This window comes from Bidens hawaiensis, unplaced genomic scaffold (genome assembly GCF_021521415.1).
Source record: "Bidens hawaiensis isolate Kalapana, Puna unplaced genomic scaffold, B.hawaiensis_p1.1 tig00036282_1, whole genome shotgun sequence".
In the NCBI taxonomy this organism is placed as follows: domain Eukaryota; kingdom Viridiplantae; phylum Streptophyta; class Magnoliopsida; order Asterales; family Asteraceae; genus Bidens; species Bidens hawaiensis.
In genome coordinates, this window is record NW_027496315.1 from 1 (window position 1) to 65,044 (window position 65,044).

Sequence of the window (65,044 nt, forward strand, 5' to 3'; positions counted from 1 at the left end):
GTTGGCGTCCACCACGGCCACGGCAATGCCCTTGCTGGACTTGCAGCTGCCCACCAGAGGTGTAGCGATGGATTGCGACGGGTAGGTGTTAGGGGTTTGTTGTGGCGGTGGAGGTGGTTGTTTAACGACGTTGCTCCAGCATGAAGTGGGTTTCGGTGCCTCCTCCATGGTGGTTGCTATTGTGGAAGATGGAATAAACCCGGTGCCTCCTCCATGGTGGTTGCTATTGTGGAAGATGGAATAAACCCTAGCTAGCTATATGTGTGGTAATGGTATTGGGTAATTTACGGTTGCACCCCTTGTTTTTATCAAGTTTTGGGTCAGGTCGGTTTTTAACGCGGTAGAGGTTGAACCGGTTTGTAAGGCCACATTACCGGTGCCTCACATGTGGACGTTGGATTTACTCAACAACATAGTTCTAATCATCGGAGTTAATAAAAACATTCGCCGAATATAAAAACTTTCATAAATCATTACACAATTGAAGAAACACTAATTGACCCCGGGCAGATTACGGATAATCTGGGGGTTAAATAGATGTTTCCCACGAGGGGTTAGGTCCGGCAAAGATGGTTCTTTTGATGACCTGCAAAACAGACACTGTGAGCTCGTCACTAAGAAGGGGGGGTACCTCCTTGTGACCACCCTCCGGCGTGAGAATCAGACTAGATTGCTCTTGAATATAAGTGTATATTAAGAGATTGCTAGAGAAGATAAGATAATGAGATATCAGATAATGTAATGTAATATGTTCATACCATTCCAAGGTGTTGGAGTATTTATACCCGAAGGTAGGTTTCCAAGCAGGTACAGCCGGCTGAATAGTATTCCTGTTCTGCCAACTGTGGGCTACGCACGTGCCATGCTGGTGGTTGGTGGGTAGGCAGCGGCTGATAGTGACCAGGCCGGCTGTGTACTATTCCTGTTCCACCAACTGCAGGCTATGCACGTCCTCCGACAGGTTGGTGAGTAGGCAGCGGCTGATAGTGACATACAGTACAAGAGCGTGCTGCTCGTCATACTGTTGTCAGTGAGCTGTCGTATCTTTGGTCAGCTCTTTTGTCTATACCTCGTCAGGTACAGTACAAAAGATCCTCCAGTATCGTACGGACTGGCTCATTTGTGCGGGAGTGTTCCCGGATTTGTGCGGGAGTGTTCCCGGCTTGCTCACTCCTTCTTCAGGTGACATTACTGAATTATTTAAGAGTTAAGTGCCTTGTGCGTGTAGCCTTGCTGCGCGGGTAGCCTTCCCTGATGGCTAGTATCCGTTGCTGCGGGAATAGGCGGAGTACGTCGACCATTGGGAGGCTTTTCCTGCGGGAACAGCTTGCGTACTGCGCGTAAGGACGTCACGTCTCTGAGCATGGTGGGTCCTTCGGATCCAGTTGGTTTCTGCGCAGACGTCTCTTCAAGGTGAGTCTTGCGAGTTTAGCCTTTGCGCAGACGTCCCTGTTGAAGGTGAGTCTTGCGGGTTCAACTGTGCAGACGTCCCTCTTTGAGGTGAGTCTTGCGGGTCCAACTGGGCTCTGCTGGGACCTACCTCTTCAAGTCCCCCCAGTCCAATGTTCTTCTCATGAATCGTTAATAAGTGAGGTGAACTTTTGGACTTAAGCAAAGAGTTTTGAAAAAGGGTTTAGTTTTAAGGTTTTCCATGGGGATTCTTCCCGCGGAAGTCCTAATGTCACGTGCAAAAATTCCCGACTTTTCTGCTTGATCTTTGGGTATGATGCGGGTAGGTCTGTAACCTCCTCGCAAGTCATGAGCGTTGAGTTCCACTTGTATAGATTCTCCCTGAGGTTTTGGTAGTTTTGAACATAGTGATCAATTATGTTAAAACAACCAATTCCATCTTGGAGCTTCAAACAATCTAGTTCTCGACGTTCCAGCTATGCGGGGATGTTATTCCCGTTTCCTCAAGCATGGCCCAGAAGATCCTTCTTGGTTTCAATTCCCTGCGGAGTGCTAGGTATGTGAAGGGTTTCGCCTTGACACTGTACCCGCACTTGTCTTATAGTTACTTTACTTCCAAGGTATTCATGGCTTCAATTCCCTGCGGGTGCTAAGTATGTGAAGGGTTTTGCCTTGACACTGTACCCGCACCCGTCTTATAGTTACTTGGTTGCCGAGGTATTCTTGGCTTCAATTCCCTGCAGGTGCTAAGTATGTGAAGGGTTTTGCCTTAACACTGTACTCGCACCTGTCTTATAGTTACTTGATTGCCAAGGTAAGGGGTATAGTCCCGCTTACTTTTGAATCTTTTTTAATCTTTTTGAAATTCGAAGAATTGGTGAAAGGATAAGAACAGTCCAAACTGTTGAAACGTCGTCCGACGGTTTCTTCTGGCAGTGTCAGGACGTGCAGGAAGTTATGACGACGTGACAGTAGACGCTTTTTCAGGCGCGTGGCCGCGAAGTTTACGGCACGCGTCCTGTCAACAGCTGTTGCCAGCTTGCTTTTTCCACGTGTCATAGTTTCATTGCATTAGCGTTTTCCTCTCTCTTCCGCATTAAATTCATCGCATTCATTGCGATGAGTATATAAAGGGAGGAGAGGTTGCATCTTAACTCACAGTTTCACCTCTCTTCTTTTTCTAAACGATTTCCGGCGAATACTCTAACTTTTCTATCGAGCATTCTCCTGAAATCGTTCTTCTTTACATCCAAAACATGTCTTCTGTTCATGATCTTGAGGCTACCGCCGAGGAGTCTGACGTGTATGCCGAGAATCCGTCGTCCACGTCGGACAAGGATGACAAGAGTACTGCTGGCGAGTGCCAGTGTGCTCTTCCGGTCGACCTCTATCAGTACGTCGTCAGGAAGTTCATGCTCGAGTCTTTCGAGCCTGAGTTTCCTGTACCTCATCAGACGGTGTACGATGCCCCCAAGGGCAAGATAGGGGTGTACGCTGCATTCTTCGTCTATGGGAATCTCAGGTTCCCATTGACGAAGTTTGTATACCGTGTTCTGGAGAGACACGGTGTGCATCTGACTGAGGTACACCCAATGGCGATCGCCAAGATCCGCCATTTCGAGTGGGTGTGTCTCATTCTGGGTGTGGAGCCCCATGTTGACCGCCTGATGACCTTCTATTCCTGGAGGTGCATCCAGGGGTGGTATACCTTGGTCAATCGGATCAAGGGTTTGAAGATCTGCGCTACCGAGCGCAGTCTTCGATCTTGGAAGCGAGAGTTCTTCTATATCTCCGCTCGCGTCGTCCCCATAGCGATGACGTTCAAGAACGGGAGAGCTCTCCCGAACCTTCACGCCTCCAACTACCAGGAGGCGGAATAGTTCTCCAAGGTTTCCCGGATCCAGTCTCCGGTTTACCGCTTTGCGGAGTCCGGGATGGTGATGCTCGGGATGAGCCGGGTGTGGAAGGAGGCGTCACAGATTCCCATCGTCCTCGAATACGGTTTGAACTATGTCCCTTACGGTATGCTTCATATTATCCGTTAATTTAGGGTTTTTGTTCTAACCGTTTTTTCTTTTTGTTTTCAGAGGGAAACGACTTGCAGTCTCTCCTGCAGCCGCGGGAGAGTGATGGTCCCGCTCGGAGGGTACTCGTGCTCTAGATGAGAACGAGTTGCCCATCCTTGAGCAAACGGCGGATCGGTTTGTGGAGGTCTACCCGCCAGGCCACGAGATCCTGAGCGCCAGGCGGCCATGTAAAGAACTTTTTGACCCTCGCCCTCTCAATGCTCAAACCTCTGCGGGAATTCCTCTAATTTTGTCATCTTCTGATGAGGAATCCGCAGATGGTCCTTTCTTCGTGAGGAAGAAGAAGGCTGCTGGCGGGAAGGGGAAGGCGAAGGTTGCCTCCACTGCCGATCCGGTGAATCGGTCTGACTCAGAGACCGAAAGTGAGGAGCTGGCGGGGGAACCTGGTGGTGTTGAGATCACTGCTCCGGAGGTTGAGACGGCTGTCACCTCCGCGCAGCCCAGTACAGCGACGGTGACCGGCGTAAAGAGGCCGGTTCCATCGGGTTCGTCCCCGCCTGTTCGTACCTTCAAGCTCAAGAGGACTCGTAAGTACAAACTTCCTTTACTTTTAACTTCATATCTTTCCGCTATTATACTTATATATCTTGTCTTCGTGTAGGCGTGGATGCTACCGCATTCCAGGGTGGAGCGGGGAGGAGCACCTCCGGACCCATGATGGTAGGTTTGGTCAACCTACCTGAGGCGATGACCCAGGCGGCTGCGCCTGCTTCAGTTGGTTCAGTTGCTCATTCGGTTGAGGCAACTGCTCCAACTGTGACGACGTCTCCGCCGGTTGTCAGTGCCATATTCACTGATTCTTTCACTGAGCCGGCGGTGAGTTTTTCTGTGGTCTCTTCCGCAGCAACGACCGCGGTTGTGAGTTCACCTTCGGTGAGTTCACCTCCGTTGGTCTCTACCACGGCGGCCTCCGCCATGCCTCCTCCGGCGCCGGTGACTACGACCGGTCCTTCAGGTATGTCCGGGGTTGCGGCGTCTAGCCAATCTCTGCCTCCTTCCCATCTGCCTGACCTCTTGGATGGATATCCGTTAGGTTCGGGTGATGGGTTTGGCGGCTACAGGCCTGTCGTCGACCCTACAGGTGCGTAGGGTTATTTTGGCCTGTTATGTTTTTTTTTTATCATCTTTTCCTAACTGCTTTTTGTTTTTGCAGTGTCGGATTCGAATGAGGTGTTTGTTCCGCGGTGGAACATCCGCCGGGGAACCACCCTTCGGACGGCTGTGGACTGCGTCGAGTGGGCGCGCCACGCCGCCCCCAGTGGTGCACTGGGAGAAGCTATGTCAAGCTACCAGGAGGGTAGGCTGACAAACGAGCTTCGAATTCTCCTTGCCCGGATGCAGCCGCGCGTCGAGCTACTTTGTCGTGAAAACGACAAGTTAAAAGCAGCTCGTATCCAAGAAGTAGCTCAAGCGCGGGCTGTCCGGGAGGAGAACAGGAGGCTCTCCGCCGTTGCTGCGGAGAAGGAGAAGGCCTTCAAGGCCCTTGAGGTTGAAGTTCAGGCCCGTCTCGAGGCCCGTTCCAAGGCTGCCCAAGCTGTTAACGAACAGCTTCGGTTAGCTAAGGAAACCGCTCGGAACGCAACTGAGAAGGCCACCAGGGCTGAAGCTGTTGCTGAGCCTCTACGCACCGAGAATGAAGAGCTCAAAGCCAAATTAGAGAGGCTCCAGCAGGCTCATGACGCCTTGGCCATGGAAGACGCCAAGAAGCTTCAAGAAATCTTGGACCAGAGGGGTATGCTTGACCATACTGAGCGTAAGCTAAAGGGCGTTGAAGAGGCTGCTGCTAAGGAAGTGTTGCTTGCCAACCTTAACAAAAGTGAAGCCGAACGCGCCCGTAACCAAGCTCAAGCTGCCCTCAAGGAGGCTCTGGTTACCAAGGAATGGCTTCTACGAGAAGCGTTGTCGCAGGTAAGCTTAGCTTCATAATGTCTTCACGCTTTTCTTTATACTTAGAAAAGGTTTTGATACTTGTATTTTTGTTTTGTAGGTTGTGCATCGGGTCTTCACGGACACATCATATGATGATGTCATGAGCGCAGCCCTCAACGCTTCTCATGAGGATGGGGAAAAGGCTGGCTTCCTGCTTGGTCAAGGGTTCGTTGAGAAGGGCATCCCGCCTTCCAACTTCCCTTTATATGATGTGGATACTGAAGCTGCTTATGACCAAGCAGTGAACCAGTATGCTGCCTTCCCGCATCCAGTGGTGGAGAAGGTGAACGAAGTTGCTGCTGCTGATGATGGGTTAACCATTCTCAAGACCTTCCTTGAACCGCCACAGTCAACTGATGGTGCGGGTACAAGTGGGTTTGGAGGGAGTGGTCCTGAAGCTTGAACCTTTAGATCCCTTCCCACTGTTAGGATAGGTTTATGTTTTAGTATAGATTTACACTCTTGTAGGCGGGTAGATACCTGGCCATTCTAGTAATACTTGAATTTTTATGGAATGTAAATCTTTTGTGCGGGTAGGACCGTCACTCTTGCTTTATAAACGTTATACGACATGCTCATGCATATTATAGTTTAATTTGGCACTTGTTTTGCCGCATAAACAATATATGATTCGCTTGTGCATACTTTAGTTTAACTTAGCAATTTCTTAAGTACTTTGAATAAGTTAACCTATCAACGTGGCAGATAATAGGTTAAAGTTTTGCTTCCTCTTTCGTGATTGTGCGGGTAAGACCGTCACTTGCACTTAGTAGGATGGCTAAACTTTACCTATATCTGACCTGCGTGGAGGTTTTCCTCATTTTTTCCTTGAAGATATTTTCTAATTGTTCTGAATAAGTTAACCGTTCGACGCGCGGTTGTCATTAGGTTAAAGTTCAGCTTCCTCTATCATGATTGTGCGGGTAAGACCGTCACTTGCATTTAGTAGGATGACCAAACTTTACCTATGACTGACCTGCGTGAAGGTTTTCCTCATCTTTTCCTTAGAAACTCTTGCCGTTTTTTGTGTTTATGCGGGTTTTGCCGCCTTCCACACGCAACGACTTCTTTTCACATTTATTTATGCGGTGAATACCGGCATATCAGTGTTTTGGATAAATTAACCGTTCAACGCGCGGTTGTCAATAGGTTAGTTCGGTTTCCTCTATCATGATTTGTGCGGTTAGGACCGGCACTTTCATTTAGTAGGATGATCAAACTTTACCTATGACTGACTTGCGTGAAGGTTTGCCGTTTTTTGTGTTTATGCGGGTTTTGCTGCCTTCCACACGCAACGACTTACTTCCCCACTTATGTATGCGGTGAAGACCGACATATCAGTGTGGAAAGTTTATAAGTATAAATGTAAGATCATCAGCGTCAATGTGATAAGGAGAATCATTTCCATTAGAAGTGGCTCTGGGCATTTTCTTTTACAAGTTTGGAATTGATCTACATGCAGATGGTGTAATTGAGCTCCCTTCCATGTTCTTGGGAGTGTCATCGAGCCTTTCGAGCCGATATGGACTTGGTTCGGAATCTCGTTGTTTACGCGGTATGTAGTCTCCGACATTGAAGCTGCAGTTTTATTCGTGTTTTCCCCAACTGGGGTTCTACACGCATTAGCCTGCTCAGCGTTCATTACGCCACGAGGTGCGTGAGCGTCCCATCTCTGACAAACGTCTCGATGATGTCTTTCAAGTCTATGCATTCGTCGGTGTTGTGGCCTTTTGTCCTGTGGAAGTCACAGAATTTGCTCTGATCAGCGTTGTGACGCTCTCGGATTATTGGAGCCTTTGGCCATGGGAGTCTCTCGGTGTCGAATATCTCGGTGACGCTTTTGGTGAGCGGCGTCCACCGGGGGTTCCGGTTCGACGACTGCCTGATGTCCTTTCCGCCTAACCGAGGGTGCGAGCCGGATGAGGTGTCGAAGTTTACCCTTGACTGCCAAATACCTAGCTTCCTCTTTTTGTTTAGTCGGGCGGTAAGGACGTTATTTTCTCTTGTTTTCTGGGTGTAGAGGTTTGTGCTTTGGGGAAGATCTCTACCCAGTTGCTTTTCCGTTTCCGCGAAGCGTTTAGCTGCTGTCATGATGGCATCCCATGTGGATGGCATGCCATCTTTACCCGTTAAGGTGCGGATGAGCTCTGGGTCTTTCGCGCCCTGGATGAAAGCAGCGCGAACAAGATCTTCGCTAATACTACCCAGACTTAGCTTCTTTGTTTTGAAGCGAGTGATGAAGTCTAGCAAAGATTCATCTTCCTCTCGAATGCAATTGAGGATTGTCCATTGCTCTTCGGTATACTTTCTTTGTTGGCTGAAGTGTTGGCTAAACTTCTGTTGGAAGTCTGCCCAATCGTAGATGTGGTGGACCGGTAGACGGTCGAACCACGCTCTGGCTGCTCCAACCAGCGTCATCTGGAACATATAACACTACGTGGGTTCCGTCCAGTTGCTGACGGTTGCCCCCGCTATGAATCTGTTCAAATGATCGTCTAGGTCGGATATACCATCATAGGTGCCGATGTTTGACATCTGTTTGGCACTTCTTGGGGCGATTGCTTCCGAAATGTCCCTTGCAAACTTGGAGGTTCCCGCATTTGCAGCGGTTGGTCTGAAGGTTTTAGAGAAGTCACGTGGGTTTCCACCCGCGTTTTTTGGTTTGAAGGTTTCTCCAAAATTCCTTCTCGGTTGGAAGTCCGTTTCCTTACGCTTCCCTTTCGCTCTATGGCGAGGGTTTGCGTCGGTGTCGGATTCCTCCGAATCATCGTCCAAGTACTCGCACTCATTGCTCATGTTGAGCTGTTGTCGAGTGCTTTCGAATTCGTCAGCCTGTTGGAGTGAACGTAAGCGTTCATCCAACTCAGCTTGGAATTCCCTTTAACGTTTTTCCGCCCACGCTTTAACTTGTTCAAGTGTTTGGCGGGGGGGGGGCTCGTCTGTTGTCTTTCCACCTGGGTATCAATGAATCCCAGGGGAGGATTGTTTACTGCACTTGCCCCGGCTCGGGTAATTGGGGTAGTGTTCGTAAAATTTGTGTGCTCGCCGGTGTTCCTCCCAGTAGCTGGGGTTGTGGTTACCGGGGTTTTTTGGTTACTCCCTGGCCTGGGGACCTGAGTAACGTTAACCATCTTTTCGGAGGTTTTGAAAAAACTGAGAATTAGTTCTAGCTTTTTCCCACGGATGGCGCCAATGAAGAAACACTAATTGACCCCGGGCAGATTACGGATAATCTGGGGGTTAAATAGATGTTTCCCACGAGGGGTTAGGTCCGGCAAAGATGGTTCTTCTGATGACCTGCAAAACAGACACCGTGAGCTCGTCACTGAGAAGGGGGGGTACCTCCTTGTGACCACCCTCCGGCGTGAGAATCAGACTAGATTGCTCTTGAATATAAGTGTATATTAAGAGATTACTAGAGAAGATAAGATAATGAGATATCAGATAATGTAATGTAATATGTTCATACCATTCCAAGGTGTTGGAGTATTTATAGCCGAAGGTAGGTTTCCAAGCAGGTACAGCCGGCTGAATAGTATTCCTGTTCTGCCAACTGTGGGCTACACACGTGCCATGCTGGTGGTTGGTGGGTAGGCAGCGGCTGATAGTGACCAGGCTGGCTGTGTACTATTCCTGTTCCACCAACTGCAGGCTATGCACGTCCTCCGACAGGTTGGTGAGTAGGCAGCGGCTGATAGTGACATACAGTACAAGAGCGTGCTGCTTGTCATACTGTTGTCAGTGAGCTGTCGTATCTTTGGTCAGATCTTTTGTCCATACCTCGTCAGGTACAGTACAAAAGATCCTCCAGTATCGTACGGACTGGCTCATTTGTGCGGGAGTGTTCCCGGATTTGTGCGGGAGTGTTTCCGGCTTGCTCACTCCTTCTTCAGGTGACATTACTGAATTATTTAAGAGTTAAGTGCCTTGTGCGTGTAGCCTTGCTGCGCGGGTAGCCTTCCCTGATGGCTAGTATCAGTTGCTGCGGGAACAGGCGGAGTACTTCGACCATTGGGAGGCTTTTCCTGCGGGAACAGCTTGCGTACTGCGCGTAAGGACGTCACGTCTCTGAGCATGGTGGGTCCTGCGGATCCAGTTGGTTTCTGCGCAGACGTCTCTTCAAGGTGAGTCTTGCGAGTTTAGCCTTTGCGCAGACGTCCCTGTTGAAGGTGAGTCTTGCGGGTTCAACTGCGCAGACGTCCCTCTTTGAGGTGAGTCTTGCGGGTCCAACTGGGCTCTGCTGGGACCTACCTCTTCAACAACAATCCATAACTTGTCTTAAAACAAGCATCTGGTCTTTCAAATAAGCAAAACATTTAAACATAAACGTCTTAAGTCTTCCGATGTCAGCCTCTTATTCAATGTCACGTGTTCCCCTCAAGCGAGCTGCCTCATCCTACTCACCTGCGTGTATACTAAAAGTCAACTCATACAGCATACAATACATACATACTTACATGCTTCATTCATACTTTCATATTTTTATCTTTACTTACTTACCTTCATATCTTACATTATAAAGAGCATTACGCCCTACTTTCCTCGAGTATTATTAGGGCTTGGTCCCTCTTTCCTCGAGTATTATTAGGGCCCGGTCCCTCCTTCCTCGAGTATAATTAGGGCTCGGTCCCTCCTTCCTCGAGTATTATTAGGGTTCGATTCCCTCTTTGTTACCATACAACCATACATCATTTACATTCATTCATATATCATACATATCATATCATCATTTAACATAACATTACAACTTGACAATACGTGCAATATCCGAAGATCGTTCACGTACTGACGAGCAATCATTCATACTTTTCACATAATCACGTAAGACATACATTTATCACTTAGGATAAATGTATTAACAAACATATCGAATATGCACACAGCCTCAAAAAACATAACAAGGAATGGGGCTAGAAACTCACCTGAATCATGTTGCGTTCACCGTTAATCGTTATCCCCTTCTTTAATTGCACACGGCTAACTGTTATATATATGTATCCGTTAATTAACCGTATAATTAATCTAGTCGGTATTTTAGTTAACCAATGTATTTTCTAAGTTGGGCTTGTTTTTAAACTTAAGATAATGGGCTAGTTTGACAACCCTCAGTTTGACCGAGAACTCTCAGGTTAGACCGAGAACCTTTGGCCGAGAACTCAGATTACCAAGAACTCACCGGGGACTCGTGACCGAGAATTCAGGTCACTAAGAACCCCAAATCTGATGCTTTCAGCTCATTTTTCTATCCTTATCATTTTTACCAAGCTTAGTTAACTGTTTTATGGTTCATATCATGAACTTCAACCCCCTTTCTCCATAATTCATAAACGTTTTACACCCGTTATCATCACGGTTTCAAGATCTAACCCGTTTTAGACATAAAGCTTAGACCTTTATAGAGTTAAAACGTTATAGGCAAGATTTAGGGCTTATCTTTGAGCCGAATATTGCTATAGGTCCATTAAGTTCATTTTAAATCATCAAGCTTGTATTTTTATGAAACATTTAGACCCGATCTACTATAGGGTTAAGTTTCATGGCAAACCGTCCATAAAAACGCAACCTTTAATCGTAGAGAACATACCTTTTGATGTTTCTAGGTTACATCTAACTTGGATTATGGACCTTGATCTTGTATTTAGCTTGTATATCAAATATTTATCGAAATAAATGTTTGCTTGATCTCGCTTAATCTCCTCTCTCTCTCTCTCTCTCTCTCTCTCTCTCTCTCTCGGTCGTAAAAGGTAAGAGATGTGTGTGTTTTATGGTGTAGGCAAAGGTGTAGAATGGATGGAAATGGAAAGAATTAGGGTTTAAGGGGTATTTATACTCCCTTAAGCCCATTGACTTAAGGCTCATCTTTACTTTTTAGTCCATAACTAATTCCATCTATTTAGCCTACTTATCTTTACCTCATTATTATATTATTTATTTACTAACTCAAGTAAACTTTTCCATTGAAAGAAAATAATATATTAAATGTTTTTATTTGAAATTTTGGGATGTTACATGGTTCCTAAAAGTCTAGGTCGGATATGAAACCGGGTTCTTTATGCACTTCTAATTAGAGTTGGGCCAGTATTAAGGTCCATTAAAAGGTGTTATTTATCTTCTAAATAATTTTTTTTTATTTTTTTTATTATTGTATAACAAACTTTACATCAAACTTGTAATGACGGCAACAAGATTTAGATTAATTAAAAATAAATAAAATGATTCAATTACAATAAAGAGGCATTCAAGCAGGCAACAAGTTGCGACGTCACTCTTTTTGAATGACAAAATCAATCCTACTAAAAACAAAGTTATCGTTCTTTAGCGTCATTGAGTTATTGTGCACGACCCATTAAACTATTTTAAAAACGTAGCAGCATTGGGGGTAAGAGACCCAAATGTATCAAAAGCAAAACAAAAATTAAAACATTTTTTTATATGGGTTTTACTATCTAATCTTTTTTTTCCATCAATAACATTTTCTTTTCTCTAGTGGCAATATATTGTTTTATATGTGACGTCGCAACGATAAGGTTGTTGTTTTATGACCTTAAGGTTAGGGTAAGGCAAGGCTACGCGCATCAAAACGCAAAACAATCTGGTCCATCCCTTGATCCTACGCAAGTACAAGAGATAAGTCAGACACCACCAGGTATGCTTTCAAGCATGTTCAATGAATTACATCTAACCTAGACATAATGAATGTTCCCCCCCCCCCCCTTCACTTTTTCAAAGAGAGCCCCTTTTTTCACAAAAGTGTTTTCTTGTCATTAAATACTCTCATATCAATTACATATACACATAAATACACAATATTAGTATCATTTGTACGTCACTAGCGTGACCATTGGATATAGAGCTGGCATATCGTGTATGCCCGTACACGATAAGACACGAACACGAAATGTGTATACTTGTACACATCACGAAAACTTAACTTGTACATGTATCCCAAACACGAACACAAACATATTACTACCTGGTATACACGATAAGAGCTGTTTAAAAAACAAACAACTCCTTAGTAAAATTTATAATGTCGTTTTCCCCCTCGTAACAAAAGATTTCTACGGTAACTTTGATTTGAATAAGGTTTTCAAAGTGAATGGACTTAAATAACATCTATTTTGTATACAAATTATACTTCCCTTCCAACAATATTGAAAACTTTAATACAATTTGAAGTGCTTCTAGAAAAAGAATCAATTGGTGCATGTGGACAAAAACATATTTAAACTCTACATATTTTATAAAATCACCGTCCCTTATCATTTTAGTCGTTTTTCTTTTTATTTTTTTTTCCTATTAATATTTCTAATTAATTTTTTAAACTCTAAATACACAGCTATGCTAACATTTCTTTCACAACATTCCAAAATAAATTTAAAGTTCTAGTCCTAATGTGCAAACAACAATGATAATCGAAAAACTTTAATGTGCAAACGACATAAGTGGCTAGAGATAACTGTTGATTTCTCCATCTCTCTCTCTTCTAATGTACTGTACGGGTGACGTGAGAAGGTGCCCGAGTACAATACATATAACAAAAATGCCAAGTAACAAAAGTTTCTATTAAAATAATATTAAAGTCATCAACAACAGTAACTTTTTTGTAAGATAATTGAAACTTGAAATTTGATAGATATATAATAGTTATTACTCTTTGTTATAATAAATATTATTTTATTATTATAATTGCTATTATCGTTTTCATTGTCCGTATTGATATTACAAACCTTGATGGTGAAAAATATTGTAAACGTGCCAACTCTAAACTAGGGTTACATTGATCAAACAAAATAAAAATACCTTTGCATCATCCATTCACACACACTAATCATTCCAACCGTTTGATCTAGCCACTATCAAATCACCACCGTCAGATCACCACCATGCCTCCCACCCGCCACGTCATCACCCCTGAACCGGACACGTATCCAACTCAACACCCACACACACATACTCGTTTTCTTGATTTACTATTATACAGTCACCATCAGTACAATACTTCTTTTCTTTCTATAAATACAGACCCCCAATAATGTTGTCTTCATCAGCTCGTGTGTTGAATATCAATATCAGTATTACTCAAAAGATTATTGTTTTCCCTTCAAGGAACCCCCCCTTTTAAACTCTCACCAAATTACATCAATTTCTTTAGTTTCTAGACCAATAGGTTCAAAAAGATCTTGGTTTTCTACAAGATTCTGTCAAGCTAACTGTTGCTACAACAAAGATAATAGTGAATGGACTAGTTAGGCTAACAAGCTTCAAGGGTTCAGGTTAACCTAATGCAGATCGTGGTGTCCCTCTACGTTTGCAAAACGTAGAAGGAGGTTCACTAGTTTGTTGTTGATTGTTATAGTTCACCAAGGATGAAGAACCGTGATGTTTGGAGTCGGTTCTTGAAGGATGTTCTTGGTGAAGCTATTGAAGTAAGAAAGAAATAAGCTAAGAGCATATTTCTCAAGGAAGAAGAGAAGATAAGGGAGAGTATGTTATCTGCCCAGATCTTGGTGTCTCTTGTTTATGAGCTAAGTCCTCTTTATATAGAAGGAGAGACTGAGCCTTTTGTCCAGTGTACAAACTAATTGACCTCCAGTTCGCTTAGAGGGTTGACCTTTGTGGGCGGGAAGCTTTGGACCGTTGGTCCATGATTAAAATAATAATACTTTATGAGCATGTCCCTTGCTCAGAGGGAACAGTGATTTGATCAGTGAGTTGACATCGTATTGTAGCACGTGGGTACTGTTCACGTACTTGTTTACATAAATTTGGGCGGGAAATGAAGCCTTTAACCTTTTAACCCTTTTAGCGTTAATGTGTTTCAGCCATTTTATTATTTCCTTGGGCTACCCCGTCATCAGCCCCCCAAGTCAGAGGCGTTTGAGAGGTAACCTCAAGGGCTTCTGACTTTTTCACACATTTTGTTTATTGCTTAAAGGCTTCGAGGCTTGTAAGCTTCGAGGCTTTGTTCAGTTTTGGTTATTTTTATTTGCCCATGGAACATTTTCATGGGAATCCCTGTGATTTCCTTTGTTTTAGCCTGAATGGCATGTCATGGATGATATTGGCCTTTTAAGGCTTTGTTTATGACTCACAATGTTCTAAGTATTGTGTTTTGGTTGCTTGTCTTGTTAGTTTGATGTGATTTTAGCTAACTTTCTTTAAGAAGTTTTAGTGCTGCAGTCACTTTAGCTTCAAGGCTTCATTAGGTAAAAAGCATATGTTGGCTATCCTTTGTATCATTACTTAATGTATGTTTGTTTCGTAAACTTTTTCAAAGCTTAAGGAACGAATTGATGTAGGCTGTTCAGACTCGTCTATGAGACAAGTTTTTGGTTGAAAAATTTTTCTAAGTCTCATGGAGATGGATTGATATAGGAACTCACCCCTTATATAGGTCCATTTAACCCTTGAACCTATTGAGCGATGTGGCCTGGGAGCTCATCCCCTTACATGGCCCTTGCCATGGAGTTTCTTGCTAGGTTCTCAACCTGATTATAGGATAGTAAAGACAAGTTATGACAAAAACTTTATCATTCATTTCAAGAGGTTGTTGTTTACAAAAAGGAGAATTATACATCTCTTGTAGTACATTTCAAGACTTTGACTAGGCATGGAACCTTTTAAGCGTTTTGCCGTTCCAGTGTCTTGGGAGCTTATTGCCAACTAGGAGCTCGTTTTCTTTGTTCTTTGAAATCAACGGCCTCTTCGCCTCGGATGTGAGCCTCAGCTCGTTCAAGAGCCTTTTCAAGGGTTTTAGGTAGGCACTTGTTAAAGTCCCTTGTGAGGTATTTGGAGGTGATGGCGTTCATGAAGCCTGCCACCCTCATTTTTTCGTCAGCCCCCACATATTGTAACCCTTCTTTTTTGTACCTTTCGATGAAGTCTCGAAGGCTCTCGTCATCTTTTTTATTTATCTGGAAAATGACAGTGGCATCCTTAACATACCTCCTTTGTTGTGAAAAGTGGGTCAAAAATCCTTTGCTCAGATCATCGAAGCTTCGAATGCTTTGAGCAGGAAGGTCATTGAACCATATCCTGGCTGATCCGACAAGTGTTTGCATGAACATTAAACAACATTCAGCATGGGACCACTTTTCAATTCTGGCAGCACCGGTAAATACCTGGAGGTGGTCTTCGGGATCCTCGGTCCCATCATATGTTTTTATATGGGGTGGCATTTTGATCTTTGTTTGGGAGTCATAATCGGCAATTTGTTGAGAGAAACAAGAAAGATTGCCGGGCTTGTAAGGTTTCGCAAGGTCTTCATCTACCCTTGTATTATGACTCGTTGTTCCTTGGTGAGTACCCAGTGCTTGGTTGATGAGCTGGGTCCAAGGGAAGTGTGCCATCATTTGAGGCATGAGGTTGAAGCCTTGAAGGCTTTCAGGGGTTGCTGCTACTTGGCTTGTTCCCATGGGAGTGCTCATCGTTGCACTTCTAGCCAAGGGTAAGACCGACATGGCCTGTTCCCATGTGATGGCCGTAGGAGGGGGAACACTTGAAGCCGGTGACTGCCATATTTGGTCGAGAGTGGTCTCATGCCCAAGGGGTTGTGAAGTATACAAAGGGAAAGCCGTTGGGCTTGGTCTCCCATAGGTGTAGGGAGATGGGTTAAAGGGTTGACATGTTACACTTGGACCAGCCTCTAAATGAGAAGCAGCAGGTCGTGAGCTGGTTAAAGGGGAAGGTGGACGTCCGAGTGACAGTGAGGGTTCATCATCGTCGTACTCCAGCCTTAATCTTATCCCTTTTTCTCTTTCTTGGCTCACGTGTCGGTTAAGAAGATGTCTCAGTTGCAAGAAATGCCGTGATACACCTTCCATCGTCAAGTCGACACGTTCCGGGGTGTTCGTGACTCCTGCATGAGGAGAAGGAACCCCAGAATGTGAAGGAGTCGGAGTTCGAAAAGGTGAAAACTCGAGGAACAAAGGTTCCGTCGAGGTTCCTCCCGGAGTGGAGAAAATCGAGGTTGTCGCCGGAGTTTCTTGACCGGCGCTTGGTGTTGGTGTTCTTGACACTTGATTAACTTCTTCGGGAGATTCACCTTCTGTCATGGTGATGGAGCTACACTACTGGTCTTTATGATAAAGTAAGCGGCGTAGCCCCACAGTGGGCGCCAACTTGTTGCTACAACAAAGATAAGACCAATGATAGTGAATGGACTGGTTAGGCTAACAAGCTTCAAGGGTTCAGGTTAACCTAATGCAGGTCGTGGTGTCCCTCTACGTTTGCAAAACGTAGAAGGAGGTTCACTAGTTTGTTGTTGATTGTTATAGTTCACCAAGGATGAAGAACCGTGATGTTTGGAGTCGGTTCTTGAAGGATGTTCTTGGTGAAGCTATTGAAGTAAGAAAGAAATAAGCTAAGAGCATATTTCTCAAGGAAGAAGAGAAGATAAGGGAGAGTATGTTATCTGCCCAGATCTTGGTGTCTCTTGTTTATGAGCTAAGTCCTCTTTATATAGAAGGAGAGACTGAGCCTTTTGTCCAGTGTACAAACTAATTGACCTCCAGTTCGCTTAGAGGGTTGACCTTTGTGGGCGGGAAGCTTTGGACCGTTGGTCCATGATTAAAATAATAATACTTTATGAGCATGTCCCTTGCTCAGAGGGAACAGTGATTTGATCAGTGAGTTGACATCGTATTGTAGCACGTGGGTACTGTTCACGTACTTGTTTACATAAATTTGGGCGGGAAATGAAGCCTTTAACCTTTTAACCCTTTTAGCGTTAATGTGTTTCAGCCATTTTATTATTTCCTTGGGCTACCCCGTCATCACTAACAGAACCCCTTTCTTAGGTTTGAGATTCATGGCTACTCAATCCAAGCAATCAGTTCATGACTTCACTGTTAAGGTTTGTTGATTTTGCTTCAGGGGTTTGGAATGATGTTTATTTGTTAAAGATTCAATTTTTATATGATGTTTCTTGTTTTCTTGACTTCAGGGTTTTGTGATAGTTTTGTTGTGTAAAGATTCAATTTTTATGTTGTGGGTGTTTCATGTTTTCTTGATTTTAGGGTTTTGAATTGTTTTAATTGGTTAAAGATTTGGGTTACAAGTAAAAGGATTGACTTGATCTTGTAATTTGTTTTCTAATGTTATCTTAATTTTGGAGTTAAAAAAGGATTTCGATTGTTATAGATTGATCTTGATCTTGAAGATGTATGCATATAGGGTGCAAACGAGCTGAGCTGCTCACGAGATCAGCTTGTGAAAAAGCTCGGGCCATAAACTAAGCTCGTTTAATAAACGAGCCTGATCTTAACTTATCGAGCTCGAGCCAACTCGCAAGCCTAAACCTAAACGAGCCTGCCATTTATATAATTTTTATAATTATAATATATATTATGTGTTATTAGTTAATGAATAGTAAACGAGCTGAGCTCGAGCTTTAGAAATAGATATCGAAACGAACCGAGCTCAAACTTGGTGCAAGTTAGATGAGATCGAGCCTAGTTGAGCTCGGGCTTGGCTTGTTTGCACCCCTTATGTATTTATTAATTATAATATAATATATTCATTGATGATATATGCAAAATCATGAACAGAACTCCATTGTAATTTAGTTAACTGTGTTAGCTGCTGTAAAATGTACAAGGTTCTCATTGAGCATTGGTTTGTTTTTCTTTCAGGATGCAAAGGGCCAAGAAGTGGATCTTAGCAAGTACAAAGGAAAAGTGTTGTTGATTGTTAATGTGGCACCACAATGGTAAACTATATGCTTCATTCTGGTTCCAATAATAATGATATGAACATAATACTATATTAATGAGCCTTTATCACTCGTATTGTTTTGTGTTTCAGTGGATTTACAAATTCTAACTACCCTGAGCTTACAACCTTGTATCAGAAGTACAAGGATCAAGGTAGGTTTTTTTCTAGCACTCTTTAAATGTTGGGATATTTTTAGCATTTTGGTGATGGGTTCATTGTGTTTTTGTGAGTTGTAGGTCTTGAGATTCTTGGGTTTCCATCCAATCAGTTTAACGGGCAAGAACCGGGGAGTAATGAAGAAATTCAAGAGTTTGTTTGCACTCGCTTTAAGGCCGAGTATCCCGTCTTCGCCAAGGTTCCATTTTATATAAATTTAACAGATATTTTTAATTGAAGTTAGTGTTAGAACCAAAATATGTTACAAGTCAAATTTTATATATCTCAAACATGCAACTCTTCATTACATGTTTGGTTTTTCTTACTAAATGACGTTAACTTTTAAAAATGACCGTCATTTGGATGTGCTTGCGCTGACTGAATATGTTGGGCACTCGGTTAATATAGGTTGATGTGAATGGCAAGAATGCGGAGCCTTTGTACGATTTCTTGAAGTCGAGCAAAGGCGGGTTTCTTGGTGACAGCATTAAGTGGAATTTCACAAAGTTTCTAGTCGACAAAGACGGAAAAGTTGTTGATCGTTATGCTCCCACCACCACTCCTCTCAGCATTGAGCTAAAAAAGGCCGTTTATTTCATTATCTGCTTAAATTCGACTACCCGAAAACATACCAATGCATTTTTCTGTTTCTTTTTGTGTTGTTGCAGAAGGATATAAAGAAGCTGCTTGGTGTTGCTTAAGTGTTGCATCCTATAGTCCATGGTTTCACTATAAATAAGCATCGGCATTGTTATGCATCATAGTTTCCTGAGCGTGTTTTAGTTTCCGAGTGTTTGGTCAAGCTTTGAACTTTATCTTGTAATGAATGTTTATATATATAATGAAATAACCTTTATCGCCAAAATTGTTGTTCACACTTGGATGCCCAGTTGCACTCGATACCTTTTCTTTAAGCCGTTTAAGGTTGGGATTGCTTTTGCTGCTCGTGCGACTGGCGGTGAGCGGTGGTAATCCAGCTGCCCTCATCACCTTCCATGCTATGATTGTTCGTAGAATTGCTTTGAAAATTATCATTTCTTTGATGATTTGCACACTGAAAAACAATTTCACTCAGCTGTTAGTGATAAGCCAGCCCCAGCAAGTTAACAGGCTAAAAGTTACTAGTGCCGGTCGTAGAAGTGCTTAAATTTTTTTGAAATGAACTCGATATAGCGAAAAAAAAAATGTGCTGGGAGTTTATGACACTGCATATTAACATGACTCGACACAAAGTTAAAGTTAGCTAGGTTTGGGTTATAGCTTAAAAGTGTGTCTAAACGGGCTCTTATCACCCGATCAAGCCTGTTTAACTAAGCGTGTTAAACGGGGTGATATGCCCAGCCACACGTTTATAACCTGCATATGAATATTATGTCAATTTACAATATTTTATAAAAAGTGTTAAGAACCGGATATATCACGAACATTCAACTTATGATCTGTTTTTAAGTATACTACATATTATGATATAAGAATTTTATAGGTTATCGTTTTAAATATGTTACGGGTTGTTCTTTTAAGGATATTATGGAATATGATATTTGATGACTTCTATTTTATCTTGTTATTTGCTAACCGTGTTAAACGGTCATGTCATTCGTGTTACTGAACACTTTAGATTTAATCATGTTAAACGGGCCATTTCGTGTAAACCTGTTTTCTAACATGTTAGTGTTCATGTTTAAGTAACTAACACGCTTACTTAGTTAAGCCCTGTTCATGTTTGGTACTTGTGTTAGTTGTGCCATGTCTAACACGAGATGACACGTTTTCCAGCTCGCTCATCGTAGAGTTTCTAGTCATGCCACTACTTTAGTTGTAACACATGTGTTCCTAACCTCAAACATTACCAATATTTTCTGGGCGTATTGGTTGCAGATGAAAGAAGAACCACACGAGCTTAATGGCAATAATTCCAGGATGGTGACCTTCTAAAATGTCTTCATTCGGACAACTAAAACAAATCAATGAGTATCTAGCGGACAATATTAATTGATATGATTGGTTGGTGTCGGACTATTGATTTAGCTTGGCTTTGATGTCATGAACCTTTTAAGGTATTGTTTTCGGCTTTCTATTTAGTTATCATTTACAAGGGAAAAGTTGCACTGTTGCTAATGTTGAGTCCAAGTGGTACCACATTCTTCACTGTCATTCCTTCAAATATTCTTGCAGCCTACTTGCTCTTTTTTATTAATAAAAATAGCCAGGCTAATAGGCAATGTTTGAAGCTTTTTAAAATCTCCAAAAGTTGCTTACAGTCAACTGTGTTATTGGCTCTTTGTGACAGTGGGCTTAAATATAACTACTATGATAAGCAAAAGCTAATACATTTTCAAAATTCAGCCAAAAGGACAAACTTTTGTGAAATATGTTATTGTAACAAACCACTGATGAACTGAATCAGCATAAAGCTACAACATTTTCAAACTCTGAAATAAAAAGGCGAAAACTTTTAGAGTAAAAGACAAAAATACCCTTGGTTTTGTTTTTTCAAACACTCAGAAACTCTTAGATCTCCTGTAGAATTCAAGCTTTGTGAATGATAATGGCATACAAATCTTAAATTTTATGTCATATGATTCGGTAGACCTAATAAAACACACGAGATTCAAGAAACATGAAACAAATTGTTAAATTTCCATTTAACAAACTCCAGAAATAAACATAATCCAACCTAAAGAAAACAACTTTCAATCCAATTCATAAAATGAAACTACAGATGACCAATGCTGACCAATGCTGCATTTCAAGATTTACCCAATAATTAAAAAAACAAAAGTTCTACCGCTACACCAACATAAAGATGTGAACTTTGTTGCTACAAATACATCAACACACAACACTAAACAATGACGCCTAGTTAAGCTGAACTCCTGGACTCTTTTCATCTACCGAGGGCGGCTCAGTTACGGTCTTTGCTTTAGGATACTCTGCACCACCATACACGAAGCTACTAACCACCACCTGCCACCATAAAAGAATGTGTGATGTTGAGTTGTTCAAAAAGCTCGTGGCTCGCTCTTAGTTTGCTCGATAAAAGCTCATTCGGCTCATTGCTTGCTCGCTTAATTGGCACGTTTAGATTAAAGCCAAAAGTTGAATATACATAATAACTATAACTATAATCACATATAAAAATATTTAGAAAAGAAGCAAAATAATACATGAAATATTTTGAATCTGAACAAAAAATAAAAGATAATAAAATAATTCACAATTTACAAGTTTGGTATTATGTATGTTAGAAAATTATTTTTTTGTGTTCTGTAAATCAATGTGTGTAAAAGAATGAAAAATAAAATTAGCATGCCGGCTCGATCAGCCACGAACCGGTATGAGCTTTTTACGAGCCGAGCTTGAGCTAAACTTTTCAGCTTGTTAAAACAGGCGAGCCAAGCTGAGCTGGCTTTTCGAGCTCGAGCCCTAATATTGTGATGTGGTGAAAAATGAAGTGAAATAAAAAGAGCTGTGAAAATGATGATACCTGGACTAGAGTGGAGGCGATGAGTTTACCACCAATTGCACCGCCAATCACTTGACCATCAGAATTACAAACAGAAATACTAAGACCACCGGTTCGGTTGCGAGGGCTACCGGTTTCAGCAAGTAGGTAGCAACCAGACAAACATAGTATCTCAAACCGACCCTACACATGGGTTTAGACTTTAGAGAACAATGTAAGTTATAATCGACTAACAGGGATCAATTAGGTCAAAACATGCAGGTTATGTTTTATTCTAAACGTGTCAAATAGAGGTAAAAATTTCTGGCACGACAAGAGCCTAACACGAAATGTGCGGGTTTGAGTTTAGTATAAACAGGCTTGGGTCGGTTTCTTGCCGACCCATTTAGCTAAATGGGTCATGTTCCGAGGTTCGTGACAACCCGGTGGGTTCGTGGGTTCATGGGTTCACCCTTTTAACCCATTTATTTTTTTATTTTACTTTTACACTGTGTTGCATCATAAGTTAATTTGGTTTGGTATTTTAAGCAAAAATTTAAAACTTAAGATTTTATTACAACAATGAAACTGGTTTATATGCATTCGTACATTTTCGACTCACAAATACCATTTTTTATAAATATTTGTTTATAAAAGGTTTTACAATTGTAGTTTGTAGACAAAAAGTGTTCAGGCCAACCCAACCCAGCCAGTTGTGATCCATGCCGAAAATTTATGTTTGCTCTGTTACCTAACCCACCCAAATTTCCACATCTATATTTTAGGCTAGAAAACAGTGCAATAAAAATTCCAAACTTGCATCGCGATGAATTGTGTTAACTGGTCAAACCTCATAAGCAACAGTGCCACCAGATGCTGTAAACTGGCGTAACGTCACGGTGGAAACAGAACCACTGCCTGACAAGACACAGAGAGCCCTTTGCCGTTGTTGTGCAAATGATAGTATCTTTTCTGCAATATCCTGTCACACACAAGCTCACAATAAACTTATGAAGTTTCAAATTCAAGATTCACGTAAAGTTTCAATCTTTTTCTGGCAATCGTAACATAAGTTGTAATAATATTGTTGTATTTATTTTCACATACCTCGCCAACCGATATATGTATGGTATGAGGTGTGAAAGCCGATCCTGCGGAATTATGCATCCATTCACCTAAACATCATTTAAACAAGAAAACAATGAGAAAAATTACAAGGAATGAGATATTATTAAAAAAAAGTAAAATTTATGACTGAATTGTATTATTATTATATAATATTTTTAGGTTAATAAGATTGTCCCGTGATAAAAACTTGTACATTTCAAAGTTAATTCACAACAGCTTTTTTAGAACAAGATAATACTAACTACTTACTAGCCAACACATGCACAATCACAGTTCATTGAAGTAAAAACAATATACACAAATCCAATTTATAAAATAAACATACCAACATTTGCAAGCTGTTGCTTCCTTCCACTACCGCAAGGCCGCCCCCTTTTCTTCATTGGTGTCGGTGTGGTTGAATCAGGTGAAGCAACCGAGGGTGCAGGTATTAGTGCAAGTGCCATGTGGGCCCCATCAGGGGCATGCTGCTTTCTAGGCCTCCCTCTTTTTTTCTTCACAACAACCTCACTCCCACTTCCAGGTGTGGGAACAGTGGCTGCACCGCCACCGTCATCACTCGCACCGCCACCACCACTGCCGCCACCGTCCATGTTAAACCCATGAGGGAAATTGGATGATGTTGGTGGTGGTGGTGTATTGTGTTCCAAATGGAATGATGAACCTACTGATGGTGCTAACCTCATATTATTATGACCATGTGGGGATAAGTTAGGGTTTGACTGAGTCTTGAAACCGGGCGGTGGAATTGGATACCCTCCGCCCTGATTACCTGACCCGACATTAGAACCCGACCCGCTATACCGCCCATTGAGATAAAAAGATGGAATTCCTTCCCTTCCATCCATGCATTTACTCACTAATTCAACCTCAACCTACCCACAAAAATCTAACACAAAATTGGCAACACCCACCTACAAATTCCACCTAAAAACCAAAATTGAGCAAAACCCACAAATAAAAATTCAAACTTTATGAATATTTCACATGGGCTTTTCAAGAAACAGCTAGGGATGTCATGATTAGCCTCAAAACTGAAAAAAAAACCACAAAAAGATTGAATCTTTTGTTATAAAGATGCAAGCTTTACACCAAGAAACAGGTTCTTGAATTGAATTGAGAGAATGCAGAAAAAGAAAAGCAATTGGGGCAGACAAACCTGTGTGTTTTAAGTGAAATTGAAAAACCCTAGATTTAAAATGGCAGATGGAATGACAAAGGGAAAGAGAAATAGGATCACAAGGGTAAAGACAAAAGTGAAAAGGGTTCTGAGGGCTTCTGGATTATATAGTACTACAAACTACATGTGACAAAACCTTTTTATTTAATGCATAAAAAATTAAAATTAAAGGAATTAGCTGCAAAAAGTCATCACATGTTCCACCTTAGTCAAACCTCTGAAACTTATGAGATTTGTTTTTTGAAGACTGTATCATATTATATGCATTAGATTGGCAGAAAATGTCATAAGATATGGTATTTTGAAAAAGAGGACTTTCTTTTATGTCTATGATATCTTTTACATTAAAATTTTATACAAATATATGATATCTTTTACATTAAAATTGGTCTAATGTGATTTTAAGTTTGATATTTTTGTTTATTTTTTATGCTTAATTAACTTACATTTAATTTTCTCTTTGTTTTTATTCAAACCAACTTTCTTTTGTTTAATCTTCAAAGTATATAAGTCAATAAAGTTACTAATCAAACTAATTGCATTAATAACTGCTTATTAGTTTAAATTTAGATAAAATTCTCAAAGTAAACCTTTCTTTTGAAGAAAGAAAAAATCTAAATAGCCATTTTTTTAAAAAAAAATCCAGAGATAGCCCTTCAAATCTCGTCTGGGCGCCACATTGGGTTTCGATCCGACAAGATTCAAAATGATTTGAATCTTGCCAGCTCTGTTCAAATTTGAAGTAATCTTGTCATTCGAGGTCAAATTTTAGAAAATCTCATCTGCTTCGTCCATTTTTGAAAAAAAATTTGGTCCTTTTCTTTAACACTATCTTTCTCTCTCTTCTCTTTTCTCTCCATCATCTTTATCATATTCCTTAATAAATCTCCAACCATCTAAACCGGTTTGGAATCTGGTGATGTTTGAACCATTTCCAGCGAGCACAAATCAAAGCTCGATAAATCCGTCCATTGGCTTCAATTTGTGCTCATCGAAAACAGTTCAAACGTCACCAGAGTCTAATCTGGTTTATATGGTTGGAGGTTTATTTTTAAGGAAGATGGTGAAGATGATTGATGGAGAGAAAATGGAAAGAGAGAGGTGAGAAGAGAGATATGTTAAAGAAAAGGTCAAAAAAAAATTTCTCAAAAAATGGACGAAACAGACAAGATTTTCTAAAATTTGACATCGAAAGACAAGATTACTTCAAATTTGAACGGAGCCGACAAGATTCAAATGATTTTAAATCTCGTCGAATCGATTCCCAATGTGGCGCCCCAGGTGAAATTTGAAAGGCTATTTCCGGATTTTAAGAAAAAATTGGGCTATTTAGATTTTATCTCTCTTCAAAAGGGTCACTATGGAATTTTCCCTTAAATTTATCTCATTATAGTTTCTTAACTCCTTATGATATGGTGACGGATGTAACATCCTAAATATTCTAATAATAAATAAAGAAAGTGGCGTTAAATTGTCGTGTGTAATATTAACTAGCATCTAATATGGAAAAGATCATGGACTTGGACTAATTAAGATGGATTAAGGGGAATGGGCCCTAGGTCCATGGGCTTTAAGGGATATAAATATCCCCTTAAACCACCCTAAAACCCTAATCTACATTCCATCCATCCATATTGCCTACACACTCCAAACACACACACCACCATATACACAACCGAGAGAGACGAGAGGGACTTGAGGCCAAACAAACGTTAGTTGTATTAGATCTTTATTACATGAGCTATATACAAGATCTAGAGTGCATAAACAAGTTAAACGAGATTCAAACGAGCACTAAAGGTATGTTCTTGACCCTTTAAAGGTACGTTTTTATTAGCGTTTAGCCTTGAAACTTAGAACGAGAGTAGATCGGGTATAAACGAAACGTAAAGTTGTAAACTTGATGATAAACATGAGTGAAACAAACCCGAAAATGGAAACGGCTCGATTAAATGAACCCTTAATCCTAGTTGGAACGTTTTAGCTTAAAGGATCAAACTTTACGATTCGTTCGGGTCAAGCTTGGGCTGCAATCGGTAGAGGGAACGGTTGGGGCTAAGGCCGAACCATAATAAGTGAACAAGGGTTGCAAAATGCGTGTTTTAGATCGGCGAAACGAACCCTGGCAGCAGCAGCAAGCTTGTTGTATAACTTCGCTTATGGCGTAAGTTCGCAACTAAGTAACTTCGCTATAAGGAAGTTCGCCCAGTAAGTTCGCCCAGCAAGCTCGCCAAGCAAGTTCGTAGTACAAGTCCGCTTATGTCAACTTCGCTGTTGATTAAGTTCGCTTGGGGCAAACTTCGCCTAATGCTAAGTTCGCTTGTATATAACTTCGCTTGTATATAAGTACGCTTACAGTTAAGTTCGCCTCATATAAGTTCGCTTGCATATAACTACGCTTGTATGTAAGTTCGCTGACTGTTAAGTTCGCTTAACATGTATGTTGGCTTACGTTTATGTTCGCTCATAAATACAACGCAACGAATTGGATAGCGAATTAGACTTAGTTCGTTATGAAGAATGAGTTAACGAACTGGAAAATAAATTAAAATCCTTATGAAAAATGTGTTAAGACAGTTAATGTAAATAAAATTTTTCCAAGCTGACATGACAGCTCGACCCCAGCCAGGGGCTCTGCCCCTTGGACCCTGCTAGGGGCTGCCGCCCCTAGACCCCATTGCCAGGGGTGCTGCCCCCGGACCCCTGTTCGTTGTGGGTTATATAAAGATAGAAATACAATATGAATAGTAGTAGTTAATTGATACATGTAAATATTATACAGTTAGCCGTGCCCAGCTCAAGAAGAGAATAACGATTAACGGAGAGCGTAACAGGATTCAGGTGAGTTTCTAGCCCCATTTCCTTGTTATGTTTTCGGGGCTGTGTGCATACTCGATGTGATAGTTAATACACTTACCTTAATTGGTAAGTGTATGCCTTATATGGTTTATATGTTATGTATGTATATCTTAAATGTGAATGAAAGCTTGTCGGTACGTGAACGATCTTCGGATATTGCACGTGCCAACAAGGGAGGTATGTTTATGATAGATGAATGTGTATGATTGATATACGTACAATATATGAATATGTATGAATGATTAAAGAAAGTATGTATGTTATGGGTATGTAAAGGCAGTATGTACGAAGATGAAGAAAGAGGGACCAGACCCTAATAATATCTGAGATAGAGAAGACGGGACCAGACCCTAATAATATCTGAGATAGAGAAGTAAAAAGTGACCAGACCCTAATAATATCTGAGATATACAAGAAAGGGATCAGACACTAATAATATCTGAGATAGACAGGAAAGAAGGACCAGACCCTAATAATATCTGAGATAGAAAAGGAAGGGATCGAACCCTAATAATATCCGAGATATAAAAGGACGGTAATTTATATAGTATGAAAGTAATAAAGTACGAACGTATGTATGAACTTATGAAATGAAAATAGATTAGTAAAGTGATTATTATGTATCTTCGGGTGCATAATGGAAGGTAAGCGTATGTATTGTATTATGTGTGATTAACTAGAACTCACTCAGCGTAGCTGACTTTTAGTATGCACGCAGGTGAGTAGGATGAGACAGTTCGCTTGATGATGGACACATGGCATCGAATTGAAGACACTGGCGTCTCATGGACATGTTATGATGTTTTAAAAACTATGTTTTCTTTTTAAATGGCTATGAATGTTTGATAAGACCAGATTTGAAAGTTATGTAATGTTTTATGGTTGAAGTTTTATATTTCGCGTAAAGTTTTAATTAACTCTGATATTTAGAACTGTGTTTATGAGTAAATCTAACACCAAAAGGGCTACCGGTAACGGGACCTTACAATGGATTAATAATGATTTATTTAATATTTTTTTAATTCCTAATGCTTAAATAAATATTTAGTGTTTTCAATATAACCAAGCATTTCAATGATTTAGTATTAGTTGCTCGCTTTAATAAGTAAAACATCACTACTTCACAACGGTACACGATATGCAATGACGTGTGTGTCTATCACAACATATTTAGGTTGTCGACGAAGCCAAGCCGATATCAACATGTACTACGATAATAATATGCATTCTAATAAGTTACGTTTGTAACATACAACCCTTTTTAGTCATCATTCATGAAGGGATTTTTAGCGACCATGATCGTGCAACCTTACTCTTCGTATATGTCTCAACTATTGGAATTAACTACATAAGCATACTAAAATCATCCACATGACCTAGGGGAAACAACATTCTTCTTTTCATAAAGCCATGGTAACTAAGCCCCATGGGCTACATGAATTCTCCTCTTCTAAGACCATGCTCAGATATTTTAATATTTTGACTAACTCTTCTAAAATGATAATTGGTTAAAACATTAATTTCCTTTAAACACTCAATTTGGGTCGGTTTATGCCAAAATCACCAAGTAAACATGTAACTAATTCTTGAATTTAGCTATATGTGATCATGATTTGTGAATTTTAATGATTTATAAACATCAAGTAACATATTTCAAAGCCTATATTTGCCTTGGTTGCTCTTTAAATCCAAATTTTGGATTGAAGTCAAAGTCACCCTAGCTCGTCTATAAACTTTTCATATTGTCTTCATGCACATCTATAAATTTAGTGTTTGTACAAATTTGCACTAGAACATCACGAATGACCATCATCATTCCAACTATAACACGCCAGTTGTACAACCATGGCAAGTCACGAAGACACAACCGCAACCTCGTAGGAAACAGCCTATACTGAATCCTTCATGTCGGAAGCTACAATCCGTTACAACAATTGGACCCTTCTCAAAGGAATCTATAATACGCCCACCATGAAAATTCCTCCCATAAGGGATATATTGCAACACCCTAAGTAAATCCTACATCGTCCGTGGACATGCGAGATTCTTGATTCATAAGTAAATGCTTCGTGTCTTAAATCACTAGCGTGTTTTGGGCTTAATGCTAGTGGACGTGAGGAGAGCTTCCACAGTTAAGCGTGCTTAGGTGGAAGCAGTGATAGGATGGGTGGCATCTTGGGAAGTTTCCACCTACACAACCAAAAACAATTTGTGAGCTCTTCGTGGGCAAAGCGGGCAATATTGGTGGTATTAGGGGATGAAGATTACAAATAGTATCAAAACCAAGGCCGGACCGGTAGTTCCAATTCATATGAGGACGATGGACCCCTAAGGTTGGGGAGGAGAACGAAGCATTCTTTACAAGGAGGTGCATACATTCCCCATGGTCGCACGTTTTGGGCGCTTAATAGTAGTGGATGAGAAGATAACTCCACAGTTAAGCGTGCTCAGGTAAGTCTCTACCTGGGCATCCAAAAGCAAATTCTTGAGGCGATGATGGTTCAACCCGGCTAAAGTGGACAATGGTGCAATGATAGTTGGGATATTACAAATGGTATCAGAGCCACTCCTCTACCATTCAGGATGGTGGGGGCAAACCTCATCAAGAATGGTGACTCCCCGAGGGTGTCGCGAGGTACACTTTACGTTGGGTATCGATAAGTCATTAGATCTTTCTTTACTAGAATTTTATGATACTGGTCATTTGCGTAGGTTTCATTAATTTTGAATCAATAAACTAAACAAAATGCATATGTTGTCTTTGTTGTCATTTCACATTGATGTTCTTCTGATTGTTGCAAATTATTCGTCAAAAACAAATTATTAGCTAGTTCATCATAGTTTCGATTATTAAAACATAAATTTTGTCATGTGTACGTAAATTTATTTTGTTACAAGGATTTCACTTCGAGTTACAAACTAAAAGATGTTAATTAATGACGATGATTATTCTTACATTACATTGATTTTAACTATCATCTTATTTATTTCTTCGGGCCTGCGAGTTAGCAATTCTTAATTTGCAATCCACAATTTGTGGGGAGCTTGGTAGCTACAAGCAGCATTGCAGTCTTGTAAGTTTCATTACTAGCTTTTTGCTTAGCTCTGTCTAACGCCTGCTTGATCGTATCACACTGGCATGCCTTAGGTACAAGGACTAGGTTGGCACAACAGCTCGGTTTAAGTGATGTCCCATTACTTGCTTTACCAGGAATGGGCATGTACTCAATGTACCCACAACAATCACACCTTTCCGCGATCTTGGGGCACGCCTGTTGGATTTCATATCCATTGTCCTCTATGGTAGTAGTGGTTATGCAGGCAGAGACCTCAAAAAAATACTATTATAGCGGTCAAGGTGAATGAAAGTTTTGACATTGTGGGGTGTTTCTATCTTCGTAACATATTTCATGAAAAATTAATGCAAGAAAGTGAAATATATAGGGCCATGGGCCATTAATTAGTTTTCATAATTTTAGGTCATGTCACTCTATGCCGACGATATGTCGTTGGAATACATTGGGTGGGCGATAGTGAAAAAGACGGGGCTAAGACAAGTTAAAAGTTTCATTATAAACATTTTGTTTAATTTCCAGCATGTTCCACGTGATTAATATCAATCCCATGTAAAAATATAAAGATTACTATTCTCTTTTATTAAAACTCTTGTTAGTAGTTGCACTAGCACCAACTTTTTACCAGATTCTGTTTCCAGTCTTTGTTGATAAAGTATTTGAATGCCACTATATTTTAAAATAAAGTATTCGATAAGATTTTAAATCAGATACTACCAAAATTTCAAATAACGTTACATTCTTATAACTTTATAAGCATAGTAATAGTTACAATTTTCATATTTTTGAATCCACTGTATGCTAGTCTATCGCCTCTGGGTCCTTATTTGTATGGCGATGAATAAATGCAGATGTAACGTTACATATCCGAGAAAATACACACCTTTAAAAATGGTACTGTCCACAAAATCTTATAATCATCACATATGGTCTCACATACTCAAAGCAGAGATGACTCAACTTCTAATAGATTACTTGAGCACCATATATAGATTCAAGAGTTATAATAGAAAATTCATATGGGTTTGATGACAAGTTGTTTCTCTGAGGAAGAGAACGTTTATGCTTATATTTAGATATAATATTAGATTGTTTCACTACTAGAGTATCACTAACGAAATATAATTACACCGATGGAATCCGAAAAGAACCATATATATAAAAATACACCATTCTTTTTTCCTGAAAATAAAACACATTAGGTTTTTAGGCTATGTGTAGTGGATGAGCTACAAAATGAGGCGATTTGCGTTATGTGACGTCCAATCAGCAAATGATGAGTTTTTGTTTTAAGGGTATAATTAATTAATGATGTTGTAGCCCAATAAATAAATAAATATATATATATATATATATATATATATATATATATTACACACATATATTATTATAATTAATAATAATAAACCAACAAACAAATCCGGCAACAAAAACTACTCACCCCCCCCCCCCCCAAAAAGAATCGCCCCAATATTGCTTGGGGGCCCGGTGTTCCACCTTTTGGTCGTTCTCGTCGCCCCTCAATTGCCGCCCACTACGGATAGCCTTAGAATTAGATTTAATTACAACCGATAATACCCTAGATTTAATGGTCCTTATCTTTTCTTAGGTTTCTTAAAAAAAGTTCGTTGTTAGCATAAACCCATCACATATATACATATAGTTCATGCGGAAAGTCATCTTACTTAGGCAAGTTCAAGAAGTGAATCTAACCAATCATATAATTTGTTTTTATTTTCTAGTTATGTTAAGTAGAAGGGTGTTTTAGAAAAATATGTAGTTTTTTCTTTCTTATTTTTTTTGGTAACCGTCAGTAATTAATGACAAGTTAATATCAATATTTTTTAGGTAATTTGTTTTTTCATTTTACTTTAACCCGAAATCACAAACTCAATTTGATTATATCAACTTTTAAAATATTTTTACTACAATATTAAAAATCACCTACATCAGATCATTTTTGTAAGAAAAAAACATCTAAACAAAAAAATAAATAAATAATTATAAAACAAAAAAATAAAAAAAAAAACAAAATGTTTATCTAGCATTCCAGTCCGAAAAAAAACCCATGAAAAAATCAAAAAAATTAATTAAAAAAATATAAAAGAAATGAAAAAGTAAAAATACCAAAATGCTTATCTAACCTTCCCGTTCTAAAAGAAAAACTTAAACTCTGTTTAATCTTTGGGTTCAGTTTAGCTGTTAGCGGGTTTATGTTTGTTTAGCTTGGGGTTGGGGTAAACAATTTTCATTAACATTTTAACAAAAATCTCATTAACATTTTACATGTAAAACAACAGTTCATTAAGATTTTACATGTAAAATAACAATTTTAATTAAAATTGTACACGTAAAACAACAAATTTCATTAACGTTTTACATGTAAAACAATAGTTCTTTAAATTTTACATGTAAAAATTAATATTTTACATATAAAAACACTTTTCATTAACATTTTACGCGCAAAACAACAAATCTTATTAACATTTTACATGTAAAACAATAGTTCTTCAATATTTTACATGTAAAAAATTAATATTTTACATGTATAATAACATTTTTTATTAACATTTTACGCGTAAAATAACAATAAACCTATCCCCAAAAGCTAAATTAAACCCGAAGGCTAAAACGAGATTTTTTTTAGAACGGTGAATGTTAGATTTTATTTTTCATTTTTTTTACTTTTTAAATTTATGGGTTTTTTAATGTTTTTTAATTAGCTTTATGATTTTTTTTGAAGGTTTTTTTTCGTTTTTCTTTGTTCTATAATTTTTTAATTATTATTTTTTTATATATTAGGGGTTTTTTTTCTCTTACAAAATTAATGTGAAGTACATGATTGAGTGTGCACTATAAGAATGTGGTGAATTTTTCAAGGGTTGGGAAGGTTGTTCCCGGTTCCCCAATTTTAGGAGTTCTCTTTTAAACCCAACTCTCTCTCTCTCTCTATATATATATATATAGAGAGAGAGAGAGAGAGCAATATTAAAATAAGAAGTAGATTTTTCCTAAGAAGTGTAGGAAGTGTGTTTTCACCATTAGATTTAATAAAATACACCACACAATAAACATATTTTCTATATCCACCATCAAATCAACATATCTAACGCACCAGATTACTTCTTACACTTTTTAAACATATTCAACTTCTTATTTTAACCTACCACACATATATATATACATATATATATAGGGAGGAGATCATGAGAGAACTCTATTTTATGGAGAGAACTAGATAACTAATAATGAAATATTTTTAATTTAATTAAAAAAAATTTTTTAAAATTTTTTTTCTTTCATCCTTCTTATATGTTGTTATTCTTCACCACAAAAAATATAAAAATAAAAAAAATTAAAAAGATTAACGAGTAATGCATATATGCAATACACCGACTTTTTTTATAATACATATGTGCAATAGTGTGCATTTTGATATTTTAAATAGTGTTGAATAACATACATATAGTTGTTTGTATTGTATATTTGCAATAGTGTTATATTATATACAAAAATTAAAAAAAATCGATATAGTGCATATGTGCATTAGTGTTGTATTACATATATGCGATAATGTGTTTTGCATACAATTATTAGTGTCGTATTTGCATATATTCAATAGTGTGTATTGGATAATGCAATTGTGTTGTATTATATGCAATAAAACACTATTGTATATATGCAATATGCATTAGTGCACATATGCACTACTACACTGACAAGTTGTTTTTTTTAGGAACAATATCATCTTATTAGAAGGAGGAAAGAAAAAAAAATCACAAAATATTTTTTAAAAAATAGTTAAAATAATTCTTTATTAGTTCTCTAGTTCTCTCTGTAAAAGGAGTTCTCTCTAAATCCCACCCCTATATATATATATATATATATATATATATATATATATATATATAGGGTTTGATCAAATACTTGAAATTAGCGTGCTAATCGTGAGAATCAAGTATAATAATTATATATACAAGTATATACTTGTATATATAATTATTATACTTGATTCTCACATTAATTTCATTTGTACCTTAGTATTCTGCTATTTCCCATATATATATATATATATATATATATATTATATGGGACAAATATTTTGAGAACTCATTGAGTTGTAAGAACTTTTATAACTCAATTGTGACCACTCATTTAATTTAGAGCATGTTTGGGATTGAGTTTTTAAAATGCTTATGACTTTTCAAAAAACAATTTTAAAAAGCCAGGATTTGGGGCTTTTGGAAAACTGTTTTTTATCCCTTTTAAAAAGCTAAAATAAGAAAGTTTATTTATGATTGCCAAATACATTTAAACTTATTGGCTTTTTGAAAACACCAATAAGCCAATAAGCATTTTTCAAACTCAATCCCAAACATGCCCTAAATGTTTGTTTTTTTGTGTTTGTGAATAATTTTGAATTTAATATTAAGAGATAAGAGAGAATGAAATATTATTTAATGATGAAAGGATATAAAGGTAAAAACACTGACAATAAAAGACAAAATAACTATCATCATTTTCTTACTTTAATATTTTATTTATATTTTGACCATAATTTTATATAATAAAACCCATAATCTAATCAAAATTACATACATTACAAAAACTACATAAATTACAAAGGTTGCTCAATTACACAAGTTACCCCAAATTACTACACAATAAGCAAATGATAGATATTACCCAAATTACATAAAATTACCTTAATTACATCTATACCAATTACATAAATTACCAAAACTACATTAATTATTCAATAACAAAGTTACATAAATTAGCAATTGCATATACTACCCAAGATACATAAAATTTACAAATTACATAAAAGAAAATACAGATTATATCAATTATATAAAATACACTAATAATGAAGAGGTGCATCTAATCATGTCACCTACATACACCCCCTCCTTCTCCTTTGTAGTTTACTTTCAAACTTTAGTTTGTTAGGATGAAACGATTCAAAAAAAAATGCGAATTAAAGAAAATAGAAACAATCATAACAATATATCAGAGTTTCTTTCAAATTAGGATAAAAGAAACAAGAAAAAACTAAGTTGAACTAAAATTAAAAAGGATTCTTTTTTCAAATTAGATTAAATTACAATTATTTGAAAAAAACACAATTTGAAATAGTAATTTTTTTTAATAAAGTTTGAAACACGTTTTGCTAGTCTCCTTTTGAATAAAATTTAGCCATTAAAAAACATATTTTGATATCCATAATTTAAATAAACAGAGAGAGGGAGATATAGAGAGAGAGAATTAAATAAAGAGAAATAACGTGAGATGATTGAAGAGAGAGAAAATTAAATAAAGAGAAAGAGTATGAGATTATTGTAGAGAAAAAGAGAATTAATATGAGATGGACTAAAATGCCCTTAGTTAAATAAAAAAATAAGATGAGGTGGATTAATATGGACTAAGTATTGAGTTTTTAAGTTCTTAAAACAATATTAGGTTTTTAACTGAAATCATATATATATATATATGTATATATATATGGTAGGGTTAACGTAAAAATTAATAGCTTAGTGAGAATCATAAGAGTAAATGTAGACTTTGGATCTTGGATCTAGTGGTTGAGATTGGTAGTTTCTAAAAGTTGGATAGTTTTCTATTTACATGATATAGTGTTCTATTTGGGTGGTATACTTTATTTTTAAAGCATCTCACAAAACAATTGTTTTTTAGTTGAACCATTATATATATATATATATATATATATATATATGAGATGGTTCAAGAGAGAAATGATATTATTGCGAGAACTGCGAGAAGTGAATATTAACCATTGATTAGTTGTAATCAATGGTCTAGATTTAAGATGGCAAACTTGTAATAAATAATGAAAAAAGTTATGGAAGGTTTTAATAACAAGGGCATCATGGACTTTTTATTTGGACAATAAGCATTTATTCAAAGTTCGGTTTCTATAATCTTATTACATATATATTCCTATTTTTAGTAAATTCTCCTACTCCAAACAAATCAATCTTTGAGTTGGATTTTCATTACTATTATTATATGCGTTTTGGTTAACAGTAAAAACATACTAGAAAACAAGCATTTGATTGCCCTACACAATACTATAAAATCAAACCCATTTACTAATCACATTCTCGTGTTCTTCTCATTTGCTTTTTCCAAAACAAGATCAACTATTTAAATCAAATTGGTGGAGAAAGGCAAGGGCTATTGTCAAAAGCTAAGCAATTCATTCAATGTTTTATTATGAATGGTTTCGGTATACAGTTGAAATGGATTTTAGGAAGAATCATTTTGAGTATGTTCTCATTTTGCCATACAACACATTCGTGAAAGTTAGATTATAGGGATTATTGTGTGTTTACTTTGTGATTATTAATCCAAGTTTTACATATAGTTTTTGTTTCTTTTTTGTGTGTAGGTTGTGTAGGGAATATTTCATTATAGTGAGTTATATTAATACTAATATTGGATTGCGTAGGAATTATTTCAACTCAATAACTAATATTAATATTAGACTATGTAGGGATTATTTCAATATGTTGGAGTGTATGGATAATTTCATTGTGTAGGGATTATTGCCCTGCCGATGAATGGTATAACTTCGCCTGCACAAGTGACATAATTCAATTAAAAAAAAGATTATAGGAAGTGGAGATAAAAAAGAATATTGGTGTAGGTTATCATTATGATTCGTGTAGGTTAATATGAATCATATGTAGGTTATTATTATGATCGATGTAGGTTAATATTAATTATGTGTAGGTTGTTATTATGATCGGTTAATAGGAATAATGTGTAAGTTATTATTATGACCGGTTAATATGAATAATGGTTTGTTTTTCAAATACTTAGTAAATTGATGATATCCAAAAAAGTTGATTGTTTGTTTATGTGAAATCGATGAGTTGACAGTAAACAAAAACATAAAAAGTTGAACACAATGATTTTAATTGTAATAAATAATCAACTAACTTTATTACATTTTTAAATGCATAAAGCTGTCAAAATAAATAAAAAAATATAGGTATGATTTGATAAATGTGAAATGGGATTCTTTGAATCCGCAATAAACTTAATGTTTTTTATTTACAAATTAACAAAGAAATTAAATAGTAATTTAGTGAAATTGAAACTTCAGAAAATATTAATAGTTACCAAAATAACAAAATTGAATTGATTACCATTATACCTTTATATTTAATTAAATGAGAAAAGAAAAAGAATAAATCTGATTGGTTGGTTGGACTTCGTAAGATCAAGAGAGAACTCCTTTTAAAGAGGGAACTAGAGAACTCCACTTAACAGCATTGATTTTACTAGATCATTGCTAAAATAATGGAAAGGGAAAACCAAAAGGTGCTGGATTTTATTTCAAAGAGTGAGGGTAATATTGGTATTGACAAAATACAAGCGTTCTTTCTTTCCTCTTCTCACTCAATCATGTCGAACCATGCTTATTCCCATATATAGGGGTTCAATTCTCTTCTACTATAGTCTAGTTCATCCAAATTGACTGCAAAATCGAGCATGAATCTAAAGAAAACAAACAGGTAAAAGACCGTAATCGTCGATTTCCCATATTTCAGTGTCGATTGGGTGTATTATACACCAATCGATCATAGATCAGAGGTTATCACGTTTGATGGCTCTGTTTTTGCCTTTTTTTGCTTAATAGAATAACGATATAGCATAGTTGAACATTAATTTGTAGAACAATGCACATATTGACTGATTCATATATTTGTAGAAGATTTTTCAAGTATTGATTATATGTATTACTAATGTACTACATGTATATGCAGTTTTGATGCATTGCATAAATGTAATTATGATATACTGCATATATGCATTACATATACATAGTTCTAGTTGTTGATTAATTCAAATATTATGAGTGTCAGTTAGGTGTCGATCGTTCGGTTATCTAATTCGTTTAATCAATCGTGAAATCAAGCAGAAAATTGAAGAATTCTAAAAGGTATATGCTCGTAGTCGTTCAATTGACATGTTATAAGTGTCAATTAGGTGAATTACATGCACATAGTGTGGATGCTCTTTTTTTATGAAAGTTATGAACACGCATATTTGAATCATCAGATATTGATATCAGTTTAGGTGTCTTACATGTTTAGTTGAATATTATATATATATAGTTCATAAATAATTTATTTTACTGCATATTTCAAGTTAGTGCATATATGTTGAGCGTAGTACTAGAGTGTTGTAACACCCCGTAACCGCAGCGGAAACGTAAACGGGATGCAACAGACACATCTGATATCAACAGCATTGCTTATAAAGAAAACACCACTACATTAATTTACATCATATTACATTGTTCCAAGTTTAGTTCCCATCTAGGCGTTAACACATAGGTTTTACCAACAACACAATAACATATTTAATACAAAATGATCACTAAGCTTCCACAAAAAGCACGCATCATCAAGCATGTAGCCCTTATTCCAGTTTGGGAGTACCTAGAAAGCATGTAAAGAAAACGGGTCAACTACGAATAGTTGGTGAGTTTCACTAATTTAAACAACTGTGACAAATCATTATAATAATCATATATTAGCGATGTAATTATACTTTTACGGACATCTGGGGACACTGTTAACCCAGTACAGTACCCATTCCGGGGGCAAAGTTAACCCAGAAACACTTCTAGGGACCTCTGGGGACACTGTTAACCGAGTACAGTACTCATTCCGGGGGCAAAGTTAACCCAGAAACACCTCTAGGGACCTCTGGGGACACTGTTAACCCAGTACTGTACCCATTCTTTACGATTCCCGTACAATCAAATATTTATAAATACACGCAATTTCATGTGTTCAGTATGTACTTAAACATTTCATTAATAACATGCTTTTCGCCCCGGGAAAATATTTAAAAACACAATTCAGAAAAAAGGGGCTCGTGAAACTCACCTTATCGCAAGCAGTAACACAGTATGTGAGCTATTAATCTGGATCTGTAATACGATCCCTAAATTCGTTACAATACAATCACTATTAATATAACTTTAACCGTGTTAACCGGTACATCTGGGGACACTGTTATCCCAGTACTGTAACCGTTCCGGGGGCAATGTTATCCCAGAAACACTTCTACGGACTCAGATTGTGATATCGTTTAGAGTTCATTAGTCAAAATTACCATTAGTCGTTTTTCTCGTTTTGCGTGCCTAGCACAATTATCCGTTTTTACGTTTCAAAAATGAGTTTGGTCACACCCGACCCGAAAATAGTTGTTGATTGATAATTTAGTTAAAGTTGTGAAATTAGAGCTCGGTTTAGACGCCCCGATTGGCCGCGGGACCCGTTTCCGTCTTTAATGCACCGGAAACTGTTAAATCGGGTAAAAATTACTCAAATCATCCGAATTATTTTCGGATGATTCATTTTTACTTACTTAACTCAATTATATGAAAATAGTTCATTTTTCGAGTTTTTATACACCAGTCAGCTCGCTTAGGCGAACTTTACTGGTTTACGCGTTTTAAGCCTTAAAAGTTTGTTTTTATCTTTTTTTTAGCACAAATAATTATCCGTTTAGTCTCGGATCTTGAAATTTTGCACAAATCACTTTTTGACAGTGGGGAATTTTATAAAAATATTTCCAGAATTAATTTTTATATTTAAAATTTATTTATCTATTTTTAAACACCATTTAAACACCAAATATGTCGTAAATACCAAACGATCTTAGAAAAATCCCAAATTTTTCCTGGATGACCCATGCCATCCACATAGTCCCCTGTAATATTTCCAGAACCAAAATCTCATTTTACATGCCATTTTCACTAAAACCGAGCTAGAAAACCCTAGAACTCGTTTAATCGAAAAGCCTACTCAGACTTCTCCAACTGACCTCAAATTTTGTGTGTGACTTATACATGTTATAAAAAGCTTATCTGAAATTTTCCAGAATTTTTTATGATATTTAACTATTTTTCACCATTTTTGGCCAAAACCGAGCATTAAATTCACCAAATATTCATCCTTTGTCAAAAAATTACCACAAATTCACAGAACTCATATTTTTATATGTCTAACACCGCTGTAAAATTTCATGACCTAACTCTAAACGAGTCACAATCTGTCCAAAACTTAATCATCACACAAAAACCGAACTACCTTGTGTTTCTAGCTTCAAATCGCAAGGATCTCGCTTTCTAGCCTTTGCTATCAACTAGATACAACACCTACAAGCACAATAACACCACACCAAGCAAGTTACACCCACAATCAAGCCATTTCTTTCATGGTTTCGGTTATGATATAAAAACAAAGATTTAACCGTAAAAATTCGTTTTTGGTTCGTTTAACCCCTTTCTTGGACCAAGATCCCTTGTATAACTCGTATACATCACTTGATCATGCAAGAATCGGTTCCATCTCGGGTTTTCACCCTTTTTCACTTGGAAACCTCATTTTCTTGCAAACAAACTCAAGAAACGAAGATGAACACGTAAGTAACACGATTTTTACCTCGGTTTTCTTGCTAAAACTTTGGAATTTTGGATCTTAAAGTGGATGGAGTTGATGAATGTTGAGAGATTTGTTGAGAAAAAAGAAAATAAGTGTGGGAAATAAGGACCTTGAGTCCGATCGGATGGGTAAAGGGGTGGGGTGGGACCCACCTCTCCATTCTTGGCCATTCATTCAGATTTCCGTAATCTGGATAATGTTTTGGATAATCTGGTTCAGTTCGTTTTTCGGTTAAACGTTTAATTCGGCTTAAAACGAGGCTAAAACGGTCGTTTTTCGGCTAAAAAATGAAATTTATATAAAACCGATTTAAAAACCTTAAAAACTTAAACCATGACATTCATTATCTTAAAACATCATATTATTAATAATTACGCATCTTTTTCGGCTTGATCGATCGTCTCTTGCTCGGTTTGGTATTAAAGGTTTCGTTTAACGTACCAACGTACCATTAAATCGAAAATTCTTTTCTGTGCTTTAATTCACTTATCCCGAAGCTTTAATACTTCGTAAACATCACTAAATATTATATATCTCGTCTATAATGTATCCCCGATTCGTTCGGGCTTCAATAACCGTTAATCGGTTAATCGTATTTCAAATACGATTAATTGTATAATCGGGTATAATCCGTACTATGAATCATACATACTCGTATAAACGCATTATAATTCACATATTCATTATTAAATATCACATAAATAGTATATACCGGTTAGGGTATACCTGATTTTGCCGGAATCGTTACATTCTCCCCCCGTAACAAAAATTTCGTCCTCGAAATTTTACGCGTCGACTACTTCCTTTTGAGGAAATAGATAGGGGTATTTCTTCCGGAATTCGTCCTTTCGTTCCCATGTATATTCTGGGCCTCGTTGCGAATTCCATCTAACTTTGACCAACGAAATCTTATTGTGTCTAAGTTGCTTGATTTTCCCGTCTACTATTTCTATGGGTTCCTCTACGAAATTGAGCTTATCACTTATTTGGACACCCTCTAGAGGTAACACCGATGTCTCATCCGCCAGACATCTTTTCAAGTTCGATACGTGAAACACATTGTGAACTGCACTCAATTCATCGGGTAGTTCTAATCGGTATGCTACGGGACCGATTTTTGCAGTAATATTGAATGGTCCAATATATCTCGGGGCTAACTTCCCCGCCTTTCCAAATCTGACTACACCCTTCCAAGGTGATACCTTCAAATACACTTTATCACCTTTCTCAAACGACAAAGGTTTTCTACGGGTATCGGCGTAACTCTTCTGCCGATCCCGCGCGGCCTTTAGATTGTTTCTAATTTCAAGGATTTTGCTGGTCGTTTCCTGGACCAGGTCTGATCTAATAACCTGAGTGTCGCCCATCTGTCCAGCAGAGTGGTGATCGGCACTTCCGACCACCACTGTTATGGTAACTGTTATTATAGGAAAATTCAACGAGTGGGAGATGTTGATCCCAATTTCCCTTAAAATCCAGTACGCATGCACGAAGCAAATCCTCCAGAGTTTGGATGGTCCTCTCAGACTGACCATCGGTCTGAGGGTGGTAAGCTGTGCTTAGATCAATACGCGTTCCCAGCGCTTCTTGTACAGCTTGCCAAAGATTGGAGGTGAAATGACTATCTCGATCGGAGATGATTGAGATGGATATCCCATGACGGGACACAATTTCATTTATATAAATCTGCGCAAGTCTCTCAGTGTTATAATTATTCCTAATCGGGATAAATTGTGCCGATTTAGTTAATCGATCTACGATTACCCAAATTGCATCATGCTCTCGGGACGTTTTAGGAAGATGTGTCACAAAATCCATCGTGATTTGCTCCCACTTCCATTCGGGAATTTCTGGTTGTTGTAACATCCCCGAGGGTTTCTGGTGCTCCGCCTTAACTCTCGCACAAGTCGTACACTTACCGACATACGATGCTATATCCTTTTTCATACCCGGCCACCAGTAGAACTCCTTCACATCCTTGTACATCTTATCCGATCCCGGATGTATGGAATATTTCGATCTATGCGCTTCGTCCATGATTAATTCACGAAGGTCATGGAGGGTCGGGATCCAAATTCGGTTTTTGAAATAAAGAACTTCGTCCACGCGCTGTTCGAAATTCTTCTCATTACCGTAAAGTCCCTCCTTTTCCAATTGTTCCTCTTTCAACGCCTCACGTTGAGCGACTCGAATCAGGTCCGAAAGTTTCGACTGGACTATCATCCCCAGTGCTCGCACTCGCAATGGCTTAATCCGATCTTTCCTACTCAAGGCATCGGCTACGACGTTAGCCTTGCCGGGGTGATAACGGATGTCACAGTCATAATCGCTTAACAACTCGACCCATCTTCGTTGTCTCATATTCAGTTCTTTCTGATCGAATATGTGTTGCAAACTTTTATAATCGGTGAAGATGGTGCACTTCGTACCGTAGAGATAATGTCTCCAGATTTTAAGTGCGAAGATAACCGCTCCCAGTTCTAAGTCATGAGTAGTGTAATTTTTCTCGTGTACTTTTAACTGCCGGGAAGCATAGGCTATAACCTTATTATTTTGCATCAACACGCATCCTAACCCTCTACGCGATGCGTCACAATACGCGACAAAACCATCGTCTCCATCGGGGAGACTTAAAATCGGCGCTTGGCACAATTTTTGCTTTAACGTTTGAAACGCCGTCTCCTGCTCTTCTCCCCATTCATACCTTCGATCCTTTTGAGTCAGGAGAGTTAAAGGTTGGGCAAAGCTGGAAAAGTTCTCTATGAATCGACGATAATATCCAGCTAAGCCTAAGAATTGGCGGATTTCCTTTGGCGTTTTAGGCGCTTGCCAATTCTTAATTGCTTCATTCTTACTCGGATCAACGTGTATTCCTTGATGGTTTACAATGTGACCGAGGAATTGCACTTCTTGTAACCAGAAGTTACACTTGGAGAATTTTGCATACAACTTCTCCTGATTCAGAAGCTCTAAAATTATTCTTAAGTGTTGCTCGTGCTCTTCTTTACTTTTCGAGTAAATCAGAATGTCGTCAATAAACACGATGACGAATTTGTCGAGATAGGGTTTACAGACTCGATTCATGAGGTCCATGAACACTGCCGGCGCATTTGTTAGCCCGAAAGGCATAACTAAGAACTCGTAATGGCCGTAGCGAGTCCGGAATGCGGTTTTTGGAATATCTACTTCCTGAATTCTAACCTGATGGTAACCCGATCTAAGATCGATCTTTGAGAAATAGCTCGCACCTTGCAGTTGGTCAAACAGGTCATCAATTCGGGGAAGAGGGTATCTATTTTTTATTGTTAACTTGTTCAACTCCCTGTAATCAATGCACATTCTAAGGCTCCCGTCCTTCTTTTTCACGAATAATACAGATGCACCCACGGGGAATGACTAGGACGTATAAATCCTTTATCCATCAATTCTTGCAACTGATTGGATAATTCTTGCATCTCAGACGGTGCAAGTCGGTAGGGTGCTTTAGCAACAGGGCCAGCTTGAGGTATTAAATCGATTCGGAATTCGACCTGTCGGGTTGGCGGTAATCCAGGAAGTTCTTCTGGGAAAACTTGTGGAAATTCGCGTACCACCGGGATATCATCCACCCGTTTCTCATCAGAATCTGTGGCCGTCAAGCTTGCTAGATACGCCACGCATCCCTGGCGTATATATTTTAACACCTTGAGGTGGGATATAAATGGTATCATTGTGCCTGACTTCTCTCCTTGCACTAACACCTCTTCGTCATCCGACACCCAGATCTTGACGATTTTCTTTTCACAGTTTATTTCCACTTTGTTACGTGCTAACCAATCCACTCCCACTATTACGTCAAAACTACCTAATTCTACCGGTAATAAGTCAATCAGAAAGGATTGATCGTTCAGAATAAAATGGCAATTCCGAACTATCTGATTAACTATCATGGTTTTACCGTTAGCGACTTCTACGGTATAAGGTTCTATGGTTTCACTAATCGGAAGGTTTGCTATTGATAGGAATTTAACGGAGACAAAACTTCTGTCGGCGCCTGTATCAAATAATACAGAAGCGTAATGATCAGAGACGAGGAATGTACCTGTCACTACGCTGGGGTCCTGGCGTGCTTCGTTCGCCCCCATCACGAATGCTCGGCCTCTCACCGGATTGGACGACGATGCCTGACCCACGGTTTGCCTCCCATTTCCTCCCTGGTTCAGTTTCGGACAGTTTCTCTTGAAGTGATCTGTGCTGCCGCATTCAAAGCAAGCACGGCTGGTGGTCATCATTTGGTTTCCTTGTGGGTATTGTTGTCGGGCTGGTTGGGTCCTAACTGGCTGCGCACGGATAGGTTGCGGTTGTCGGTTCAGATTGTTCAGGTTTGTCTTACATCTCGGTACGTAGTGCCCATCCCTGCCACACCGATGGCACACTACCCCCCTGCACTCGCCACCATGCTGGTAACTGCATTTTCCACACCTAGGAAACGTCCTTGTCTGCGGTTCCTGCCTTCCGCCTGAACTAGTCATGGCGTAGTTCTGGGCAGCGGGCCTAGCCCGTTTATCTTGCTGCTTCCCCTGGGTCCTATTATCATACGTACCTCGCTTTCCCCCAGCAGACTCTCCTGCCACCTTCAGTGACCCACTCCTCACGAAATCGTATGTGACAATACCAGCTTGCGTCACCGCACCCTCAAACGTCTGGTGTCCCCCAGCGTTGACTATACTCCTTACTACTGGGGTTAGTCCCCATATATAACGCTCAACCCTCTTTGACTCCGGGGTGACCAACCACGGCACCAATCGTGACAACTCATTAAATCGGTTCGTATAACCCAAGTGGTCTGCCCCCTGCATCTCCAGGTTCCACAATTCGTTTTCTAACTTCTGCAGTTCGTTTTTCGGGCAGAAATGTTCCAGCACAAGGGCCTTGAGTTCTGCCCAGGTCATGCGGTTTGTCGCTGCCTGACCGCGAGTCTGCACTATTGTGTTCCACCATGTCAAGGCATGGTCCGTGAACGTGCAGGTAGCATACTTAACAACATAATCCTCAGGGCAGTTACTGATGTTCACAACCGACTCTATTTTCTCGATCCACTTAACCAACCCATTTGGTCCCTCAGACCCGCTAAAATCTAGGGGCTTGCACAAAATAAAATCTTTAATTGAACATCCCCTTGTTGCAGGAGTCGGTTCAGTGCGGTTCGTTTCTACACTGGGTATAGGGCCATTACTGTCTGTAACGACCACCCTAGGCGGTGCGTCATTACTCGGAATCGGGTTACTGTTCGGTGGAGGATTAACATTTTGTTCCCCATCATTATTGGTGGTCGTTTGATTGCTCGCAGGGGCTGGATTGGTCGTATTATTAATACTAGCGGCGATGCGCGACACTATATCCGGTATCGCCGCCTCTAACTGCCGAGCAATCAGACGGCTCACATCCCCTTCTGACATTTGAGCTGATCGTTTTGGTGCCATTCTACACAACATTAAGAAAATACATATAATTAATACAATTTCCATTTTCAATACACAACACATATTCCATTCATTAATAAACATTAGTCCATATTACATAAGCATCAGTACACATTTCATAAACATCAGCCCATAGATCAAGTTTTCATACATCGGTCCTACATCGGCATCATTTCGACATAACCCGCTATGGGTCAGTGCTTGAATGATACCCAAAAGTATCTACAATGATATCCCAAAAAAAAGAGACCCCCTATGGGCTAGTGGCTGTACTATACCTACCCAAGATTCACTCTATGTTAGCATCGCCACTAACTGCTTACACAGAGTATCAAAAAGCGGACCCTGACTACTACCACCCTAACATAACTAAACATGGTGGTATGCCAACCACACCATCACTGTCACCATCACCACTAACACCGCCATCAAACCCCGGATCCGCGTCTCCATCCGGTCAATCATCCACTGGGAGTATGCACCCTCCCTCCTCAGCTGGCCAATCGCGTACTGGCTGTCCAGTACGCAGTCCGCCAAGTGATTCCTCCTCTGAATACCCACCGTCAAGGCGACGGTGTGATCAACCACCTGCTCGTGGAGCACTCGGAGCCATGCAGCCTCGGAGGAGGGACGCTCATCCCTCTCCAGCCTGGGGGTACCCCACACGGGTGGAGGCACAGGCTCAGGCTGGAGGCGGGAGGACTCGCCCCTGTGGTAAGTAGGTCTGGGTGGGGTAGAGGTTGGTGGGACATAAGGGACACTGATCCGCGCCGTGAGGCGGGGACCGGGTCTGGGAGGGGTGGGGGTGACCTGTGGTGCGGGTAGGGTGGGGGATCTGGCAACCCTAGCAGGGGAGGACAAGCTAGCACTCCTATGGCTAGTCTCAGTAGGCTCAGTGCTGGATGCTAAGCGTAAGCTCCTGGAGTTCCCGGAACTGACCTCCTTCGGGTCCTCCTCCACTGACAAACTTCTTGATCTCGACATCCTTCCTGTACACAAGTTAGCAAACATATAGTTTCTTCCATAATGTAAATCATGATTAATATACACATACTTATACAACTTTGTCACATAAAAATATTATCATATACTTACACATATGTTGCCGATTTTACCTATTAATGTGCCCCGTGACTTCCCCTGAATTCCCTCGTGCGGACAAGTCTGTTATTATGTTCCGGACCATAATAACTCCATCCAAGTTCATCCAGATCTCGTCACTATAAATTATTAGTTGATATTCAGATCCTATAATACTTGAGCTACTGGTTATATTTTAGGTATCTTTTAAAGACATCCTAATTCTTTATAACCAATGGCTCTGATACCAAGTTCTGTAACACCCCGTAACCGCAGCGGAAACGTAAACGGGATGCAACAGACACATCTGATATCAACAGCATTGCTTATAAAGAAAACACCACTACATTAATTTACATCATATTACATTGTTCCAAGTTTAGTTACCGTCTAGGCGTTAACACATAGGTTTTACCAACAGTACAATAACATATTTAATACAAAATGATCACTAAGCTTCCACAAAAAGCACGCATCATCAAGCATGTAGCCCTTATTCCAGTTTGGGAGTACCTAGAAAGCATGTAAAGAAAACGGGTCAACTACGAATAGTTGGTGAGTTTCACTAATTTAAACAACTGTGACAAATCATTATAATAATCATATATTAGCGATGTAATTATACTTTTACGGACATCTGGGGACACTGTTAACCCAGTACAGTACCCATTCCGGGGGCAAAGTTAACCCAGAAACACTTCTAGGGACCTCTGGGGACACTGTTAACCCAGTACAGTACTCATTCCGGGGGCAAAGTTAACCCAGAAACACCTCTAGGGACCTCTGGGGACACTGTTAACCCAGTACTGTACCCATTCCTTACGATTCCCGTACAATCAAATATTTATAAATACACGTAATTTCATGTGTTCAGTATGTACTTAAACATTTCATTAATAACATGCTTTCCGCCCCGGGAAAATATTTAAAAACACAATTCAGAAAAAAGGGGCTCGTGAAACTCACCTTATCGCAAGCAGTAACACAGTATGTGAGCTATTAATCCGGATCTGTAATACGATCCCTAAATTCGTTACTATACAATCACTATTAATATAACTTTAACCGTGTTAACCGGTACATCTGGGGACACTGTTATCCCAGTACTGTAACCGTTCCGGGGGCAATGTTATCCCAGAATCACTTCTACGGACTCAGATTGTGATATCGTTTAGAGTTCATTAGTCAAAATTACCATTAGTCGTTTTTCCCGTTTTGCGTGCCTAGCACAATTATCCGTTTTTACGTTTCAAAAATGAGTTTGGTCACACCCGACCCGAAAATAGTTGTTGATTGATAATTTAGTTAAAGTTGTGAAATTAGAGCTCGGTTTAGACGCCCCGATTGGCCGCGGGACCCGTTTCCGTCTTTAATGCACCGGAAACTGTTAAATCGGGTAAAAATTACTCAAATCATCCGAATTATTTTCGGATGATTCATTTTTACTTACTTAACTCAATTATATGAAAATAGTTCATTTTTCGAGTTTTTATACACCAGTCAGCTCGCTTAGGCGAACTTTACCGGTTTACGCGTTTTAAGCCTTAAAAGTTTGTTTTTATCTTCTTTTTAGCACAAATAATTATCCGTTTAGTCTCGGATCTTGAAATTTTGCACAAATCACTTTTTGACAGTGGGGAATTTTATAAAAATATTTCCAGAATTAATTTTTATATTTAAAATTTATTTATCTATTTTTAAACACCATTTAAACACCAAATATGTCGTAAATACCAAACGATCTTAGAAAAATCCCAAATTTTTCCTGGATGACCCATGCCATCCACATAGTCCCCTGTAATATTTCCAGAACCAAAATCTCATTTTACATGCCATTTTCACTAAAACCGAGCTAGAAAACCCTAGAACTCGTTTAATCGAAAAGCCTACTCAGACTTCTCCAACTGACCTCAAATTTTGTGTGTGACTTATACATGTTATAAAAAGCTTATCTGAAATTTTCCAGAATTTTTCATGATATTTAACTATTTTTCACCATTTTTGGCCAAAACCGAGCATTAAATTCACCAAATATTCATCCTTTGTCAAAAAATTACCAAAAATTCACAGAACTCATATTTTTATATGTCTAACACCGCTGTAAAATTTCATGACCTAACTCTAAACGAGTCACAATCTGTCCAAAACTTAATCATCACACAAAAACCGAACTACCTTGTGTTTCTAGCTTCAAATCGCAAGGATCTCGCTTTCTAGCCTTTGCTATCAACTAGATACAACACCTACAAGCACAATAACATCACACCAAGCAAGTTACACCCACAATCAAGCCATTTCTTTCATGGTTTCGGTTATGATATAAAAACAAAGATTTAACCGTAAAAATTCGTTTTTGGTTCGTTTAACCCCTTTCTTGGACCAAGATCCCTTGTATAACTCGTATACATCACTTGATCATGCAAGAATCGGTTCCATCTCGGGTTTTCACCCTTTTTCACTTGGAAACCTCATTTTCTTGCAAACAAATTCAAGAAACGAAGATGAACACGTAAGTAACACGATTTTTACCTCGGTTTTCTTGCTAAAACTTTGGAATTTTGGATCTTAAAGTGGATGGAGTTGATGAATGTTGAGAGATTTGTTGAGAAAAAAGAAAATAAGTGTGGGAAATAAGGACCTTGAGTCCGATCGGATGGGTAAAGGGGTGGGGTGGGACCCACCTCTCCATTCTTGGCCATTCATTCAGATTTTCGTAATCTGGATAATGTTTTGGATAATCTGGTTCAGTTCGTTTTTCGGTTAAACGTTTAATTCGGCTTAAAACGAGGCTAAAAAGGTTCGTTTTTCGGCTAAAAAATGAAATTTATATAAAACCGATTTAAAAACCTTAAAAACTTAAACCATGACATTCATTATCTTAAAACATCATATTATTAATAATTACGCATCTTTTTCGGCTTGATCGATCGTCTCTTGCTCGGTTTGGTATTAAAGGTTTCGTTTAACGTACCGACGTACCATTAAATCGAAAATTCTTTTCTGTGCTTTAATTCACTTATCCCGAAGCTTTAATACTTCGTAAACATCACTAAATATTATATATCTCGTCTATAATGTATCCCCGATTCGTTCGGGCTTTAATAACCGTTAATCGGTTAATCGTATTTTAAATACGATTAATTGTATAATCGGGTATAATCCGTACTATGAATCATACATACTCGTATAAACGCATTATAATTCACATATTCATTATTAAATATCACATAAATAGTATATACCGGTTAGGGTATACCTGATTCTGCCGGAATCGTTACAAGTGTCGATGGACATTTTTTGTACACTGATTAAGTTATGAATGATACATGTATTGATATCAGTTAACTTGTGTATTTACTTGATTTGTCAAGTATTACACATATACCGTGCATAACCGATGCGTCACCTATCCATTAATTACATATATAATCAATTTTATCACATATATGCAACACTTGTATATTATACGCATATGTAGTCTGATGTATTACATGTATACAATGCTTGTATATTAGATGAATACGCGGCTTGTTGTATTACATATATGCAACACGTTTCTGATTTATTACATATATGCAGTAGTTATAACGTATATGCAACACTAATGTATTACCTACATATATAGTCTGTTGTAAATGAACTCATTAATTTCAGTTATATTGCATTATGATTGTTTATTTTTGGTGCTTAACTGAGCATTATTGGCTTAATTAATCTTTTGATTTGGTTTTCCCTCCAACTGTTTGATGAAACGTCTAAATGAACTCGTGTTGTTGGTTCTTGAATCATAACATTGTGTCATGTTAATTTTGCTTCATAATGTTAAAATACATCATCTTTCTTAAAACAATATTGTGATAGTGAAGGCTTATGTGCATATCTACATACAGGAAAAATGACAATTAGCAAATCATATAGAATCTGATTTACTTTATGTTGCCAATGATTGAAATTACATGTTACTTTAACAATATCATGCTTAATTTATGGTAGCCTATTCATATATTCCCTTTAAAGACTATGTCAATCAGTCAGTTTTTTATTAATTGTAGCCCAATTAGTCTTTGTGTGTTTTTTTGGTGTGTTTTCATGGGTTGATACCTGAACTCGTCCCGAGACCGAATTGCCCAGCACCAAGGACCAAAAATAACATGTGCACTATAATACGGGCCCGAGATTAGGTGGAACTGTTGATTCTTCGGTTATATTCAGGTCGACCCTATTGTACTAATATATTACATACATGTATTACTATTGTATCCGAGATCAGGTGAAACTGCTGATTCTTCAGTTATTTTCAGGTCGACACTATTGTACTAATCTATTACATATTGATGTGTTGTAAAACTCACTAGTTTTCCGCGCTATTTATCATTTTTTTAATCTCTTATTTATGTAAGATTTAATGTTTTTAACTTGTTTTAGTATGATCTTACATGAATATGTATTTTGTAGGTTACGAGTTTAAAGAGAAATAAACCGAGCTTTGAAAGAATTTAGAGGCCTTTTTATGCACTATTCTTGAAGAACCAAGTTAAAAGCCCGGCCCCTATCCATTTGTGTGAAGCCTATGCATGATTTATTATATTATAACATAAAATAACAAACCCTAGCAGTCCCTAGAGTTGCTAATCCCGAAATCAGCAGCAACTCATAAGTAATAAAGAAAAAAAAATAAAAAACCTTATCTTGGTGAAGAGTTTTGATCGCAACCAACAAGAGGAGAAAGAAGAGAAGTTTAGCAGCTGAGTTTACAAGTATTATCAAGTGTTTAAGCATCAAAAGAGTAGCCATTAACATTACATAACATCTCCATATAATTTGGTTTGGTTTATATTTCATAACTCTCTTGTTTTTGATATTGAAGTTGACTTGTTTTGCAATTGAGTTGAAGATTGAATTGTGTATGATCATAATTGATTATTGGATGATTTCGATTATGTTTTTGGTGATTAATATGATGTTTAATTTGAGTTGTTGCTGCTGTCCAAAAACTGTGATTGGCTAAACTTCTTAGTTCTACCTAGGTTTGATGATTATTGTTCGGTTTTGATAAATTGAATGGATTGTTTGGTTAATATGACTTGAATTGCTATTGAAAGTTTGGTTTAATGATGAATTAGGTTGTGTTTAGTGGCTGCCATGTTATTGATATTATCCCATAATCTCGTGCTTCGATTAATTGAATTGGTTTTGATTGACAGTTGCATCTTTAAGTCTTTACTTTGTGTTTAGAGTTTGTTTGCGGTAGGTACAACCGTAAGGTTTTGTTGAGATTGTTAATTGATATAATTTAGCGGGTAAGCATCTTCTTAGAGACCGAGATGTGATAGGAAGTAAAGTCGTCTCATAGCTTTTTGCTTGTTAGGATTAGAATTGCGCGAGAGCGAGTTCGGTTCTTGTCGGGTTTGGGTTCGTGAGCGATTAGTTGGTCTAGTTTTTTTTAAACCAAATTGTTCCTCTATCCTTGGCTACGTAGTATTCGTTTCCATTAGGGTCGTGTGTCGGTGAGTACGAGAGGAGAGTCGACATAAGAACACCTTAGCATTTGTTTCCCGGTTTGTTCTTAAAATCAATTAAGTGTAAGTTAGGGTTTGTTAGTGAGATTGATAGGTGATCTAGCTTTCTTGAGCAAACCTTAGTTATGTCATCTTTAGATACCGGTGTCGTGAGATCATTCAATCCATTTGCTTGCTAGACCATCAATTTGATTCTTACCTAGGTAGACGTTTTCTCCATTGCCAGTTAAGTCTTTAAATTAGGAAAGTTCAGTTTGTCAGTTCAGTCAGTCCAATTAAGTAAGTTAAAATTAATTAATTTTGTTACAGTAATTTAGGTCAAGTAGTTTAATTTATTAAAAATCAATTAAAAATATTATTCTTATGAAGGTCTTGTCTAGGGTTTAGTGATTATAGGCGTTCTCATGTGTCCTTGTGTTCGATACTTGGACTTCTTAGATCTATACTACTTGTGACCGGTACACTTGTCGGTTGTGTATGGAGTCATTAGAAGTTTCCGTTTTAAATTTAAAACTTAGTTGGTGAGTCCCATAGAAAGAGCACTCATTAGACACACATCACATATATGTATTACTATTGTATAATGTTAACTTATAGCTTTTAATTTATTGTTAGGTGATGGAGAGCATAAAGCAAAGGAGATATCAATAAAAAGAAATCACGATGGTGGAAAAAAACCGGAGTTTAAAAAACCAAATGCATGAAAAAATACATGCTTTGAAATAGGAAATATTTCACCTACACGTCAACTGTTTGATGGTGTTAATGCGATGCAAAATAAACGATTAGATGTTGTTAGAGGATTATGATTTGGAATCGAGCGTGTTAAGACAATATGAATATTATGGTACTTTCATATGGTGGTGTGAATTATTGTGATGATAATATTAATGAAACGTTGTTTTATTTCTATGCTTTTCGGCACATCAAAGTTGACATACACATAGGTATCGACGAGGCGGTCGTAGTTATATTGCATATGTAAAACTTATGTTGAACTCGCTTGGGCATTCCGTTCAATCAATTTATGGTATTTTCTTGAAGTAATAATTGTTTATAACCAAATACAGGTTAATTTCATATATATTAAGTATGTGTAAAATTATATTGCATATATGTAGTATACAAAATAAACTTTTACATCATTGACTGACGCCATCAATTTGCAACAAAAATAGGATTAGAATTGTCATTTAAGTAATTTAAAAAGATGAACGAGTTTGGGTTTAAAAAAGTTAATATGACAAAATGTAACAATTATGAAATAAACATTAAAAGTAATATTACATTTGTGTAATATTAGACAACAGTAGACATACAAAAAATCTTAGTATTACACATGTGTAGTACATGACTTGCTTGTTGGCTTGTTCATCAACACCAACTAATTTCAATAGATATATTCAACCACAATAAAATGCAAGAGATTAGAAGTTAAATTGTTAGGAACTTGAAGCAACATCAACATCGGAGCTCGATTGGCATTCCAATTAAACTGAACATGGTCTTCACTTTGAGTATTAACTATTAACTAGTGGTTTTACCCACGCTTCACTGCACAGGTTCTCGTTTTCTATGTTGATTACTGCATAACCAATATGTAACATCCTACTTTTGGCTATAATAATAAAATAAATTTTGTCAATTTTATAGTGGGTTGTTATCGGTTTAGATAAATAGAATATGAGTTGGGCTTGTGTTGGTTAAATGAATATGAGTTATGGACTTGGGTTAAAGGAAAGACCATGGGCTTAAGCCCATGACCCATAAATATATAAACCATAATCACCACTTAATCCTTCATTTCACATATTCCATACACCATCCAAAACACACACTTAAGCTTTCTCTCTAGTTCTTCCTTTTTCTAAACCGAAATCAAGAAGGAAACCGAGCACCGACCCGAGGTAATGATAGTATGATATTGTATGAGCTTAAACCCGCTAGATATAGTCACAAAACGACGAGCCGACACCGTTAAACCGTTTAAGTCACGAGATCCGGGTGGAATTGGGTATTAACCGAACCTAAGATGAGCTTAGGGGTCACCCTAGCTCAGATCTGGATCGAATGGGACGAAAAACGGTGAAAAACGAGTTAAAACTCGTTTTTCCGGTGAATCTGCGGTTTTTCGGCGGCGGCGCCAGAAATGTGTACGAGGAAAAGGGAATGTCAGAGAATGTTCCTGACATTCTCTGACCTAACCCTAGTTCGCTAATGGGAAGTTAACGAACTAGAGGTGATTCGCTAAGCATGAGATAACGAACTAGCTTCTGATTCGTGATATTCAGTTCGCTAAAGGAGATAACGAATTAGATGGGCTGATTCGTTACCTGGACTGATTCATTAAGAGTCCAGTTCGTTAGAGGGTTCAATTCGTTACAAGAACCAGTTCGTATGACAACCTGATTCGTTAAGAATAATATAACGAATTAGAAGTTTAACATAATGACCAGAACAGTCCCTGGACTTAGTAAAAGATTGATTTAATTACAAAGAAGCCCTTGGACTTTCAAGTTAGCCAATTAATTAACGATTCGAAATTCTAATGGAAAATGTGATAAGACAGTTAATGGAAATAAACTCGACCCCATCCAGGGGCTCTGCCCCTTGGACCCTGCTAGGGGCTGCCGCCCCTAGACCCCGCTGTCCGGGGCGCTGCCCCCGTACCCCTGTTCGTTGAGGGTTATAATTAGACTAGGAATGCGAGATGAGTAGTGATAGTTAATTGATGCATATAATTATTATACAGTTAGCCGTGCCCAACTGAAGAAAGGAATAACTATTAACGGTGAACGTAACCGACTTCAGGTGAGTTTCTAGCCCCATTTCCTTATTATGTTTTCGGAGCTGTGTGCATACTCGATGTGATAGTTAATACACTTACCTTAAATGGTAAGTTTATGCCTTGTATGATTTTTGTATGATGATTGCTTGACGGTGCGTGAACGATCTTCGGATATTGCATGTACCGTCAAGTGACAGTTAAAGATATGACTGATATGTATGAGGTATGAATGATGTATGTATGAATATATATAATGTATGAATAACGTATGTATGATATGTCAATGGTACGTGAACACTCTTCGGAGATTGCACGTATTGTCAAGGAAAGCACGTAAGGTAGGTGTAGTACAATGTACTAAATGTAGGGAACCGACCCTAATAATGTCGGCGAATGTAGGGAACCGACCCTAATAATGTCGACGAATGTAGGGGACCGACCCTAATAATTTCGGCGAATGCAGAGAACCGACCCTAATAATATCGGCGAAGGTTATAGGGCAGACTGCTCTTTAAAACGTATATGTATGAATGAAACTATGCATGTAAGGATGTAAGTAACTATGAAGGCATGTACCTTTGGGTACATATGTAAGTATGTGGATGTATTGTATGTCGTCTGATTAACTAGAACTCACTCAGCGTAGCTGACTTTTAGTATGCACGCAGGTTAACAGATTGAGACAACTGGTTTGAGCAGAACACATGACAAGACTGAAGAGGCTGGCATCGGAATATTTGTCATGATGTTTTGATACTATGTTTTAATTATGTTCTAAAAAGACAAGTTACGAGTATTTGTAATGAATGGTTGACTATTATTATTATTTTGCGAAAGTTTTTAATTAACTCTGATATTTAGAACTGTGTTTATGAGTAAATCCAACGTTAAAGTGAGGCACCGGTAACGGGGCCTTACACAATACCTGCAAAATGCTGCAACTAACACAATAATTATTATAGTTAAGCACAAAGGTAAAGAGTGACAAATAACTATAGTCGCGTTCAAAGAGAAAATGGCGATCCGCCAAAGCAATAAACTAAAGTACACAAAAACAAACAACAAACACTTATACTATAAAACACAACTATAATTCAAACAAAAAAAAAACATTTTCTCGAACACCTAGTGTGCGGAAATCTAAAAAAGACATCCTAAAGCAAGGGTCTACAACAACAAAGAACAACTCACTATCTACGATGTTATACATGCTTTTGCAACATGCATTTGCGAATAATAAAAAAAGGTATGGCCAGTTTAAAAAAACTCCAAAACGCACGCTTCAATAATAAAAAATCAACTAGACAAACATCTTGTATGCAATCCATAAACTAACTCACTATCCATGATGTTATATGTATTAAACGTTGGTTGTAATACATTAAAACTCTTTGTATTTTCAACATGCATTTGCAAATAAGTAAAAAAAGTACGCACAATATAAAATAACTCCAAAACGCACGCTTCAATAACAAAAAAACCAGACATTTAGTCACACGCTTGGTGTGAAATTCGTAAGCCACCGTCACCGATTACAAAAAAAACGATATATAAACAAAAAAACACATGTTCTAAGACAATAAAATACATGCATCTGTAACATGCTTTGGAAAAATCATTAATAAAGGCATCGACAGTTAAAACAACTCTAAAACTCACGTTTCAGTAACAAAATACCAACTAGACATTTATTCGAACACCTAGTATGCAATCTGTAAAGCATCGTCAACGATAGCAAACAACGACACCTAAAAGAAAAGACACAACTTCTAAACCATTAAAATACACTCATCTGCAACTACAACAACAAAAAAAGAACTCACAAAAGAAAAAATAAACAAATCAAATCACTTTACGTGAAACAAAGTTGCGACTGACAGTCAAATATCAGATGAACGAAGACAAAAGATAAGCAAAAAGTGACCTCTCATCACAAACTTGTTCAATAATACCTTCCAAAGGTTTGCATCTGTTTGCAACTAATATGTATTACTTGAAAACATTTACATATATATATTACATATGTGCAATACTTAACATTATATTACATAAATGTAGCATATAATAAAATGTTACCTTGTTGATCAAAACCACCGTATTGCAATAGAATAGCCAGATTAATATCAACAGATTAACTCAAATAAACACTCTGATCAAACAAATTAGATTCCTTCATCGAGTAGCAATTGATTTTAACATAGATTCATGTAATCGATTTATCAATGAAACAACTGCAAGTCAATTAAAAACAATGAATGAGTAAGGAACACATAAGTCAGATTACAAAAACCTGCAGCTGACATGTTAAACAATTGAAATAATTGTTTATTAGGGTTTAGAATAACCGAGTTCTCTTGATTTGTGATTTGCAGGTGCTAATTTTTGTTCAACTAGGGTTTCTATTGAGATTGCTGCACAGGGGATTATGGGAGTGAACAAAGATGACGCCAGTTATTCTTGATTGGGGATATTTACAAAAGTAACCCTATACTTCGGAGTTCTCTCTTGATCCTTCCCCTATATATATATACATATATATACACACACACACTAGGCTATATGCCAGTGTGATACACGGGTTGAATAAACTATTTTTTAAAAATACTAAAAAAATATAATATATGAAAATTGTAATAATAAGTTCTCAATATAGTTTTAGGGTTTCTACAAATGGGAAAAAAAATAAGAATGATGAGAAAGATTTGTGTAACATCCCGAAATTTCCATGAATTACATTAATATTATTTCCGTTGGAATAATTAATTTGAGTTAGTAGAATAATAATAATATAATAATAAAGATAGAAGGATGAGAGGCTAAAATAGATGGAATAAATTGTGGACTTAAGATGAAGATGTGCCTAAGGTCCATGGGTTTAGGGAGTATAAATATCCCTTAAAGCCTAAATCCTTTCCATCTCCATCATTCTACACCTTAGCCTACACCATAAAAAAACACACATTTAAGCCAAACACTCTCTACACTCTTTCATTCAACGATCTGAGACCAACCGAAGGTAAGAAATCATTTATCTCAACTGACCCATCAATTTAGAACCCGGCACCGCTGTCCTTAGATGCCGAATGAGCCGTATGAATCTAGATCTAGCTTTATTCGGGTGTTTAATCAACCAAAAACGAGCTTAAGGGTTACCTGAGCTTAGATCTGGACACCCTGAAGCTACCTGTCTCATAAACGATCAAACTCCAGCCAACCATGGTGGTTAACGGCGGCTGACAGCGCCAGAATCGAAGAAAAACCTTAAAAACGCGAAATAGGGAGTTGGTCTGCACATATAGGGCATATAAGTATGTACGCCGTATATGTATAGACCGTATAAGTATATACGACGTATATGCATATGTAACGTGTATGTATATGGAGCGTATATGTATATGTAACGTGTATGCATATGTGGCGTATATGTATGTTCAGTGTGTGAATGTTCAACGTATATGTATTACTAGCACATAAGTATATTAAGAATGCACAAGTCTCTTATGCGTATAACTTATACGCAATGTATAAGTTATACGGCGTATAACTTATGCAGACGTATAACTTATACGGAGAAGCTTACGTGAGGAATTGACTTATACGCTGACCTATACGGAGAATAACTTATACTCTATAAGGACTTATACGCCCCTAAAACTTATACGGGCCTAAGTGACTTTCCAAATAAACGAAAGATATATGGCGTATACGTATGTAAACGATAGATATGAACTTATATGATGGTTAAAATAAGAATAAGTAAATAATTAATAATGAAAGGTAACGTTTAAAATGAAGATTCGATTTTAATTAAATAATTGAACTTCACTTTTTCTAAAGAGGTTTTTGGTAAAGACTTATTAAGGAAAATAGCCCCAGCCATGGGCTCTGTCCCTTAGACCCTGCTAGAGGCTGCCGCCCCTAGACCCCGCTGCCAGGGGCGCTGCCCCCGAATCCCTGTTCGTTGAGGGTTACATTAAACTAGAAATATGATATGGGTAGGGATAGTTAGATTGATACGTGTAACTGTTATACAGGGTCCGGTACCCTCCATCATCGGATATTATTAGGGTCCGCTACCCTTTTATCCATGCCATCATGCCTTTCTTCAGGTGTTCATAAGTTACATATTTGCGTGCTAATAACATTTCCTAAATCATTCATAGATCATTTATACCACATTGATATAGCATTCATACATTATTAATAACACATTCATATATCATACACTTACCACTTAAGGTAAGTGTATTAACTAATCACATCAAGTATGCACACAACCCCGAAAATATAACAAGTAAATGGGGCTAGAAACTCACCTGCAAGCGATTCCTTTCTGAATTTATGGTAATGCCCTTCTTGAGTTGTGCACAGCAACCTGTATATCAATTAGCAAAAAACACTTAACTACTCCTAATTATATTATATTCCTAGGTTATTGTAACCCCTAGCTACGGGGATCCGGGGGCAGCGCCCCTGGCAGCGGGGTTCTAGGGACGGCAGCCCCTAGCGGGGTCCAAGGGGAAGAGCCCTTGGCTGGGGTTAAGCTCATCAGAAAACTAAAAACCTCATTAGAAAACTGAAGTTCGATTATTTAATCAAATCGAATCTTCATTTTAAACGTTACCTTCTGTGACATTCGTCAATTTCGGGTCAGTCGTATATTCGTTTTGTATATGTTTATCATGTAACCTGACCCGTTTTGTAAACCGAAACCCTCGATATAAGCAAAATAATGGATTTTATGTTACATATTTGTTTTATACTTGTTGGTTCTCGAAAAAAACATCCTTTTCGGTCCATAAAATGCCTTAAAAACGCATAAAACCAACTCCAGGGACCAAATCTGCCATTTTTGAAAGTTTGAAAAGTTTTTCCACCCACCCCATCGCGATACGCAATGGGTGAGGGCCTGGGGGCGTCGCGTGGCGCGATGGCTTTCAGGTCAGCAGCCCATTTTGTTGTTTTGTTATTTACACTCTATTATCCAAATCCGATTTTTACACATTAAATCTCTTGTTTAACCCTTTCAATCTCATCCTATAAATACAAGACCCTCTCCTCTATTAATCCCTGCTCATACTTTATTTCCTCTCTCTAAATTCAAGTTCTACAAGGTTATTTTCATTGTTCATGATAAGTTTGACTTTCAAAAGTCAAAGTGATCAAAGTCTTTCATTTTAATTAACTTATTTAGTTTTATTAATACTTGAAGCTTGTTATACAACATATATATATAATATACACGGCTTGTTAACTTTGGTGGTCGCTTTTCCAATCTCGGTCGGTGGAGTGTCGGGCCTCGTAAGGCAAGGGTTCATGGAGGACTTACGAGTCCTTGATATATATATAATTATATAGCTTGTTTATACTTACTAACCATGTTTAGCTTCTGCTCATTTTAGTTTGTATAATCACTTTTCATAAGTTCCATGGTTTTGGGTTTGTAGAGACTAGCCCCGGTTTAACCGTAAATAATTCCAAACCGTAAACCGAACTTTGTTGACTAGTTTTGTTATATAATTGTTTAAACATGCTTATTGTTAGATTTAAGTTTCTAAAATCATTTTTATGAGTTCCATGGTTATGGGTTTGTAGAATCTAACCTTGGTCTTAACCTGAAACAAGATCCGAACCGAAAACCTAACTTTTGCTTAAAGACTTTATTGTTAACTTACTTAATGTAAAAACTTAATGTATCATCATTTAAACATTATTATACAAGTTCTTTGATGTTTGGGCATGTGGTAACCATACTTGATCTTTTTCCAAGATGGAAACCGAACTAAATCGATTTTCACTCGCTTAAGACAAACAAATGTGTTTATAGCTATCAAGACTTGTATATTTCTTTAAAAATAGTTTATAAACTGATTTTAGTTATTTTCTTAAAGTAGTTGGAATGTTGAATCCAACTTGATCTTTTAACAAAGTTTGGACTGACAAAACCGAACACCCGCTTAACGGACGTTGTTAGTTCTAAAACAATAGAACTACATATTTGGTTAAGTCTTCTTAAATTTTATTGAGTTACCTCATAACATTCATTATTTTAGCAAGTTGACTTTGGGTTTGGCCAATTACCAAGACCCGAACTAACAACCGAACACTCGTTAAAACCCGTTTTAGTATCTATAATATAAAGGGACTTGCATTCTTGCATGTTTACCCACCCTATTTACTTAACATAGGTTGAGTAAATATTAAGGCTAGATACTTTAACCCGGTTTCGAGCAAACTTATATTTTTAAAGGATTATTAATATAAATCCTTAAATAGTTACATTTTAACTTTAAACTTTAATTGTTTGCGTTTCTTATCATTTATTTAAAGTTTTCCTAAAACAACCTTTCTAATTCAAGACTTTCTTTCATTTAGGCTTTGCTCGTTAAACCTCATCCTTCCAGTTACTCGTCTTTTTACCGATCAAGTTTATTACATGAAATGTGAGTACTTTCATACCCCGTTTTCCTATCCTTCGTTTTGGGGTGATATTGCATACTTATTCAAACAAAATGTTTTATACTTGAGTCTTAAACCACAAACGTTATTGTATACTTTACTTAAATAAATGCTTGATTTGGTGTTCTATGCTTGCATGCTTATATGCTAATGTGTTTACCGCTTTTGATTGGTTGATTCATAAATCCGAGCTATTTGGTATTCTCTTATAGTAGGGTGTCGTTAATGTATTCTTATTAACCTCATAAATCTGAGTATATTTGTCATCCCCTTATAGAAAGGGGTCGCTAATGTATTCTTATTAGCGATTTCATTATCTAAATTGTTGCTATTATTTATTGTTTTGTATATAACTTGTGGAATTTTCCTATTATATACTTATTGTTCAAAACTATGAAATTGCTCACCACCCTTTGTGTTGACAAATTCTATTTTATGCAATGTTACAGGTTTGAATTTAGGTTGACTCGGGATCTTGGAGAAAACGTAATCAAGACCGTTAGGACATTAGAAAAAATGAACAATATAATTATTTGCTATGTTTTGTTAAGGTTATCGTATGAATATTGTTATGTGACTATTATGATTTGATGAAATTAAATGGGTTGATTAAATATTATCACTTTAAATAGTGTCATGTGTTCATGGGCAATCTGTTGCACCCCGGCATGTTCCACCGCCTTTGGTCGGGGTGTGAAAGGTTGTATCAGAGCCATGACTATAGGATAGGTGGTTAGACGTAACGACCTAGTATAGTTTATGGTCTAGGGTCCTTATACATGTTGCCTATATGTGTTTACCCTACTCGATTGTTCATTACACTTATTTATTTATATACTTATTTATTTCATCAAATCGTAAATATACACATACACACACTCTCATAATAATATAAGGTATCCTTACCTTACCGCAAAAACATTAGTTTTTATTGTGTTTTATGGATCACGAGCTTAACTTGGATCCCATTGTTTACCTTAAAGATCGGTTCCATAATATTTGTCGCGATGCCGTAGGGAGTTGAACACTTGGAAACGTCATTTTGACAAAAAGATTCCAAGAATCGAAGGTGATGTACTTACCTGGGAAGGTTGGATCTAAGTGTTTACTCCTAGGCCAAACTACTTATATTATATGAAACGACAACTTTAAGTAGTCGAATGCGAGCGTTCCGGTCGCCATCCAAATTTTGGTGTTGAAACATAAAAGCCTCGGTGATACGTGGACTAGTGTTTTGACATCCCATTGTATATCGATTTATTACTTTGTCATTATCGTTATTTGAGTCAAAAACATGAAAAAGACGCGGTGGTACGTGCACATGTTTAGACTCCAACATGGTATTTTTGTAAAATATGTTTTTAGTGTCGGAATATCAAGTCATGGCGGTTCATGCACGATTTTTCCGTCTTTAAATCTTAAGTCATTATTTACAAATTTCAAGGATTTAAACAATTTTCCTTTTATTTTGTCATAATAATTCTCATCACAAGTTCTCATTTATAAATTATATTTTTCATTGTGAATAACTCTTTTATGTTTTGATTTTCACATGGTAAAGTTTCTACACAAATTTACTCATTTTGATTTTCACACCGCGGTTTTTGTTACAAAAAAATTCATTTATTGTGATCTCTTCAATATAAGTTAAAATACACACACACACACATATACATATATATTGAATTATTTATAATGATCTTAATATGCCATCTTTGTTCATTAAAACTATTTATAAACCAAATTTTTTATCATATGAATTTCATCGTGCTAAAAGTTTTATGATAAATTTTACCTTGATTTTTCAAGTAAAGTATCATTTTATAAATTTTAAATTGTCTTTATAGTCCACATACGAGACTTCAAAAAAAAATATATTTTTATAACGATCCCGTTTATTTTGAACTAACATTTCACAATATTAATTATTTTTTAAAACTTCTCACGACATTTTAATTGCACTAATTATATAATACACATGGTAGAATTTTCATTACCCAAATTTATTCTCCTAACAACTTTCATTATGAGATTTTTGGTTCATTATAACTTTTCACAAATAAAATTAGCATTATACGATTCAACTCGTTTTAAATTTCTTATAATAGTTTCGCCTTGATTTTTCAAGAAATTCACAAACTTATAGCTTGTAGTTGTCTTGAAATACTCATGAAAAACCTCATAGAATATTTTTTTAAAAAAACAATAATCGTTTAGTTTGATTTCTCGATTCACAATGTCGGTCATTTTAACTTACCACAATATTTTTGTTACACGATATTAAATGACGAACTTGGCAAAAAATTTCATTACGCAAATTTTTATTTTCAAAACAAACTTTCATCATTCATATTGATACCTCATAACAAATTTCGACATTCAATTCACTTATTTTAATTTCCTCATAAGCAAAATTTTATTTTCATCCTTATAAAAAATTATTTTGCTTCCTCATGACAATCGGCTCTTAAATTTTTACAATAAACTTTAAAATACAAACCTTATTATCATAGTTTCCCATGATATTTTCCACTGCTCAATTTTAAGCATTTCAAGAACGATTTACGTTACGCAGATTGGTTTATTTCAAATTTCCTCGTAAATTAATTACTACTTAAACCGACCCGGCGTATCGTAACAACTCTCAATTTAGTGAAAAAATTTTTTGCAAAAAATTGTTGTGATTCACAAGCTTGAATCTCCATATTTTATTTATAAAATAAATATTAATTTGTAATTTTATTATCAGAAGGTTCGTGAATGTTTCAATCACTATTTATAAATTATGATATATTCAATTTAAAAAAAATTGTTATTGTCAAAATTTTCTCTAAACGCAACCACAAGTTTCCAAAAACCCGTATTCCATCTCAAACTACCACCTTAAATCAAACCATCATCCCACTTCCAAAGTTTTCCCACACAATCGAATCTTTCCTCAAGATGAACGAAACCTAACATACTAAAGTTATACACTCACCAACTCAAACCCCATGCAAATCCAAGATTTACAAAATCAACCCAACAAAAAGCTCTGAATACTGACACTTTGTTAGTGCACGGATTTGGTGTCCGTAGCGATCGAATAAGTTATACATAGTCTAGGTTGTTTTTTAATGTAAAATGGCCCATTCGCTATGGTTTGTATAGCGAATGAGGTCAATTCGTTAGTTACTAGACTAGTTCGTTAAGTTATAAGCCCATTCGTTATGGAAGCATAACGAATGAGGGCTAGTTCGTTAACTTATTACCATTAGTTAC

The 65,044-nt window shown here is 37.6% G+C and overlaps 2 protein-coding genes and 1 long non-coding RNA gene across 5 annotated transcripts; 1 reads left to right on the forward strand and 2 right to left on the reverse strand.

Moving 5' to 3' along the window:
- Nucleotides 1–13,517: 13,517 nt before the first annotated feature.
- On the forward strand, nucleotides 13,518–19,164 carry LOC143588252 (putative phospholipid hydroperoxide glutathione peroxidase). The gene is made up of 6 exons (XM_077069311.1): nucleotides 13,518–13,645; nucleotides 17,217–17,283; nucleotides 18,062–18,138; nucleotides 18,234–18,295; nucleotides 18,380–18,498; nucleotides 18,708–19,164. The coding sequence occupies exons 2-6, from the start codon at nucleotides 17,239–17,241 to the stop codon at nucleotides 18,975–18,977; spliced, it is 573 nt and encodes a 190-aa protein (XP_076925426.1). The 5' UTR covers nucleotides 13,518–13,645; nucleotides 17,217–17,238; the 3' UTR covers nucleotides 18,978–19,164.
- Nucleotides 13,542–17,329, reverse strand: LOC143588253 (uncharacterized). The gene is made up of 2 exons (XR_013145073.1): nucleotides 17,217–17,329; nucleotides 13,542–13,645 (listed from the first exon to the last, which is right to left on the reverse strand). It is a non-coding gene; the product is annotated as an uncharacterized LOC143588253 (long non-coding RNA).
- A 1,850-nt stretch (nucleotides 19,165–21,014) lies between the features above and the next one.
- LOC143588254 (AT-hook motif nuclear-localized protein 5-like) lies at nucleotides 21,015–24,312 on the reverse strand. Of its 3 annotated transcripts, none has more exons than XM_077069314.1 (6): nucleotides 24,032–24,311; nucleotides 23,198–23,799; nucleotides 22,852–22,919; nucleotides 22,595–22,726; nucleotides 21,787–21,948; nucleotides 21,015–21,266 (listed from the first exon to the last, which is right to left on the reverse strand). In XM_077069314.1, the coding sequence occupies exons 2-6, from the start codon at nucleotides 23,718–23,720 to the stop codon at nucleotides 21,159–21,161; spliced, it is 993 nt and encodes a 330-aa protein (XP_076925429.1). In that variant the 5' UTR covers nucleotides 23,721–23,799; nucleotides 24,032–24,311; the 3' UTR covers nucleotides 21,015–21,158. The 3 variants fall into 3 exon arrangements, with proteins under 3 accessions (XP_076925429.1, XP_076925428.1, XP_076925427.1); XM_077069313.1 differs by having other exon boundaries at nucleotides 23,198–23,906; nucleotides 24,032–24,129; XM_077069312.1 differs by having other exon boundaries at nucleotides 23,198–24,312.
- Nucleotides 24,313–65,044: the final 40,732 nt, after the last annotated feature.

Excerpts from the sequence above, each read along its gene's own strand:
- LOC143588252 (XM_077069311.1), top strand. The coding sequence starts at position 17,239 with ATGGCTACTCAATCCAAGCAATCAGTTCATGACTTCACTGTTAAG. Across the intron at positions 17,284-18,061 it reads TTCATGACTTCACTGTTAAG|GATGCAAAGGGCCAAGAAGT; the intron begins GTTTGTTGATTT and ends TTTTTCTTTCAG. Across the intron at positions 18,499-18,707 it reads AGTATCCCGTCTTCGCCAAG|GTTGATGTGAATGGCAAGAA; the intron begins GTTCCATTTTAT and ends CGGTTAATATAG.
- LOC143588254 (XM_077069312.1), bottom strand. The coding sequence starts at position 23,720 with ATGGATGGAAGGGAAGGAATTCCATCTTTTTATCTCAATGGGCGGTAT. Across the intron at positions 22,920-23,197 it reads GCAACAGCTTGCAAATGTTG|GTGAATGGATGCATAATTCC; the intron begins GTATGTTTATTT and ends AATGATGTTTAG. Across the intron at positions 22,727-22,851 it reads TACATATATCGGTTGGCGAG|GATATTGCAGAAAAGATACT; the intron begins GTATGTGAAAAT and ends TGTGTGTGACAG.